Below are 71,152 nucleotides of genomic sequence, written 5' to 3'. Positions count from 1 at the left end.
GAAGAGAGGTCACTTGAAATTATTAAGTAAAAGGAGAAAAAGAAGAAAGAATGAAGAAAAGTGGACAGAGCCAGGGATTTATGGGACATCATGACGCACCAATAGATAAACTATCAATATTTGAAGAGAGCAAAGAGAAAAGGACAGAGAGTTTATTTGAAGAACTAATGTCTGAAAAATCTCCATATTTGAAGAAAGAAGGACATACAAATCCAAGAAGTTCAAAAAACTCCAAGAAGGATCAACTCAAAAGACCAACAATAAGACACATATTCAAACTGTCAAAGGTCAAAGACAAAGAGAGACTCTTGAAAACAGCAAGAGAAAACAGACTTTTTATATATAAGGGTATCTCTGTCAGATCATCAGTATTTCTCAGTAGAACCCTCGCCATAGATGCCTTGCCATCTAGAGAGCAGTAGAATGATATATTTAAAGTGCTAAAAGAAAAAGCTGTCAACTAAAGACACTATGGCCAGTGAAAGTGTCCTTCAAAAATGAAAGAGAATGTAAGACATTCCCAGATAAACAAAAGCTGAGGGAGTTTATTGCTACTAGACATGTTGTACTAGAAAGACTAAAGAGAATCCTTCAAGTTGAAATAAAAAGATACTACATAGTAACTCAAAGCCATACAAAAATACAAAGCTCTCTAGTAAAGTTAAATACATGGACAAATATAAAAACCTGCATTACTGTGAACTCCACTTTTAAATCTTTTGTAGGATTTAAAAGGCAGAGCATAACAATAATTATAGATACATGTTAATGGGTACACAATACATAAAAGTATGATCTATGACATTGACATAAAGCAGGACACCACCAAAAAAGAAAACTACAGGCCAATATCACTGATGAACATAGATGCAAAAATTCTCAAAAAAATACTAGCAAACTGAATTGAGTGACACATTAAAAAAATCATCCAGCTTGATCAAGTGAAATCATCCCAGGGATGCAAGGATGGCTCAACAGATGCCAATCAGTAAACATACTACATCACATCAACGGAATCAAGAAAAAAGCATGATCATTTCAACAGATGCTAAAAAATCGGTCAATAAAATTTAACATTCCTTCATGGCAAAAACTGTTAACAGATTGGGTATAGAAAGAACATACATCAAAACAATAAAGACCATATATGACAAACCCACAGTTAATATTATACTGAATGGAAAAAAATTGAAGCCTTTTCTCTAACATCTGGAACAAGAAAAGGATAGTCATTTTCTTCACTTCTATCCAACATAGTACTGAAAGTCCTAGCCAGAGCAATTAAGCAGGAGAAAAAATAAAGGACATCCAAAATGAAAATGAAGAAGTCAAATTATCCTTGTTCACAGATGTGGTTCCATATTTATAAAAACCTAAGGATGCCATGAAAAATCTCTTAGAACTGATAAACACTGTCAGCAGATTTGCAGAATACAAAGTCAACATAAGAAAATCAGTAGTATTCCTACACATCAATAGCAAACAATCTGAAAAAGTAATCAAGAAAACAATCCCATTTACAACAGCTACAAAAATAAATAAAATACCTACTAATAAATTTATCCAAAGAAGTGAAAAATTTCTACCATAAGAACTATAAAACAATAATGAAAGAAATTGAAGAGGACAGAAAAAAGGAAGATATTTCATCCTCATAGATTGGAAAATATAATATTGTTAAAATGTCCATACTACTTAAAGCAACCTACAGATTCAATGCAATCTTTATCAACATATCAGTGACATTCTTCACAGATATTTTTTTTAAAATCCTAAAATTCATATGGAATCATAAAAGTTTCCAAATATTTAATGCAATCCTGAGCAAAAAGGACAGAGCTGGAGGCATCACACTACCTGACTTTAGAATATTTTACAAAGCTATAGTAACCCAAACAGCATGGTACTGGCATAAAAACAGATATATAGACCAATGGAACAGAACAGAGAACCCAGAATTAAATCCACATATTTATAGTCAACTCATTTTGAACGAAGGCACCAAGAACATACAGTTGGAAAAGGACAGTCTCTTCAATAAATTGTGCTGGGAAAACTGGATATCCATATGTATAAGAATCAAATTAGACCCTGTCACCATATACAAAATCAAATAAAATGTATTAAAGAAATAAATGTAAGACATTTAAGTGCAATGTCTTCCTCATAGAAGAAAACATTGGGGAAACATTTCAGGACATTGGTCTGGGAAAAAATTTTGGGATAAGACCTCAATAGCACAGGCAACCAAAGCAAAAAATAGACAAATGAGATTACATCAAGCTAAAAACCTTCAGCACAACAAAGGAAACAATCAACAGAGTGAAGTGACAAGCCCCAGAATGGGAGAAAATATTTGCAAACTACCCACCTGACAGGGAATTTATAACCAGAATATATAAGGAGCTCAAGCAACTCAATAGCAAAAAAATAAATTATCTGGTTTAAAAATGGGTAAAATATCTGAATAGACAATTTTCAAAAGAAGATATACAAATGGTCAACAGCTGTATAAAAAATACTCCACATCACTAATCATCAGGGAAATACGAATCAAAACCACAATGAGATATCATCTCACCCCAGTTAAAATGGCTGTTATCAAAAGAAAATAATAGTTGCAGGTGAAGATGCAGAGAAAGGGAAACACAGGCACACTGTGGGTGGGAATGTAAGTTAGTACAGCCACTATGGAAAACAGTATAGATGTTCTTCAAAAACAAAATAGACCTACTATATGATCTATCAATCTCACTGCTGGATATATATCCAGAAGAAGGGAAATCTGTATATTGAAGAGATAGCTGCACTCCTATGTTTATCACAGCACTATTCACAATAGCCAAGATACGAAATCAACCTAAGTGTCCATTAACAGATAAATGGATGAAGAAAATGTGCAACATATACACCATGGAATACTATTCAGCCTTAGAATGAAATCCTGTACTTTGCAGCAATATGGAGGTCATTGTGTTAAGTGAAAAGAGCCAGGCACAGAAAGACAAATATCACATGTCCTTACTTATGTGTGGGAGCTAAAAATGTTGATCTCATGGAGACAAATGGTAGAATGATAGTTACCTGAGGCTGTGAAGGGAAGGAGAGGTGAAGAGAGGTTGATTAATGGTACTAAAATACAGTTAGATAGAAGGAATAAGTTCTAGTGTTCAATAGCGTAGTAGGGTGACTACAGTTAATTTATTGTGTATTTCAAAATAGCTAGAAGAGAAAACTTGGAATGTTTCCAACACTAAGTCATGATAAATGTTAGAAGTGATGGATATACCAATTGCCCTAATTTGATCACTACACATTGTATGGATGTATCAAAATATCACATGCAACTCATAAAATATGTACAATTATTAGGTATCAATAAAAATTTTTTAAAAAGCAAAGTAGGAAAGGGCAGGGCTGCAAGGAGTAGAGTTTTTGTATGTAATTGAAGTTAATTTGTTATAAGTTTAAAATAGGATGCTATAACTTTAGGATACTATACTCAATCCCTATGGTAACCTTCAGAAAAATCTCTAGAGTATATTCAAAAGAAAAGGAGAACGGAACCAAACTGTGTCATTGCAAAAACTTAACTAACACAAAGGAAGGCAGTAGGGCCAGAAATGAGGAACCTAAAAGCTGTAAGACATACAAGAAACAGTTCACACAATGGCAATTGTAAGTCCTATGCACCCAGCTCATTCTGTGAGGCCAGCATTACCCTGATACCATAGCCAGACAAAGCTACTATAGGAAAAACACTTCAGGCCAATATATCTGATAAATATTCTCAACAATATCCCTGATGAATACTGAAGCAAAGAGAACTGAATAGCACGCTGAAAGAACTGTACACCAGGACAAAGTGGGATTTATTTCTGGAATGCAAGGATGCTTCAACGTAGAAATCAATCAGTTCTGCAGATAGCTCTTCCACTGGATCATCGTGGGTCAAGGAGCCTGCAGAGCCACCTGCATCCCCACCTGCCTTCTGCCCCAGACTGTCCCCATCAGGAAGGTTTGCAGGGACCCTGAGTGCCCCGAGGGAGGCTGTGGCCCCGGCGAACACCAGGCTCAGCACTCACAGCCTGTGACCTGGGCCAGTGGGGGTCATCTTCTCAGGGCCTCAGTTTTCTGACCTGTGGGAAGGAGAGTCCCCAGACCGCAAGAGAAAGCAGCCGCCAAGGTCGGTGCAGAGCGGGTTCTCACGACACAGAAGGGCTCATTGCTCTGTGTCTTCTCCTCTGCAGAGGTGCCCGTGCCCATTTCTCCACCACTGCCCGGCTTCCCCAACCCACAGGGCAGACGTGACCCCATGGGATGGCCGTCCTCTGGGCCGGGTGCTCACCCTCACTGCCCACCACAGGGGCCCAGGGCAGAAGTGCTTTTGGGTCCTGCCTCTCTCGCCTCCCCCCCTACACCCAGGCTGCCCACCCTGCTCCCAGCTCTCAGCTCCCAACTTGCCGCTTACAGCAAGAACACGCCACATTTGTGCCCACGATGCTGTCTGTAGGCCACCCAGGGCTCCAGGCTCATCCGGCCTGGGTTCACGCTGTCCACCTGCTGCAGCCTCTCCTTGTTCCCGGCAGCATCACACACACCATGCCTGCTCCTCCCAAGTCATACCTGTGGGGCCAAGCATGAGGCCCTGCTGGACGGGGCCATGTACCCCCTGGCCCCACCCTGCAGTGCCGGGACCTGCTGGGAATGGCAGTGCTGAGTGCCTGGCAGGGTCCTGGGCAGCAGGGGCAGGGCTCTCGGTGTTCCCAGTGAGGGCCAGGGAGGGCTTTACCTGAAAATGGGTCCCAGTTCCTGGAAGGTCTGGTGCACCTCCAGGTGCAGGTGCTCATAACCCTGCTCCCTCCAGATCTACAGCAGCCTCAGCCACCTGTTGCCTGGACGCCGGGGCATGGCTTCAAACGGCAGCACTGTCCTGGGGACCCAGGCAGCTCTGGTACCCGGTGCCCATGTCCTTCACAGGGCCAGCCAGGGCGCTGCCACGAACACCTCTGCCTTTGCCCTGAGTGCCATTCCAACGCTCCCTCCACCCTGTTCAGCCCAAATCCTTTTAACTTGTCTGGAACCTGCCCTGGAAATGGATCATATCATGGGAGAACCGGCCCTGAACGCCTGAGAAAGTGAGGGCAGAGGTCTGGGAAGTAGGTGGGGACTGATTAGGGGTGCATGGAGAAAGAAATCAGGGGACAGAGTCCCCTCCCTCCTCCTCCAGGGCGGAGAGGTGCAAGATGAATGGGCCCTTATCTTATCCAAGAGCCTTGGGTTATTCATCTCCTTGGAGCAAGGTCCCACGCTGGAAGGCAGGGCGGAGGGCTGCACCTCCTGAATTACCCCACTGGCATTTCACCTCCTCTTCCAGGCCCTATGCTGAGTGCATGGAGCAGGAACAAGAGCCCACACAGGCCCTTCCCAGTGAGGGGTTCAGTCCTCTTGGGGCAATTCCGTGAGTCCCCGGGGGCACAAGGTGGCACAGAAGGAGATGACAACATGTCCGAGGCCAGGTCTGGGCTCACCTCACTGGTCCTGCTAAGGAGCTGGGAATACCCAGGAGACCACGAGAGGCCGGGTGCTGGGAGCCACACCCAGGCTGGAAGACGAGCAGTGCTTGCCTGAGTCTGTCCTCATCCGGGCAGGGGCTCTGTGCCAGCGGCTCATATCCCCTTTTTCTGTCCTAAAACGTGTTGTCCGTAGTTCAGATTCATAGAGCCACGAGGGGCCTGTGATGACTGAGTTGAGGACCGTTCTCAGGGTCCCCACTGTCCCATGAACTCCCTCCAGCAGCCACACGCCAGGCACAGAACCTTGCAGGGGGATCTGTGGTTTGGTGATGTGTTGTCTCACAGAAGCCTGCAGCAGTCCCAGGAGGGGAGAATTGCTGTCACTGTCCCCATTCCACAGGAAGAAGCTGAGGTCCAGGGTGTGCGGTCCCCGGCCTCACGTCCCCCGGTGGGTCGGAGGGACCGCAGAGCTCTCACTTCTCACACCCTTCAGATGTGCCCTCCAAGCCCTGAGCCCAGCGGCCCAGCCTGAGGCGGAGCAGCCCCGGCCCCAGGGAGACTACACCCCTCCTGCTGCCCCGCAGTGGCTTCTACACGCTGTGGCCTTTTCCAGTTTCAAGGACAAGGAAATCCCGAGATCTGCTCCGCTGGGCTCTGCCTCAGCTCCTCTGACTCCAACCCTCCGATGTCAGAGCCTGGAGACTCCAGGGGGACCCGCCAAAGCCCTAGGGACCCTCAGCCTAGACCCCTGGGTAGGGGAACATGCCTGGTCGCTTGCCCTGCCAGGCCTGAGCTGCCCGCCCCTCCCTGCTGATGCTGCTCGCCAGGGCCCCCACCTTCCCTTGGGAGGACAGATCAGTGGCACCTGGCACTGCCTGTCCACCCTCCCTTGGAAAGGCACTCACTCCAAGTTGAGGGGGGCGGCACCTGGCCATGGGGGAGGATGACAGGGTTCCTGATGCCCTGGGAATGGTGCCCTGGGGCACCCTGATGCAGGTCAGAGCCTGCATCGCCACACCAGCCGAGGCCACAGTGGGGCTGGACTGCCCTGCAGTAGCCGTGGCCTGGGGCCAGCCTAGAGGAAGGGGCCCTTTCATACTCCCTGCTCACACAGCTGCGCAGCCCCAGGACTCCACAGGCCCAGGGAGGGTGTGTGTCCCACCCTGCGCAGCACTGCAGTTAGGAAACCTCTCAACTTGCACCATCCCACAGGCAGAAAGGGCTGACCGCGGTGGGAGACTTCCAGCCAAGTGGGCGATGCCGCCTGGCTGCAGTCACCATGTGGCTTGGAAAGCAGAGGGAGCAAGTGTGGCTGTCTGTCCCCTCTGTCCCCTTACTGGCAGTCACCCCTCAGCATTCTCGTCAGGGCCGCAGATCTTGCAGGCTAACTTGGGGACTGCCTGTTGGCTCCTTTTCTCTGGGTCATGCTCACAGGGACATCCAGAGGCCCCCTTGTGCATTTTGCTGGTGACTGGAGCCAGGGTGTAGGGACATGAAGACGGCTTGCATTTCAGCGGGAACTTATGGGTAGTTGTGTGGGGAATGGGTAGACTGTGGCTTCTGCCTTCTGATTATATTTTTAACACCCGAGTCAAGTCCTTCCAACTGCAGAAGGGGCCGTGGCGGGCACCGCAAGGCTGAGTGGGGAATTCGCTGGGGGGCGAAGCTGAAGGGGAAGCCGAAGGCAGCCGCCAGTGCAGTCAGGGGAAGGGGCTTCCAGCCCGGGACACAGGGGGGCAGGCCTGGCCAGGAGTGGGCAGCAAGGGGGCACGAGGCCTGGGCTGGGGGCTGCAGGGAGCCAGATGAGGTGCCGGGAGGGTTTTCACAGGGGAGGGCAAAGACCCATTTGTTATTTTTCATTTTACTTTAATCAGTTCCCCACTCCCCATTCTTCCTCGGGAATCTCAAAGGCCTCGACCCCTCAGCAGCTGTGATGTGCTGTGTGTCCCCGAGTGCCTCCTGCTGTCATGTCAGAGCTGGCCTTGGGCAGGCTGATGCCATCGGACTTCCCAGCACGTCCTCGGAGTGGTGGTGCAATCTGCCCGGGCACGCTGGACAGTCCTCCTGCCCGTCCCTGCCTGTGGGCACCTTCCCCTCTCCCATCAGCTGGGTCTGTTCTCATCTGTTCTGGGGGTTTCTGAACCTGTGGCCATGAGCCAGCATTTCCCATCCCTCCTCAGCCCACCCACAAGGAGGCTGGGGCCCCAGGGGACCCCAGAAGGCCCCTCCCATGCAGAGGACACTGTGGGTGCAGCTGAGGCGTGGAGGTGCCAGAACCAGCACCCTGGACTTGCCCTAGACTCTGTGGCTTCCCTAGTGCCCTTACCTTGAAACCTGGAAGCAAATCCCGGAACTCACTTCCCGCAGAGCCTCAGTCATGTCGCCCTGCTGATGCAGTGAAGGGGTGCAGGTCCCAAGGGCCCCTCTCCACCTCACTTCCGGGCCCCTCTCCCTGCCCACAGGTCTGGCCCCACCCCTCTGGAGTCTGCCTCCTGGGGAGGAAATGGTCCGACAAGGCTGACCCGGAACACTTTCCTTTAACTCAACTGTAGAGTGAGGGCCCAGCCAAGCCCCAGAGGCAGCAGAGAGGGGCAGGCAGAGGGCACCCTGGTGGTCCAGGAGCCCCCACCCTGATGTTCTTCCCTGCTGGGAGGGTGCCAGAGCCGCCTGGAGAAGATCCTGGGGCTGCGGTCATGGGCCAAGGCCAGAGCAACTGTCTTCGAATAGGCTGGACAGCCCCAAGGTGCACTGTGGAGGAAGAGGGGCTCCCTCTCCAGGGACAGACCAGGCCCCCACTTTCAGGGACTCCTGTGAACCAGGCTGGGCCACCCCTCAGGCCTGCAGCAGAACTTTCCACCTCCCCTGGGTCTGTGGGTCCTGCTCATTCCAATCCTTTCTGGCCCCAAACCTAGTGTCCAAGTCTGCACCCCATGATATTTTGAAAAGTTCTCAGGTTCCTCTCCCAGCTCTGAGAAGCAACTCAAACCTCAGCCCTGACCCAGCACCCTCCATCCGCCTGCCCCGTGCTGAGTTCCAGTAGCCCTGGGCCAGAAGCCTGTGTGCCCAGCAGTCTCTGGAGCAGCAGGGCTGTCCACTTGCAGCTGTGTCTCCTGATCCCAGCCAAGAGGACCGTGAGTGTTAGGGCTGGTGCAGAAAGCAGCAGCCCCTCATTTCTAGCCTTGGACATAAAATCTCCTTTCCTGCAGTGGTTTTACTCCTAGGGCCATGGCATTAGTGACAGTGGTGTCACTAACACAAACAGAAAAATGCAACACACACAGAACAATGGGTGGGCGTGGTGGGTCACACCTGTAATCCCAGCAATTTGGGAGCCTGAGGCAGAAGATCACTTGAAGCAGAGAGTTCCAGACCAGTCTGGGCAACACAACAAGGCCCCATTGCTACCAAAAATTAAAAAATTAGCCAGACGCGGTGGCAGCACCTATAGTCCGAGCTACTCGGGAGGCTGAGGTGAGAGGAACGCTTGAGCCCAGGAGTTCGAGGCTGCAGTGAGCTGTGATCACCACTGCACTCCACCCTGGGTGACAGACTGAGACCCTGTCTCAAATCAAAAACCAATACAAAGAAGAAAAAGAAATTGAAAATGGAGGTAACAGCAACCAAAATGCCTGTTGACTGGAGAATGTTTGTGCCTATGTGGTCCAGGCACACGCGAGGTGAGTTTTTGCCACTGCGGAGATGAATTTTTTCGGGTTGACATGAAGATGAGGGTGATCAACAGTGCAGGGACTCACAGTGCAGCCTTGAAGGGAAAGTGGGAATGTCGGGAGATTGTGTCCCACGTGGTTCACATGCATTCAGTGAACCGCTTACAAAAGCAGCAAAGGCCAGAGAGAGAGCGAGATTGGGTGTGGGTGCCTGTGCTGGGGAGGTGGGAAGGTTGGTCTCTGTGAATGTGGGGGAGGTGGGACTTACTGCCTGTGTGGCAGGGCTTGGGTTGGGTGGAGTGTTTGTGATGTCTCAAAGATAGGGTCTAGGAAAAGGCAGCAGGATGCCAAGTCTGGAGGCCCCTGATCAGTGGTGTGGCACAGCGACGTGTGGACAACCTGGTTGGTCCAACAGACTTAGCCCCAGCAGTGCTGATCAATGGGCGTGGGCCTCCCCCATCTCCACCGTGTGGGGCAGCAGATGAGAGGGTGCTTGCCACCTTGTCAATGGCTGTGAGGACCAAGAGGGAGATACAGCAGAGCTCAGAGCAGACAAGCAAAGGAAACATCAAATGCTGAGGGGATCTGAAGACTTCCTGCTGCATCTGCAAGGAGTCAGGACTGTGGGAGCTGCCCAGAGGCAGTGGTGGAGACTGTAAGAAGGTCAAAATTCACAGAGGTGCATCTCATGGAGGCACATGAGATGGCGTGTGTCAATAGGGCTGGGAGGACACTTTGCCAGCAAACAAACCTTCCTTGAGAGAAACCATGCCAGGGCCAGCAAGGTGGAGTGGCTGCCAGGCAGGGCAGGGCAATGAGCAGGGAGACACAGATGGCGCACAGAATGTGGGGTCCTCGGAGGAGTCTCTGCAAGAATATCCCTCCTGTTTGTTCATACCTTGAGGATGGTGGAGAAAGTGGGAGTCCTCACCTGGAGCCTTGCATTGTCCCAGCCCCATCTCCTCTGCCCTGACAAATTCTCTGGGCCTACTCAGACCCCATCCCGCCATCAGCTTCCTTCAAAGGTCCTTAGTAAAATACTAGCGAACTGAATCCAGCAATATATAAACAGAAGTATACACCATGGACAAGCGGGATTTATTCCAGGAAGAAAAGGTTGGTTTAACGTCCAAAATTAATGATTGCAATAAACCATATCAGTAGAATAAAAAAACAAAAATCACATTCTCATCTCAATAGATGCAGAAAGTGCATCTGAAAAATCTACCACCAACTTCATTTTAAAATACTAAACAAACTACAAATAGAAAGGAGCTTCTTCAACCTCATAAAAGTCATTTATGAAAACCTCACAGCTAACTTCTCCCTTAATTGTAAAAGCTAGCTGCTTTCCTCCTAAGTTAGATTAGGAGCAAGGACTACTGCTCACCACTGCTATTTAACACTGTATTAGAGGTTCTAACCAGAACAAGTTGGCAATAAAAATAAAAAGAAGTCAGCCAGATGGAAAAAGAAAAAGTAAAACCATCTCTTCAAACTTCACATGATCTTTCATATAGAATATCCTAAGAAGCCCACTAAAAACAGTATTATTTCTAACAAAAGTAGTTCAGCAAGATTTCAGGGTATGAGATCAATATGCAAAAATCATTTGTATTTTATCTACTAGTAATGAAGAATCTGAAAAAGGAATTAAGAAAATAAGTCCATTTTCAATACCATCAAAAGGAATAGAATACTTAGGAATGCATTTAACAAAAGAAGTTCAACTCTTATGCTCTGAAAACTACAGAACCCTGTTGAAGAAAATTAAAGATCTAAATAACTGAAAAAGCATCCCATCCATGTTCATGGGTCAGAATACATGATGTTGCTGAGATGACAATGCTCCGCATATCGATCTACAGATCCAATGCAATCCCTATCACAGTCTCAAAGAATCCCCAAAGAATCTCTTTGTAGAAATTGGTAAGCGGATTATAAAATTCATATGGAATTGCAAGAGACCCATAAATGCCAAAATAGTCTTGAAAAAGAATAAAGTAGAAAGACTCACACTTCCCAATTTAAAAATTTACTACAAAGTAGCAATAATGAAAACAGTGAAATACTGGCACTAGGACAGACATATAGATCAATAGAACAGAATTGTGAGTCCAGAAATAAAGCCATACATCTATGGTCACCTTTTTTTAAAAATTATACTTTAAATTCTAGGGTACATGTACACAACCTGCAGGTTTGTTACATATGTATACATGTGCCCTGTTTGTTTACTGCACCCATTAACTCATCATTTACATTAGGTATTTCTCCTAATGCCATCCCTCTCCCAACCCCCCGACCCCACAACAGGCCCCAGTGTGTGATGTTCCCTGCCCTGTGTCCAAGGGTTCTCATTGTTCAATTCTCACCTATGAGTGAGAACATGCGGTGTTTGGTTTTCTGTCCTTGTGATAGTTTGCTCAGAATGATGATTTCCAGCTTCATCCATGTCGCTACAAAGGACATGAACTCATCCTTTTTTATGGCTGCATATTATTCCATGGTGTATATGTGCCACATTTTTTTGATCCAGTCTATCATTGACGGACATTTGAGTTGGTTCCAAGTCTTTGCTATTGTGAACAGTGCCGCAATAAACATACGTGTGCATGTGTCTTTATAGTAGCATGATTTATAATCCTTTGGGTATATACCCAGTAGTGGGATCGCTGGGTCAAATGGTATTTCTAGTTCTAGATCCTTGAGGAATCTCCACACTGACTTCCACAATGGTTGAACTAGTTTACAGTCCCACCAACTGTGTAAAAGTGTTCCTATTTCTCCACATCCTCTCCAGCACCTGTTGTTTCCTGATTTCTTAATGATTGCCATTCTAACTGGTGTGAGATGGTATCTCATTGTGGTTTTGATTTGCATTTCTCCAATGACCAGGGGTGATGAGCATTTTTTCAGGTGTCTGTTGGCTGCATAAATGTCTTCTTTTGAGAAGTGTCTGTTCATATCCTTTGCCCACTTTTTGATGGGGTTGTTTGATTTTTTTCTTGTAAATTCAAGTTCTTTGTAGATTCTGGTTACTAGCCCTTTGTCAGATGAGTAGATTGCAAACATTTTCTCCCATTCTGTAGGCTGCTTGTTCACTCTGATGGTAGTTTCTTTTGCTGTGCAGAAGCTCTTTAGTTTAATTAAATCCCATTTATCTATTTTGGCTTTTGTTACCATTGCTTTTGGTGTTTTAGTCATGAAGTCCTTGCCCATGCCTATGTCCTGAATGGTATTGCCTAGGTTTTCTTCCAGGGTTTTTATGGTTTTAGGTGTAACATTTAAGTCTTTAATCCATCTTGAATTAATTTTTGTATAAGGTGTAAGGAAGGGATCCAGTTTCAGCTTTCTACATATGGCTGGCCAGTTTTCCCAGCACCATTTATTAAATAGGGAATCCTTTCCCCATTTCTTATTTTTGCCAGGTTTGTCAAAGGTCAGATGGTTGTAGGTGTGTGGTGTTATTTCTGAGGCCTCTGTTCTGTTCCATTGGTTTATTTCTCTGTTTTGGTACCAGTACCATGCTGCTTTGGTTACTGTAGCCTTGTCGTATAGTTTGAAGTCAGGTAGTATGATGCCTCCACCTTTGTTCTTTTGGCTTAGGATTGTCTTGGCAATGCAGACTCTGTTTTGGTTCCATATGAACTTTAAAGTAGTTTTTTCCAATTCTGTGAAGAAAGTCATTGGTAGCTGATGGGGATGGCATTGAACCTATAAATTACCTTGGGCAGTATGGCCATTTTCACGATATTGATTCTTCCTATCCATGAGCATGGAATGTTCTTCCATTTGTTTGTGTCCTCTTTTATTTCATTGAGCAGTGGTTTGTAGTTCTCCTTGAAGAGGTCCTTCACATCCCTTGTAAGTTGGATTCCTAGGTATTTTATTCTCTTTGAAGCAATTGTGAATGCGAGTTCACTCATGATTTGGCTCTCTATTTGTCTCTTATGGGTGTATAAGAATGCTTATGATTTTCACACATTGATTTTGTATCCTGAGACTTTACTGAAGTTGCTTATCAGCTTAAGAAGATTTTGGGCTGAGACGATGGGGTTTTCTAAATATACAATCATGTCATCTGCAAACAGGGACAATTTGACTTTCTCTTTTCCCAATTGAATACCCTTTATTTCCTTCTCTTGCCTGATTGCCCTGGCCAGAACTTCCAACACTATGTTGAATAGGAGTGGTGAGAGAGGGCATCCCTGTCTTGTGCCACTTTTCAAAGGGAATGCTTCCAGTTTTTGCCCATTCAGTATGATACTGGCTGTGGGTTTGTCACAAATAGTTCTTATTATTTTGAGATACATTCCATCAATACCTAGTTTATTGAGAGTTTTTAGCAAGAAGGGCTGTTGAATTTTGTCAAAGGCCTCTTCTACATCTATTGAGATAATCATGTTGTTTTTGTCTTTGGTTCTGTTTATGTGATGTAAAATCATTTATTGATTTGCATATGTTGAACCATCCTTGCATCCCAGGGATGAAGCCAACTTGATCTTGGTGGATAAGCTTTTTGATATGCTGCTGGACTCGGTTTGCCAATATTTTATTGAGGATTTTTGCATCGATGTTCATCAGGGATATTGGTCTAAAAAATTCTCTTTTTTTTGTTGTGTCCCTATCAGGCTTTGGTATCAGGATGATGCTGGCCTCATAAAATGAGTTAGGAAGGAGTCCCTCTTTTTCTATTGATTGGAATAGTTTCAGAAGGAATGGTACCAGCTCTTCTTTGCACCTCTGGTAGAATTCGGCTGTGAATCCATCTGGTCCTGGACTCTTTTTGGTTGGTAGGCTATTAACTATTGCCTCAAATTCAGAGCCTGTTATTGGTCTATTCAGCGATTCAACTTCTTCCTGGTTTAGTCTTGTGAGGGTGTATGTGTCCAGGAATTTATTCATTTCTTCTAGATTTTCTAGTTTATTTGCATAGAGGTGTTTATAATATTCTCTGAGAGTAGTTTGTATTTCTGTGGGATCGGTGGTGATATCCCCTTTATCATTTTTGTCTATTTGATTCTTCTCTCTTTTCTTCTTTATTAGTCTTGCTAGCAGTCTATCAATTTTGTTGATCTTTTCAAAAAACCAGCTCCTGGATTCATTGATTTTCTTGAAGGTTTTTTGTGTCTCTATCTCCTTCAGTTCTGCTCTGATCTTAGTTATTTCTTGTCTTCTGCTAGCTTTTGAATGTGTTTGCTCTTGCTTCTCTAGTTCTTTTAATTGTGATGTTAGGGCGTCAATTTTAGATCTTTCCTGCTTTCTCTTGTGGGCATTTAGTGCTATAAATTTCCCTCTACATACTGCTTTAAATGTGTCCCAGAGATTCTGGTATATTGTGTCATCGTTCTCATTGGTTTCAAAGAATACCTTTATTTCTGCCTTCATTTCGTTATTTATCCAGTAGTTATTCAGGAGCAGATTGTTCAGTTTCCATGTAGTTGTGCAGTTTTGAGTGAGTTTCTTTTTTTTTTTTTTTGAGACGGAGTCTCGCTCTGTCACCCAGGCTGGAGTGCAGTGGCGTGATCTCAGCTCACTGCAAGCACCGCCTCCTGGGTTCATGCCATTCTCCTGCCTCAGCCTCTCCGAGTAGCTGGGACTACAGGAGCCCGCCACCACGCCCGGCTAATTTTTTTGTATTTTTAGTAGAGACGGGGTTTCACCGTGGCCTCAATCTCCTGACCTCGTGATCCGCCCGCCTCGGCCTCCCAAAGTGCTGGGATTACAAGCGTGAGCCACCGCGCCCGGCCTTGAGTGAGTTTCTTAATCCTGGGTTCTAATTTGATTGCAGTGTGGTCTGAGAGACAGTTTGTTGTGATTTCTGTTCTTTCACATTTGCTGAGGAGTGCTTTACTTCCAACTATGTGGTCAATTTTGGAATAAGTGTGATGTGGTTCTGAGAAGAATGTATATCTGTTGATTTGGGGTGGAGAGTTCTGTAGATGTCTATTAGGTCTGCTTGGTGCAGAGCTGAGCTCAAGTCCTGGATATCCTTGTTAACCTTCTGTCTCGTTCATCTGTCTAATATTGACAGTGGGGTGTTAAAGTCTCCCATTATTATTGTGTGGGAGTCTAAGACTCTTTTTAGGTCTCTAAGAACTTGCTTTATGAATCTGGGTGCTCCTGTACTGGGTGCATATATATTTAGGATAGTTAGCTCTTCTTGTTGAATTGATCCCTTTACCGTTATGTAATGGCCTTCTTTGTCTCTTTTGATCTTTGCTGGTTTAAAGTCTGTTTATCAGAGACTAGGATTGCAACCTCTGCTTTTTTTTGCTTTCCATTTGTTTGGTAGATCTTTCTCCATCCCTTTATTTTCAGCCTATGTGTGTCTGTGCATGTGCGATGGGTCTCCTGAATAGAGCACACTGATGGGTCTTGACTCTTTATCCAATTTGCCAGTATGTGTCTTTTAATTGGGGCATTTAGCCCATTTACATTTAAGGTTAATATTGTTATGTGTGAATTTGATTCTGTCATTATGATGTTAGCCTGTTACTTTGCCCATTAGTTCATGCAGTTTCTTCCTAGCTTCTATGGTCTTTACAATTTGGCATGTTTTTGCAGTGGCTGGTACTGGTTGTTCCTTTCCATGTTTAGCACTTCCTGCAGGAGCTCTTGTAGGGCAGGCCTGATGGTGACAAAATCTCTCAGCATTTGATTGTAAAGGATTTTTATTTCTCCTTCACTTATGAAGTTTAGTTTGGCTGGATATGAAATTCTGGGCTGAAAATTCTTTTCTTTAAGAATGTTGAATATTGGCCCCCACTCTCTTCTGGCTTATAGAGTTTCTGCCGAGAGATCCACTGTTAGTCTGATGGGCTTCCCTTTGTGGGTAATCCAACCTTTCTCTCTGGCTGCCCTTAACATTTTTTCCTTCATTTCAACCTTGGTGAATCTGTCAATTATGTGTCTTGGGGTTGCTCTTCTCAAGGAGTGTCTTCGTGGTGTTCTCTGTATTTCCTGAATTTGAATGTTGGCCTGCCTTGTTAGGTTGGGGAAGTTCTCCTGGATAATATCCTGAAGAGTGTTTTCCAGCTTGGTTCCATTCTCCCTCTCACTTTCAGCTACACCAATCAAACGTAGATTTGGTCTTTTCACATAGTCCCATATTTCTTGGAGGCTTCGTTTCTTTTTACTCTTTTTTCTCTAAACTTCTCTTCTCACTTCATTTCATTAATTTGATCTTCAATCACTGATACCCTTTCTTCCAGTTGATTGAATTGGCTACTGAAGCTTGTGCATGCATCACATAGTTCTCTTGCCATGGCTTTCAGCTCCATCAGGTCATTTAAAGTCTTTTCCACACTGTTTATTCTAGTTAGCCATTCACCTAATCTTTTTTCAAGGTTTTTAGCTTCCTTGCAATGAGTTTGAACATCCTCCTTTAGCTTGGAGAAGTTTGTTATTACCGACTTTCTGACGCCTACTTCTGCCAACTCGTCAAAGTCATTCTCCGTCCGGCTTTGTTCCATTGCTGGTGATGCGCTGTGACCCTTTGGAGGAGAAGGGGTGCTCTGGTTTTTAGAATTTTCAGCTTTTCTGCTCTGGTTTCTCCCCATCTTTGTGGTTTTATCTACCTTTGGTCTTTGATGATGGTGACCTACAGATGGGGTTTTGCTGTGGATGTTCTTTTTTGTTGATGCTAATGCTATTCCTTTCTGTTTGTTAGTTTTCCTTCTAACAGTCAGGTCCCTCAGCTGCAGGTCTGTTGGAGTTTGCTGGAAGTCCACTCCAGACCCTGTTTGCCTGGGTATCACCAGCAGAGGCTGTGGAACAGCAAATATCGCTGCCTGATACTTCCTCTGGAAGCTTCATCTCAGAGGGCCACCCAGCTCTATGAGGTGTCAGTTGGCCCCTACTGGGAGGTGTCTCTAAGTTAGGCTACACAGGGGTCAGGGACCCACTTGAGGAGGCAGTCTATCTGTTCTCAGAGCTTAAATACAGTGCTAGGAGAACCACTGCTCTCTTCAGAGCTGTCAGACAGGGACTTTTAAGTCTGCAGAAATTTCTGCTGCCTTTTGTTCAGCTACGCCCTACCCTCAGAGGTGGAGTCTACAGAGGCAGGTGGGCCTCATTGAGCTGTGGTGGGCTCCACCCACTTTGAGCTTCCCAGCTGCTTTGTTTACCTACTCAAGCCTCAGCAAGGGTGGACACCCCTCCCCCAGACAGGCTTGCTGCCTCGCAGTTCAATCTTGGACTAGCAGTGAGCAAGGCTCCATGGGCGTGGGACCCGCTGAGCCAGATGTGGGATATAATATCCTGGTGTGCCATTTGCTAAGACAGTTGGAAAAGCTCATTATTTAGGTGGCAGTGTTCCGATTTTCCAGGTACAGTTTGTCACAGCTTCCCTTGGCTAGGAAAGAAAAATCCCGTGACCCCTTGCGCTTCCCAGGTGAGGCGATGCCCCGTCCTTTGGCTCGCCCTCCGTGGGCTGCACCCACTGTCCAACCAGTCCCAATGAGATGAACCAGGTACCTCAGTTGGAAATGCAGAAATCACCATCTCCTGCATCGATCACACTGGGAGCTGCAGACTGGAGCTGTTCCTGTATGGCCATCTTGGAACAGACCAACCCTGTCACCTGACTTTTTTACAAAGGTGCCAAGACCATCCATTGGGGACAGAATAATCTTTCCAACAAATGGTATTGAAACTTGATAACTATGTGGAAAAGAATGAAGTTGGGTCCTTATCTCAGATCATATATGAAAATTAATCTGAAATTGATCAAAGATCTAATCATAAGAGCAAAAAATAACAGTCTTAGAAGGAAACATAGATGTAATCCTCACTGACCTTGGGTTTGGTGAAGGTCATGGCACCAAGAATATGAGCGAGAAAAGAAAAAATAGATAGTTTGGACTTCACCAAAATTGAAAACGTGTGCTTCAAAGGACACTCTCAAAAGTGAAAGGACAACCCAAAGAATGGGAGACAGTATTTGCTAATCATCTATGTGATCAGGGATTTGTATCATGAGTATATAAAGTACTCTTACAATCAAGGAAGATAAACAAATGGCCAAAAAACACAGGCAAAGATACTCAATGTCATTAGTCTTATGGGAAATGCAAATCAAAACCACAATGAGATGGCACTTCACATCGACTAGAAAAACTAAAATAAAAAACATCAGGTAACAACAAGTGCTAGAACCCTCATACATGGCTGGTGGGACTGTAAAATGGTGCAGCCACTCTGGAAAACAGTCTCATAGTCTCTTTAATAATTATCTAGAGAGTTACCATAGAACCCAACAATTCCACTACTAGGAATATACCTAAGAGAACACAAGTCCAAGTTTCCATGATGGCAGTGTACAAGCAAGCTGGCTTCCCTCCCATCTCAAAGAAAACCAAAACCAAATACACAGCACTGAGATTATCACCAGCAATATTCCACGACTCAAATATGAGGATGAGATAGTTCCTGGGGTCACAGACAAGTAAAAAAACTCCTAGAGCAGATGTAAGAAAACGGGATTTACATGCCCACAATGTCCCTCTCCCCAGTCTGCTCAGCACCAAATGTGCAGAACATTTCCCCCTGGCTCACAGTTTCTACACTGGACAAAGTGGCATGGAGGCAGACAACCAGCTTCCTTCCCATGTTGGGTTTCCTGGCAGGAGACATGCCCCTGCTTCAACCCAGAGGTATCATCAGGAGTGCCTGAAGGGAAAAATATTTCTGAGGAAAGTCAGAGACAGAAAGGGAAATGGGACTCCCATCCCACCCTTGAAGACTCTGCTGTGTAACTCAGCCAAAGGAGACACCAAATCAGGGTGGCTGTTCACAGTGCCATGCTATAGGAAGTAAGTCCCACAGGCCCCCAGGCATGCAGCCCTGGTCAGCCTTCCCACATGACCAGGATATCCCCTTGGGGCTTCTCTCTTTGGGACTGGCAGTACTCTACTGTTGACTAGAACCAAGGCAAAGTTGGGCTTAAGTTGCCATCTAGTGCAGAAAAGGAGGCAGCAACCTAGCGGGAAAAAAGAAAAAGGAAAGAAACAGATAAATTACAAAGATCTCTAATGAAACATATCCAGTAAAAACCAGGCTGGATGTGGTGGCTCACACCTGTAATCCCAGCACTTTGGGAGGTCGAGGTGGGAAGATTGCTTGAGCCCAGGAGTTTGAAAGCAGCTTGGGCAACACTGAAAACCTCATCTCTATAAAAAAATACAAAAATTAGCTGGTCTGAACTACTCAGGAGACTGAGATAGGAGGATCACCTGAGCCTGGAATGTGGAGTTGCAGTGAGCCACGATCACCACTACATTCCAGCCTGGGTGACAGAGTGAGACCCTGTCTTAAAACACACACACACACACACACACACACACACACACACACACACACAAAACAAAGAAACAAAAAGAAGCCAGACAGAGAAGTCTGAAATAAATACATAATTCTTCTGTGCAAGGACGTAGACATACATTCACAAGAAACAACAGCAAACAGGGAGCCATGACCTCCCCAACCGAACAAGGCAAGGAACCAACAACTGACCCTAAAGAGACAGCAATATGTGAATTCTCTGATCAAGAATTCAAAATAGTAGTTTTAAGGAAACTCAGTGATCTCCAAGATAACGAAGAAAAGCAATTCAGAAATTTATGAGAAATAATTAACGAAGACATTGAAATAATCTAAAAAGTCAAACAGAAACCTTGGAAATGAGAGATATATTTGCTGAACTGAAAAATTCATTACAGGCTCTCAACAGCAAAATAAATAAAGCAGAGGTAAGAATCAATGAACCTGAAGACAGCTATTTGAAAGTACACAAAGGAGAAAAAAGAGAGAAGAATGAAAAAGAATGAAGATAACCTATAAGATATAGAAAATTACCTCAAAAGACCAAATCTAAGAATTACTGGTGTTTAAGATGGAGTTAAGCAAGCGCCAGGCATAGAAAGCTGATCAAAAAATAATAACAGAAAAGTTTCCAAAACTTGAGGAAGAGATAAATATTCAGGTACAGGAAAGTTAGAGAACGCCAAAGAGATCTGACCCAAATAGGACTACCCTGACACATATAATAATCAAACTCTTAAAGGTCAAGGACAAAAAGAGGACCCTAAAAGTGGCAAGAGAAAATAGGCAGACATGTAAAGGAGCTCCAGTTCATCTGGCAACAGAATTCTTAAGGGAAACTCTACAGGCCAGGAGTGAGTGGTATGACATTTTGAGAGTGTTGAACAGAAAAAAAAATCCTCAACTGTCATCCAAGAATAATGTATCCAGCAAAACTGAACTCCAAATATGAAGGAGAAATGAAGTCTCTCCCAAACAAAAGCTGAGAGAATTCACCACCACATCTGTCTTACAAGAAATGCTAAAGGGAGCTCTTCAAATTGAAAGAAAAAAACACTCATGTATAAAAAGAAAACATCTGAAAGTATAAAACCCAAGGTAAAATTAAGTACACAGACAAACCAAAATATTGCAATGCAGTAACTGCAGTGTGCAACCCACTCATAACTTTAGTATGAAGCGCAAAGACAAAACTACCAAAATCAATAATAGCTACAGCAACTGATTATAATAAAACCACAAAGTAATCCCTGAATACAGAGCAAGGGAGGGAAGAACAGATATGAACAGAGACTCCACTATGAGTGCTCAAGTACATGCAGGCAAACAAATGCTCATGAACATCTCCACTAAACAATATTTTTTTTTTTATTTTTCTCTTACAACAAACCATAAATGGGCCACCTAGAGGAGCAGTGGATAAGGGTCTCTGGCTTACAAGGGAATAATGGAGAGCAACATTTCTCTGCGGAACCGGTGAAGATGGTCAGACCCTCCAAGGAGGGGTCCTCATGGCAATATATTGCTGACTATGATAGAGGCAAAGCTCAGGAACAGTTTTGACTCCCCCAGCCTCACAGTTCCTTCTGGAAGCTCCTCCTCAGTTACTTCATCGGGTGACATGTTCCTTTCAAGATTAGTAGGCCCTCCTGCATTGCAAATCATGGTATTACAACAACGAACCCAGTAGAAGCTATTAGTTTTGAAGATTTTTCTTGGGGCTTCAGGAGGCTGTTCAGCTGCATATACAAATGTGCAGTTGTTTGTACAGTTCTTATAAACAAGTAGTTCACGAGAATTTATGCCTAAAAAAAAGCAGCAGCAATGAAAATAATTGATTTCACATTTTCTGCCTGTAAATATTGAAGCACATACACCTCACATCCAACCATAATTAGCTCCATGTACACATTCTACACTCCTAGCTGTGACAACATTGTCTAGAACACTTGACTGAGAGAGAATATCCAAGTCCACTAGCGGGTCTCATCACTCCCAGAACAACTTCTTCTGGAGAGAGTTTTCTATGTAAGCTGCCATCTTTAGGCCTCTGGCCCTCCCAAAATGATATCATGGTACCTTGTCATGTAGCTACGCACAATGAAATGTCCTGTTCATTTTTTTGTGGTAAGAATTCTAGAGCCCTAGAAATTAAATGCAGACCAGAAATCATGTTTCACTTATGGTCTAGAGATCACATGGACCTTCAACAGAGGTGCCCATATTAATGCAGCCTTAACTAGATTTTCTGCAGTTGGCAAGACCCTTCTAGGGTAAACTCCTTCCTGGGACCCTCAGCCTGGTGTTTCAGTCTCCTGGACCAACATATAAATGCTCTTGAGCCCTTGGTGCCAACCTCCTCCCCAGTACAGACTTGATGCACCATTCCAACTAGGTACATGTTATCTGATGGACAAGCCCTCTGGTGAAGGTTATCGATCGCAACTAATGTGATCACGACTAATGTGATCAATAACCTTCACTAGAGGGCTTGTCCAGTGGCCTCAGCTGACCAGTGCCACCTGACCAAAGCTCCATCTAACACCTCCTTCAAGAATCCCTGGGTTAAATACCTTGGCCCTCATCACTACTTCTGTTCCCCTTGAAATCTATCCAGTGTTTACACAAATACTTTATTCTGGAACTTACCATAATTGATTTATCTATTCATGGCTCTGGGTCTTATCTCCTCTATAACACCAGAAACAACTGATGAATACGAACCAGTCACTTGTTTTCTGTTATTTTCCACTTAAAAAGTTTATTGGAGTTCAACATTCTACAGAAATGTGCCTGACCATAAGTCCACAACTCAATGGATTTTCACCAAGTGCCCACAGCCAGTACTCAGCATGCAGCATCAGAAACAGAGCTGCAAGACAGCCCCAGGACTCTTCACTCTGTTCCGCCATGCAGACACTGCTGTGAGCAGCCCAGGCCAAAGACAGGAAATGTATGGGCTTCTAAACCTATAGGTTAGTTCTGTTTGGTTTTGAACTTTATGAAATGAAATTATGCATTATATCTGCTTTTGTGGATGGCTTCTTTTGCTGTAATCTGTGTTTATGAAATGTATCCTTATTGTTGCACACTGTTGTATGTTGTTCATTCTCATAATTGCATAGCATTACATTGGTGAACATACCACAATTTATTGTTGATGGACATTAAGGTTGTTTATGGTTTTTGTCTACTCCAAATAGTGCTGCAATGAATACTCTTGCCTTGTATTTGCCTTGAGGTGAGTCTGTATAAGCTTTTTTATAATTAGCTATGCACCTTGGAGTAGAAGCGCTGAGTCTCAGTGTTTGATACGCAGCTTTAGCAGACAACGTCGAAGAGTTTTCTACACTGGGTTGAACTTATCTATAGTCTGAGGGATTGAGCACACTTCAGAACCCTGACAACACTTGGTATGATCATTTTAGGATATTGAGTCATTTCCTGTGGTGTTATTGTGTTGTGGTTTTAAGCTGCATTTCTTTCAAGAACGACAGTGAACAACTTTTCTTATGTATGTTACACATTCAGATACCATTTTCTGGCAAATTCCCTTTAAGCCTTTTGTTTAAATTTCCATTGATCAGCTTTTTATTAATTCATAGGAATAAGTTCATTATATTATGAATACAAGTACTTTAGTAAATACACGTTTTGAAATGCTTTCTCCTCATCTGTGGCTTGCGGTTTTACTATTTCACAGGTATCTTCTTAGGAACAGAAGTTTTGAAGTTAAAGGTAATTCAACCTATCAATTTCATTCTTATGTGACTAGCACTATTTTGTTCAATTTTTTAAATTCTTAGTTCCTAAAAGTCACAAATACAGCATTTTACACTTTTCTCTAAAAACTTTATTGGTTTAATATTTACATTGAGATCTACAAACCACCTGAAACTGCTTCTTTCATATGGTGCAAATATTGTGTATAAATATCTGACATATCCACCACTACTCAGCGGAGAGCAGTTTCTTTACCTACTGCACTGCAGGGTCAACTTTGTCAGAGATCAAGAAACCAGAAGTACGTTGCTTTTTCTGAATTATTTCTCTTCTAGTGTTGTATTTTTCAATCCTGACCACAGGATCCAACACCAAACCGTTTTGATTAAGGAAACTACATGAATAATTTAATAGTGCAGAGCACAAGTCCTCGAGCTTTTTACTTTTTCCCCAAGACTGCTTTGGCTATTCCTAGCCCTTCATATTTTCAAAAAGCATTCGGTACCAACTTGTCAAAACACAAACACACCCCTGCTGAGACTTTGACTGAAATTCTTTTGGATTTGTAGGTTAATTGGAGAAGAGATATCCTTACTCTTTTGACTCTCATGATCCATAAGTATAGTGTACAATTCCATGTGTTTAAGTCTTTAATGGTGTTTTAAGTCTTCAATAGTGTTTGAGTGTTGAAATCTTGCACAAATCCAGTTAGATTTGTGGTACTTGATGTTGTGATACTTTAAAGAGCACCATTCCTTGGATTTCATTTTCAATCTGTTTCTTGATGTACAAAAGGACAATTGATTTTGTAAACTGATTTTTGAATACTTATCTTGTATCCAGGATCTTTCCTAAAGATATTTGTTATTTGAAGTTTGTTGTTTCTGATGAATAGTAAGCAGTTTAAATTCTTTCTTTCTCCTCTCCATGAGACTTAATACTTCCTCTTGCCTAACTGAACTACCTAAGAACTCCAGTTCCATTGGGAATAGAAGTGGTGATGGTAGACATTTCCCTCAGGGATTTGGAAAGAGTGTTGGATTTTATCAAAACATTTCAGCATCTACAATCATCTCTGCCCTTTTCTTTGTTAACATGGTGAATTAAACTGATGGGTTTTAAATTGTACACCACATTGCAATTGTGTTATTGAATCCACAAGGTAGTGGGGTTATGATGTGTGTGTGTGTGTGTGTGTGTGAGTGTGTGTGTGTGTGTGTGAATGAACCTTTTATTTTAAAATAGTTTTAGGTTTTCAGAAAAGTTGCAGAGATAGTGCAGAGTTCCTATATGCCTCATACCCAGGCCCCTTGTCTCAGGACACTGCCTGAGTTTCTTTCCATAGAGGTCTTTTGCTTACCACCCTGCACAGCCCCAGAAATCAGCAAATCTCCTGAAAGGAAAAATGTCCCAGCATTTCAGCATTCCCAACTTCTTTGTCCTAATATCCATCAGGGTTCATTCAGGAAAATGGAATCTCTAAAACAGTCTAGGTCTAAGTTATTAAATAAAAGTGTTACAGCTGCCATGACCATGGGGGAGCCAAGAAAGGAAGTCAGTCAGGTAAGGCTGAAGATCAGAGGAACAGTCCAGAGCTAGGTCACTTACACTGGGGCAGGCTGGAACAGCCCAACTTTGCAGGGCAATATCAAAGGCCATGCACCATTATCCTCTCAAGTAAGGCTGTGCAGAGGAGTCTCTTGCAGAGGTGTTTAAACTGCTCCACTGGAGTATCCATCACCTAGGCAGGCCAGTGGCCAAATACCTGCTGGAGTCTTAGGAATTGCTTTCAGTCAAAGGCTCAAAAGTGGAGAAGATGGGGTCGACACGAAGGAGGACAGATTGGAGTCCACCAGTGTCCATCACTTCACTAAACCATCGTGACCTTCCAGAAGAGTGATCTCTGCTTCACCCACACCTTGCAAATCTCACTCAAGTTCCTCTTTTTGCCAACTATTACCCCATGAGGGAGTTATGGGAAAGATAGTTCTCAGCCTCATTTAGAGGTAGTAATCCCAACATGACAAAACCATGCCTTCAAGGTCCCCAGCAGTGGCCACTGTGGAGACAAAGCCCAGATTCTCAGCCTCCTGCCCATGTCCCAAATCAGCAGTTGGTCTGAAGAAGAGGTGTGTATGAGTCTCTTCTCACGCTGCTATAAAGAACTGCCTGAGATTGGGCAATTTATAAAGGAAAGAGGTTTAATTGACTCACAGTTCTGCATGGCTGGGGAGGCCTCAGGAAACTTACAATCATGGCAGAAGGGGTAGCAAACATATCCTTCAAATGATGGCAGGAAGGAGAAGTGCCGGGGAAAAGCTCCTTATAAAACCATCAGATCTTGTGAGAACTCACTATCACGAGAACATCATGAGGGTAACCACCCACATGATTCAACTACCTCCCACCAGGTCCCTCCCATGACACACGGGGATTATGGGAGTTACAATTCAAGATGAGATCTGGGTGGGGACATAGCCAAACCACACCGAGGTGGTAATCAGGGGATTATTTTTGCACAAAGCTTGGAACACAGAATGACATGTGAAGTTGCAAGCACAACCACAGACACCGGGGACAAAAAGGCTAGAGGAAAGGCCCTGAGCAGGGCCCCAGATAAGGCCTCCACCTGTGCACCAGGGCGTACACTGGCTGCACCCTCCCTGCTTGCTCCATTGGTCACTGGGCCTCTGACCATACATCTTCTGCAGGTTAGGGCCCTGGGGAGAGAGGGCTCTGAGGAAGCAGCAAGAGCATCCTGGAAGTGCAGGCTGTGCCCTGACCTCATGCTTGGCCTTCCCATCTATGTGTGGTAGGCTTTTCCCTGAGGGGAGTCCACGGCCCATCCACTGCTTTGACCTGCCGAGCTGGAAGCACTCTCTAGACTACCAGAAATTGAATGGCCAGTGAGGACTCGCCCAGGCAGCATCGGGCGTCTACATACACAACCAGGGACAGTGGAGGCTCTGAGGCCCAGCAATGCTCCTACCCCCTGGAGACACTGCAGATGTGTGGATAGATTGTACTACTTTGCAGAGTACCTGGCTCTACAAGATGATGCATGCTGGCCTATCATGAGGCTGAGACCAAAGCGTGCAGAAACGCACTCAGGATTCGAGGACATAAGGGAAGGGGAAACAGAGCTGGGTGCAGAGAAGAAAGCAGACTGGCCCTGGCCCCAGAAACTACCCAGGTAGGGGACTAATCTACAATGTGTCAAAATGACAAAGAGGTACTTACGAATGGAGATTGTCATACAGCGCCTAATATGATACGGACATACTCTAGTGTTGGGACAGTTGAAATCATTTATGACCGCACAGTCATGGCATCTCAAATTATAAGTCCCTGAGAGGGGAGAAAACAGGCTTCAGGCTTCTGCTCCACCACGCCTTTTCCACCCATGACCAGCTCACTCCACCCTTCTTCAATGGCCAGCCCTTCCCCTCTGCTGCCAAGGACTTCTCCTAGCCTGCACGGCTCAGCTCTCTATGCAGTCTGAGTCTGGCCCAGGCTAGCTTCTGGGAGGGAGGCCAGGCACAAGGAGAGCTTTCCCTGTTCTCCAACGCAGGCTCCAGAGAGCGCCACTGGTGGTCACATATGGGATTGCTATGCTCTGCAGACCTGGCCCACCTCGCCAAGGAAGACTGGATACTCACAGGGGTCCGGCATCCTCCTGGGTTTCCCTGGACACAGCCCCTCCTGCCTGGCGCTGACGGGAAGGGCCACATCAAGGTTCCCCCTTGGTCCCTGGTCAGCTGCTCCTCCATCCTAACCCTCTTCTTGCTCATGACTACTCCTGGACTGCCCTAGTGCCCACCCCTGATTACACAGACAATGCAGGCCCCAGCTGGCCGAGACTTTCTCCACGTTGCAGCCAATCATTCCAGTGACTCCCAGCAGCCCCAGGTGAATTCTTGTCCTCTCCAGGACAGTGAGAGGGAAGGATACTTACACTGAGAACCCACGGTGACATTGGCTGCCACCAATGGGAGCCCCATGGCTAGGAGTAAGGCAAAGAGGAGCATCACTTCACGCAGGAGCCTGGACCTGAAGGTAAGGAGACCCATACAACACGTTAGTGACCCGTGGCTCCTTGGCCAGCTCTATGCCCCTGGCCTCAACGGCCTCATGAGTCTCCCTGACTCTGCGCACCTGAATGCCTCCCCCACTGGGCCAGCAGCTCCTCGGGTAAGGCACTGGGGTCGGGTAGGTCTCACCCACACACAAGGCTTTGCCAGGCCTGTGCCCTCACCTCAGACAAACTCGCTGTCACTCCTCGAGCCAGGGAGGTCCTGGGGCTGCTTCATGTGGCAGCTCACCCAAGGGTCCCCATGCTCCAAAATATTTTTCTGTATCTACTGGTTGATTCTGAACCTCAAAAGCGACTTGTGAAATGTTCTCCAATACTGCCCATTGACGCGCTTCCCGCTCTCACACACAACTCAGCAACATGAGGGCTGAGGTGACTACAGAAGGGGCGCGAGGACAGAACATGCCGGAAGCCCAACTTGAAGGCATCCTCAGTGTCACTACGAGAGAACTCCCCTCCCAAAATCAAGTCCTCCTTCACCCTGGGCATCACTGAGCCATTAGCTAATTACTGGTAAGGGGAGGGTCTGGGGCACCTCACACCTGAGTCCTGATGCCAGCACTGTGGGCTCAGAAATGTGGGCTCAGGATCGGTGACCCCCAGGTCACCAATCAGTCGCCACCACCGAGACATTTTCTCGCAGGGACCCGACTGCACCCTTACTCCTGCAAACGCACTGTCTCCATCCCCTACCCCCTTCAGCAGCCCGACTCAAGGGGGAAGCTCCATCTCCCTGGTTGGGAGCAGGTCAGTCCTCAGTGCTCAGTGGGGCAACTCCCTGGGCACAGCTGCTGATGCCTGATGACTCCCCTCATGCTAAGGCCCCACCTGGAGGGGGTCAGAGCCTGATTTGTAGCTCCCCCCACTGCAGGAGCAGCTGGGGCTACAGAACCAGAAGCTGACTGTGTAGCAAGAAGCCACACCCCAGGGATAGGAACGATCAGGATCCAGTACCCACTTTGCCCCACCCTGTGTACCAAGTCCAGCTCCAGTGGGCAAGGCTGAGATTCAAAATGCCCCTAGCCCCAGGTCATCAAATTTGGGAAAAAAGATGGGCTGGTACCTCTGAGACGCAGGAGACCAAGACTGGGGGCCTGTCAGTGTCCACCCTTGGAAGGGGCTCCTGACTTGCCCGGCCAGTCAGCCTCCCTAGGTGGATCTCCTGCCCACTCCATGCCCATTCCCCTGAGACCCAGCAGCCCCGTCTCCACTCTGTCCTGCCTGCTTTCCCTGGATGCCTCCTTCACTCATCCAACACTTGCTCCCAAAGCTGGGCTCAAGGGCACCTGCTGACCCAGAGCATGTACATTGAGGCCCTCTTCCTCCACGAGGGCACAGCAGACATTCTGAACACCCTTCCACTGTCAATGCCCAGAGCACATGCAGGAAAACTGCCATCAAATGTGTTCACTGATTTCCAGCTGGATCGTGGGGCAGATGGGAAAATACCCAAGAGCTACAATGGAATACTAGAAGAAAGCAAACTGGAAAGTCCACAGTAACAGTATGATTTCCTGGGGCACAGGTTGACACCCAGCGCCCAGAGCTTTAGGATTCTATAGCAGAACAGGTCCTGGAGACAGAGCCAGGGCCGAGGTGAGTGGGAAATAAGAGCTTGGATCCTTCACAGAGCATGGATCCTCAAGACTAAAGGTGTCAGAGAAGCAGAGTGGGCTAGAAAATGTGGATCATCAGCATCAGCAAACAGAGACCCTGGTAACTTTGGGCCTCATCTTCCAAAGGATGCATGAAAACAGTGTGTTTCCCAGGAATTCCTTACCCAGAGGCTTTCTCAACAGTCAGTCTGGAGTTAGAACGTGTATGACTGTGTGATCATAAACTCCTGACACAAAAACCACTTGCAAGTGGTCATGAGTCATCCTCATCCTGGGAAGCCAACAGAAACCATCATTGGAGGGGGACATACCCTCCACTCAGACCCCCAGTCTCCGGTTGACTAATGACAAATACAAAAGTGCCACTGACAACCAGAGGCACAGAAGTGATTAAGCCCCCAGGAGCAAAGGCAGAAGAAACAAAATCTCCAAGTTAGACTCCCAAGGAATTCCCATATAGGAATGATTGGATGCAAATGTAAACATACAGCCTTAAAAAGTCAGGAAAAAAATCAGGTCACTTCCACTTCTACATGGGATGCAGGAGGTTATGGCTACTCAGAATGTGACAACCGGGCAAATCAATCCACAGAGTTAAAAGTCACATTTGAAAAGCCCTTGGACAGATGTGGAAGCACCAAGGCCCACGTAAACCGAAATTCCGAAGAGCGCGAGCCCTTCCCAGGGTACCCTTTGTCATTGCAGATACATTTGTCAGTTTGGACACCAGCTGAAAGCCAGGCTGGCTACAGACAGGGACTCCAGTAGGGAATGCAAAACAGAGTGCTGTCTTGGCTCACGGGGGACCAAAGTGGCCCAGAATCTCCAGGTACCCTAAAGACCAAGCCAGTTTTCCCATGGAAGAGCCTCCAAGTTCTGTGGGGGGAGGGACCCTGGGGAGTCACAGAAGGCCAAGTAGAATCCCCCCAGTGTGGCAGATCCCAGGATACAAAGTGCCCCTAGAGGGAGCCTGCCACAGTCACACCACTGGGCTCCATCATTAGCCAGTGGCCCAGATGGAACAGGTGTGTGGGATGAGGTTCAAGGGGAAAGTCAAAGCCTAGAAAGGGAAACCCGTCCGAGCTGAGGATTCGGTGTGAAAGCTGACCATACAAATTGGGTCACCCTTGTCACACCCAACTAAGGTAGAGTGCCGGGTGGGGAGACCATTCAGCACTCAGGATAGAAAACACTGCTCCAAGAATGTACTTCTCTGAGGCCTGACTGCTGAAACTGCCTGCGGTAACCTGAAACCAGTTTTATCTGATGGCTACTGAGACCACCTGCTGCAACTCTAAGCCTGGGTTCACCCACTGCTGTCACTCACTCACTCATCAACCAGAGCTTGCCAGCTCCCCAAAATCCTACTAGTGCCAATGAAACTCAGACAGCAATATGTACTATTTATCTTCTTTATAGAGAAGAGACATATTTTCTTTTTTTTTTTTTTTTGAGACAGAGTCTCGCTCTGTCCTGCAGGTTGGAGTTGGAGTGCAATGGTGTGATCTCGGATCACTACAACCTCCACCTCCCGGGTTCAAGCAATTCTCCTGCCTCAGCCTCCTGAGTAGCTGGGACTATGGGCGTGCGCCACTATGCCCAGCTAATTTTTGTATTTTTAGTAGAGATGGGGTTTCACTATGTTGGCCACGCTGGTCTTGAACTCCTGACCTCAAGTGATCTGCCTGCCTCAGCCTCCCAAAGTGCTGGGATTATAGGTGTGAGCCACTGCAAATACTAAAAATCCTTCTCTTTGTTCTTTGGACATACTGAATGCCAGCCCATCTACCCCCATGCCCCTAATTACAATTATTTCCTCCCAAAGAAAATATTTCAATTTCAGAAAGTCATCTATTTTATTTGACTTCAACAAGAGACAAGCCACACTCTGTAGGAGAAGGGGAAGGGCACCGCTCAAGATGGCTTCAGTTAGGGTTAGAGACAGGGCTGGCTCCAGAGGCAGCCAGGGTCAGGTTGAAGCTGCAAGCATCCCAACTGGCCTCCACCTTTGAGCAAGCCAGTAGTCCAGCCTTCCCACAGGCTCCTGGAGAGAGGAGAGGGCACACATCCCCAGTAGTAACATACAACCACCTCCAAGCTTTCCAGCTATTTTGTACACAACGCCAGACATTCAATAAAAACATCACAGGATATGTAAGAATTAGGAATAAATTATTGCTAATCAATAAAACAACAATAGAAATAAACCCACAGTTCACTCAAATGTTGACATTAGCATACGAGTACTTTAAAAATTCTAATGAGAGCATTAAAGAGAAAGAGAAAAAGATTACTAAATTGATTTTTTAAAGATGAAAAAATTTTAAAAATAAAAGGATGTGTAAGAGGCAGAAATAAGGGACTATAGTATGAATTATTTCTACACCACCATACTTCTGACCCTAAATATGTGAGTTTTTACACACAAACCAGTTCTCCAACTCTCTGGACACTGACTGTCCAACATTTCAATTCAATTCTGGCACTGCCTTGAGTATGGCAGACCCCACAGGTGAAGGGCTCAGTCCCACCCTAATGCCCCCACGTCAGATGCCAATCACAAGTCTGGGCCACGTGTACTTCTGACTGCCCAGTTATAAATCAAGGGTTTCCAAGACCACCTCCTCCTAGATAATTTGCTAGAACAGCTCACAGAGCACAAGAAAACAGTTTACTTACTATTACTAGTTTATCACAAAGGTGACAACTCAGGAACTGTGAAACGAAGAGATGCACGGGGCAAATACAGGGTAAGCTTAAGATGGCTTCAGACAAAAACAGTTGCAATATTTTATTATCAGCAGACCCACTACAAGAAATATTGAGTTTATAACATATATAGAAATAAATTATATGACAATATCACAAAGCAAAGGAGGCTGTAGAACTGAAAGGCAGAAACAGTTATGTCAGCATCGGCAAGTGCAGGCTTCCAGGCGAAAAACATTGCAAGAGGTGACAAGGACAGATACTTCAGAACCTAATGCAGTTTCGGACACTCAGAGTCCATTTTCTGACTATGGTGGCATTAAGCAATAAGTCACCCCTAGAAGGATTAACTGGAAAATCCTCATCTGTTTGGAAATTAAGAACACACCTCCGGATAAGAAATGGACCCCCAAATCCTTCTCAATCGAAGTCAAGAATATTTTGGGCAAAGTAATAATAAAGAATGAAAAATAGAAACCTGGCAGAAGTAGCCTGAAGGGACACGGAAGGAAAAGCAGGGCTCCATTAGAAAAGGAAAAAAGACTGGAAACGAAGGCCTCCTTCTCTCCTTCGAAAGCAAAGAGCCAGAAAAGAATGAGCAGCAGAACGCGGAAAGGGCTGCGGCCCGAGACCCCCGCCTTGGGGAATCACACACAGTGTGGGGGTGGGGCGGCCCCCGGGACACCCTGAGGGAAGGGGGCTCACGAACTGAACGGAGCCCCCACTCCCAGACTCTCGAGGGAAGTTGAGCTGTAAGGGGAGGGGGACCCTGGGACCCCTGAGGGAAGCGGAGTTGGGGTGCCGGCATCTCCCTGGGACCCCTGAGCATAGCTGAGGGGTCTCCCTGGGACCCTGCTGGGGGTGGAGTTCGAGAGGTCCCCCAGTACCCCCGAGAGGAGCTGAGTTGGGGTGTATCCCTGGGACCCTGAGGGGAACGGAGTAGGGGGCATCTCCCCGGGAACCTGAGGGGAGTGGAGTTTGAGGGGTCCCCCAGTACCCCTGAGAGGAGCTGAGTTCGGGGGGTCTCCCTGGGACTCCGAGGCGAGTGGAGTTCGCAGGGGAGTGGGGGCACCCCATCCAGGGAAGCGCGGCGCACCCCCAGGCGGCGTCCTGGCGCCCGAGCGGCTGACGAGGAGGCTCCCGGCACGGCTGCCTCAGCTGGGCCCCTGGGCAGACTCCAGTCTCACGCCTGGATCCCGACCCGCCTCAGAAAACTGACCTGTGCCCCTCGGAGCCCGCAGTGTGCGTGCCCGCCGCCTCCAGCGATCTGAGCCTCCCGCGCCGGCCGCCCCACCCACTTTCTGGAACTTTCCCGGGCCTCCGCCGGCCGCACAGCTCCGCCCTCCTGCCGGACCCTCAAAGCCCCGTCCCCAGGCTCCAGGCCTCCAGCCCATCTGCCAGTGTTCAAAGGTTGGCAGGGTCCCCCTTGGGGCTCCCAGGTGAAAATATTTCTCACAGAAATCTGCACACCCTGGCTCCATCCACGCTCCCTTCAGGAAAGCCACGGGGAATGTTCTAGAAGCCCACGGCCCTGGCTGCTGGAGAAACGGGACAGCAGCCACCCTCGGCAGCCTGTTGGCACCGCCCAGGCCCACCCTGCCCTCAAGGTCTCAGTCCACCCGCCTCGTTCCTGGACCCTCCCTCTAGGTGGTCCCGCCATCACCATAACCCCTGGGGACCCCGGGAGCCCCTCCGCTCAGGGTGTGACCCCGTCGCCTCCGGAGCCGGCCCTGTCCCCAACCCTGAGCAAAGCCAGCTTGAGCGGTGCCCTTGCCCTTCAGCCCCGCCAGCGCCCACGTGTGCAGACGTTTCAGGGGGAGACCTGCCTGGCTTTCGCTTGAGCTCCTGCCATTTTGCCTTCAAGCTGTGTGTGGCCAGGGACAGCTGGCTTCACCCGAGCATCTCCTACACAGTGTGGCTTGTCTCTTGTCGAAGTCATATAAAATAGGTGAATTTCTGAAATTGAAATGTTTTATTTGGGAGGAAATAACTGAAATTAGGGGCATGGGGGCACACTGGCTGGCCTTCAGTATGTCCAAAGAACAAAGAAAAGGCTTTTTTAAATTCGCGGTGGCTCACACCTGTAATCCCAGCATTTTGGGAGGCTGAGGCGGGGAGATCACTTGACGTCGGGAGTTCAAGACCAGAGTGATCAACATGGTGAAACCCCATCTCTACTAAAAATACAAAAATTAGCTGGGTGTGGTGGTGCGTGCCTGTAGTCCCAGCTACTCAGGAGGCTGAGGCAGGAGAATCCCTTGACCCCGGGAGGTGGAGGTTGTAGTGAGCCAAGATCACGCCATTGCACTCCAACTTGCACAACAGAGCAAGACTCTGTCAAAAAAAAAAAGAGTAACTGTCTCTTTTCTATAAAGAAGATAAATAGTGCATATTGCTGTCTGAGTTTCATTGGCACTAGTAGGATTTTGGGGAGCCGGCAAGCTCTGGTTGATGAGTGAGTGAGTGACAGCAGTGGGTGAACCGAGGCTTAGAGTTGCAGCAGGTGGTCTCAGTAGCCATCAGATAAAACTGGTTTCAAGTTACCGCAGGCAGTTTCAGCAGTCAGGCCTCAGAGAAGTACATTCTTGGAGCAATGTTTTCTATCCTGAGTGCTGAATGGTCTCCCCACCTGGCACTCTGCCTTAGTTGGGTGTGACAAGGGTGACCCAATTTGTATGGTCAGCTTTCACACCGAATCCTCAGCTCGGACAGGTTTTCCTTTCTAGGCTTTGACTTTCCCCTTGAACCTCATCCCACACACCTGTTCCATCTGGGCCACTGGCTAATGATGGAGCCCAGTGGTGTGACTGTGGCAGGCTCCTTCTAGGGGCACTTTGTATCCCGGGATCTGCCACACTGGGGGGATTCTACTTGGCCTTCTGTGACTCCCCAGGGTCCCTCCCACCACAGCACTTGGAGGCTCTTCCGTGGGAAAACCGGCTTGATCTTTAGGGCACCTGGAGATTCTGGGCCACTTTGGTCCCCTGTGAGACAAGACAGCACTCTGTTTTGCATTCCCTCCTGGAGTCCCTGTCTGTAGCCAGCCTGGCTTTCAGCTGGTGTCCAAACTGACAAATGTATCTGCAATGACAACGGCTCCCCTGGGAAGGGCTCGCCCTCTGCGGAATTTCAGGTCACGCAGGCCTTGGTGAGTCCACATCTGTCCAAGGGCCTTTCAAATGTGACTTTTAACTCTGTGGATTGATTTGCCCGGTTGTCACATTCTGAGTAGCCACAACCTACTGCATCCCATGTAGAAGTGGAAGTGACCTGATTTTTTTCCTGACCTTTTAAGGCTGTATGTTTACATTTGCATCCAATCATTCCTATATGGGAATTCCTTGGGAGTCTAACTTGGAGATTTTGTTTCTTCTGCCTTTGCTCCTGGGGGCTTAATCACTTCTGTGCCCCTGGTTATCGGTGGCACATTTGTATTTGTCATTAGTCAACCGGAGGCTGGGGGTCTGAGTGGAGGGTATGTCCCCCTCCAATGATGGTTTCTGTTGGCTTCCCAGGATGAGGATGACTCATGACCACTTGCAAGTGGTTTTTCTGTCTGGGGTTTACCATCAGATAGTCATATATGTTCTAACTCCAGCCTGACTGATGATTCTATGGGCTTATGCTTTGCCTAGTATTGGAGGTGTAAAAATCTCTGGATGCCTGATCTAAGGGGCCTGAGGCAGGATGTCTTTATTTCCAAGGTCAGAAGACAGGATGGGTTGCCAGAATAATCTTTACGTGGAATTGTTGTAATCTAGAAGACACAAACTTTACCATTAAGTTAAACAAGCAAAGGCCAAAGATTACTAACAATGTGATAAATATCAAAGGTCTAGGAAGGGCAAAGACCAAGTGAGACTCAGGAGGGCGCTTCTAATGGTTGACCAGCTATAGTTAGGATCACAGCCTTGGTTATATTTATGCAACCTGGCAACTCGCTCATATATTTTACGTTCGTCTTCTATTTGACCTGAGGTGTTTACGTAAGTGCAGCAGGTTTTATTGCTTATAGTGCATACTCCTTGTTCAACCAGTAAGTATAATACTCTCATGCTAATCTATCATCCATTATTATATCTGCAAAGGAATCAAGGGAGAGTTTTAATGTATCTAAAGTGTCTATCGTTTTATGAGACAGTGCGTAGAATGAAGAAGTAAAGTTTTGAAGTTGCCTCATGATAGGCAAATTTTCCCCATGAGGTCGGTAAGCCAATGGCAGCCTCAACCCCAGCCAATATAAGGCGAATTGCCCGCTTAGCTCTCAGGTAAGTGATGTTATATAATTGTACATTACAGGGCTTTGCCTGTCTTATTGTACACTGACCCCTGAACCAAATGTTATCAATACGGTGGTAACCATTGGGTTCATGATCCCAAATGAGAGATAAGTTATTTATACCTGATTGAATAGGTGACCACATGGCCATAGGTATCCACTGGGGGTGCAAATCTGTATGGGATGAGAGTTGTTAAAGAGGCTGAGTAGGAGGGACTAAGGATGCTAGTCATCTGTTTATTTCCAAAACAACAGCTTTAGATATTCTAAGAGTTCACAATTGTTGACCATGGTGTCTTTCTCAGGTGCCTGTGGGGACTCATAAGAAACAGGCTTAATCTTGGACAGGTGCACCCAGCTAGTGAGTCTTTGAAGTTTAACGGCAGTGGGGGTGCTTAACAATACCTGATGAGCCCCTCCATCTTGGCTGTAATTGATTCTCAGAGGATACTTCTTTCCAGGTTTTTAATAAGCTGAAGTCTTCTGGTTGAACACAGGAGCTATGAATATTCATGGAGGTGGTCCTGACGCAAACATATTTAAAAACATTCCTGTAAATTACACCTCTGTCTACCCTGGGGTGCAGACTTCATCCCTGCCTGGCAGAGTCTTCGATCCAGTCTGTTTTGTCAGTCTTATGACTTCTATTTTAATTTTAGTGCTGGTCGGTTGTGCCTGAATTCCAAGGTGGGGGAAAGGTATAGTGAGGCTTGTCTATGCCCTCCCCACCCCCCACTACCAGCTCCACTTCCCCTCCTGGCCTAAACTAGTTTTTCAGGCTTTTGGCCTAAGGGGGCCCCATTCTGCTGGGGATGGGGGTGCTTAGGATTTTATTTATTTATTTATGTTTATTTTCCTCCTTTTTTGTCAAGGTATGCCAGAGGCAGTGTCATCGGCCACGCTTCTGTTTTGTCCCATGTCGACACTGGAGTGGGAGTGGTGGGCAACCTGCCCTGGGTCCATCATGCCCCTTGGCGGAATTTCTGTGGCCAAGGGACTTCCAGTCAAAAGACTTAGAGCCAATGAAGCACTCTAGGCAAGATGGGAATGTAGGTGGGCAGGCACTCATTAATCTTAAAACGCCTTTAAGCAACATAAGAACCAAAAATCAAAAGCCAAAAGGTGAGGTTACAAAATTGGCTTCTTTATGCATTCTATGGATGAGCTACTGTCATCATGGCTTGTGGCAATTAGCTACACAAAACGCAAGCATTTCGTTCAGCCAGTTAGGCATTCGTGTGCCTATCCTTTATTTGGAGGGTTTGAACTTGTTTTATTCCTCGAAACTGGCCCTGAAAACACTTATGACATTCCCTGGGCCTGTTGGGAGTACATTTTGGAGGTAAAAGAAAACAAAGAATTAACAACATTTTAAAGAAAAGGTCGTAAGCCCTATCTAATTTTGAGAATGCCAGGAAATAAGTTAAACATTTAAATTATTTAGTATAAAGGCATAGAACAAATTATCTTATTTCAGACAAAGGCAAAATTATGAAATGAATCATAATGTTTTGGAATACAGGCCTGTCCCTGTGTCTCATGAAAGCAGTTTACTTTGTCCCCTTTGCCCAGGTCTAAAGGCAAGGCTTTGATTAACTTGAGTTTTTGTCAGCTACTGGTGGAAGTCAGTGCCTTCTTTAGATATGTGTGCCCAGGAGTCAAGGGCCTGCAACAGGTTATTAACTGAGCACAAGGATTAGTTAATAACTCCTGATAAGGGCAGTTTCAAGGGGGCTGAAGGGAATCCTTTAACAAATTTTCTTCCAATATATAATTACCAGGCTGGAGGTGGCGATACTGGAGTTCATGGTCTACCTGGAAGCTATAAAAAGATTTTATAACCTCACAGAGACTAATTTTTATAGGTTTAATAAGCCCCAGCAAAAACACTAAATCGGAGACTTAATTTAGGATTTTGATTTTGAGAATATTTGTTAAAGATGTTAAAAGGCTCAAAACATTTGATCAAAACAGAATCACAGGTCATTGTAACAGTTATTCATTTTGAAGGGGTGGCCTGCCCTTCCACACCTGTGGGTGTTTCTCATCGGGTGGGACAAGAGACTGAGAAAAGAAAGAGACACAGAGACAAAGTATAGAGAAAGAATAGTGGGCCCAGGGGACCGGCGCTCAGCATATGGAGGACCCGCGCAGGCACCAGTCTCTGAGTTCCCTCAGTATTTATTGACCATTATCTCTACCATCTCAGAGAGGGGCATGTGGCAGGACAGTAGGGTGATAGTGGGGAGAGGGTCAGCAGGAAAACATGTGAACAAATGTCTCTGTGTCATAAACAAGTTTAAGAATAGGTGCTGTGCTTTGAGGTGCACATACACAAACATCTCATTGTATTAAAGAGCAGTATTGCCGCCAGCATGTCTCACCTCCCGCCTTAAGGCGGTTTTCTCCTATTGCAGTAGATGGAACATACAATCAGGTTTTACACCCAGACATTCCATTGCCCAGGGAGGAGCAGGAGACAGATGCCTTCCTCTTGTCTCAGCTGCAAAGAGGCCTTCCTCTTTTACTAATCCTCCTCAGCACAGACCCTTTATGGGTGTCGGGCTGGGGGATGGTCAGTTCTTTCCCTTCCTATGAGGCAATATCTCAGATTATCACATGGGGAGAAACCTTGGACAATACCTGGCTTTCCTAGGCAGAGGTCCCTGCGGCCTTCTGCAGTGTATTGTGTCCCTGGGTACTTGAGATTAGAGAGTGGTGATGACTTTTAACAAGCATACTGCCTTCAAGCACTTGTTTAACAAAGCACATCCTGCATAGCCCTAAATCCATTAAACCTTGAGTCAACACAGCACATGTCTCTGTGAGCACAGGGTTGGGGGTAGGGTTACAGATTAACAGCATCTCAAGGCAGAAGAATTTTTCTTAGTACAGAACAAAATGGAGCCTCTTATGTCTACTTTCTGCATAGACACAGTAACAGTCTGATCTCTCTTTCTTTTCCCCACACATTTAACCAAGAGTAATAATAAAAAAGATATTACAAGCAATACAGAAAGTCATATGGATGTAAAAACCTTAAGCCTTTTAAATTTCAGGTGGTTTTTTTTTTTTTTTTTTTTTTGCATTAGAAAACCTAATAAAGACGGCATAGAATTATCTTGATAAAATTTTGCATTTTAAAAAAGCCAGCTGATAGGCTGGGTGTGGTGGCTTACACCTGTAATCCCAGAAATTTGGGAGGCCGAGGTGGGCAGATCACTTGAGGTCAGGAGTTCAAGACCAGCCTGGCCAACATGGTGAAACCCCATTTCTACCAAAAAATACAAAAATTAGCTGAACATGGTGGTAGGTGCCTGTAGTCCCAGCTATTGGGGAGGCTGAGACAAGAGAATGGCTTGAACCTGGGAGGCAGAGGTTGCAGTGAGCTGAGATTGTGTCACTGCACTCCAGCCTGGGCAACAAAGTGAGACCCAGTCTCAAAAAAAAAAAAAAAAAAAGTAAAGCCAGCTGATAAAAAGGCAGAGAAAACCTTCTGCAGTGAGACTGCTTCTCCTTATGGGAAGCCCATTTAGATAACCTGGAAGACAAACTTGAGGAAAGAAGTGCTTGAATGCAATCAGACACAGGAACAGTGTGTTTAAGGTTATGAGCATATGTGACTCTTAAGGACAGCATGAGAAGTTTTCTGATTACACTGAAAATTTAGACACAGCAAGAAAAGCCAAGAAGATAAAATCAAGTTATGTTAGAAGAAAACATTGCTTTTCTAGACCTTCAAGATAAAACATTTTAGCATCAGGCCATTGCAACAGTTAAAACTGGAGGAAAAAAGGGGTGCAGGAGCTGACAAAAAAAGCTGAAGGAGAAGGTCATCATCTCAGGCCTGCTTAAGGGGAAAAAGCTGAATGAGAAGGTCATGATCTCAGACCTTTTCAAGGAGGAAAAAGCTGGAAGCAGTGAGACAGAAAAAATGGAATGTCTGAAATATGAAATATGGATCTGAGAAGTTTTTGAGAGAAAGAGTTTATAAAAGTGAAAGTTGGCCAGATGCGGTGGCTCACGCCTGTAATCCCAGCACTTTGGGAGGCCGAGGCAGGCAGATCACAAAGTCAGGAGATGGAGATCATCCTGGCTAACACGGTGAAACCCCATCTCTACTAAAAATACAAAAAATTAGCCAGGAGTGGTGGCGGGTTCCTGTAGTCCCAGCTACTCGTGAGGCTGAGGCAGGAGAATGGCGTGAACCCGGGAGGTGGAGCTTGCAGTGAGCCGAGATCGTGCCACTACACTCCAGCCTGGGCGACAGAGCAGGACTGCCTCAAAACAAAACAAAACAAACAAAAAAAAAGTGAAAGTAAAATTTCTTGTAATGTCATTAAGAGCAAATCAGTGCCTTAAGAACATTTTGTTTTAACATAGGAGACCAATTTTTAGAAAGACTATTATAAGTGGCTTCCTTTTAATAATAACCAACTTAATTACATACGAGATTTCTTTCATAAATTCCCCTTCATGAACTTGATCCTGACATACACAGACCATCGAAGACACGCTTGGACCTTCTGCCTTGCCTAAACTTTCCCTCTTTCCTAAATAATCAGCCATTTTATTTTAGGACAAAAATTTACCATACAAGATCCTTTTTCATACAACGTTACTCTCTTTTCTTGATAACCTTCTTTACCAAAAACACATCTTCATATCCATAACTTTTATTCACATCTCTCGCTCCCCTACTTACTGGCTGTTTTCTAACTTGTTTTGTAAGTAACTATTTTCAAGTTCATCATTTGAATTGACCTTTAGATAACTTCTGAATTAGACAAAATTATTTTTATTCTCAATAAGACTAGTTCCTGGGAGGCTTTTGGCCTCCAACATTGCCCAGAGAGATGCCGAATTAAATAACCCAAAGAATGAAAATCACCAGGATCAGAAGGAAAATGGCAGGTGTAAACTTCAGAGCACGCAAGCTCAGGATGACAGATGTCACTAATGTGGCACAGAGAGCAAATACGCAGCTGACAAAGGGCACAAAAGGGACCTAGCGGTATGTGCTGGCAAATATCCCTCTGAGACTCAAACGGGCTCTCCATTGGGGTGGCACCGCAACCCTGGGCCCCTAAAGGCCGAAAAGCCCCCATGCAACCAGGTAGTGGCTGACCTGGAGGATCCATGGCTCCAGGCTCCCCAGCAGACAGAACCCAAAGGACCTCACACGTTGGGGTGAGGTCTGCTAACCCCTAGTCCCTGGGGGAACATAAAGAAGCATGAGCATCCCTGCTTCTCCTGGGGCTCGGAAGGCTGAGCACATTGCATACAGGAAACCGGAGTGGGAAGGGAAGGGAAGGGAAGGGACAGCTAAGGGCACTCATTCATCTGTGAGTGGGAAAACTGAGGAAGCAAGAGATCCTGCACTGTTTGCCAGATGTTAGCACTTTATAGATAAGACCCTTCCACAATTCTAGAAACATGTTTCCCATAGCATAAACTTTTCTTAATTGGAAATGACCAAGACATCCAACAAGCAATCCAGGAAAGCTGTGGACCAAAGTTTTGGTAAAGTAGTCTTTAAGGAAGTTTGGTTTTTAAAAAAAACCTTTTCATCATTTTTTTCTTCAGTTTTAAATGAGTTTTTAATGTATACATTTTAGCCAGAACTGGCTGAACTGTACAAGAAAAGACAATCTCCAAGTAGCCTTGCATTAGTAATACCAAAAACAGTGAGTCTCACCTCACACCATGAGATAAGCAGAGTCGCCGCTCGGCAGCAGATTAGTAACAGCCGATCCAAAGCAGGCAGAAAAGAACAGAGAGAAACACATAAAGAGCATTAGAATCTGCCACTGGAAGGTGGAAACCTCTGGACCAGCCATTCGGGGCTGCCCCAAGGCTGCAGTACAGCAAAGCAATGAGCTGGGAAATGATGAGAAGTAGAGCTTTCCCATCCCCAGCAGAGGGCACAAGGTGGATTAGTTCAGATCACACACTGACAAACATCTTGCAAAGAGACTTCCATTGTTCCAGATATACCCCAGGGCATGTAACCTTGTGGGCCGAGCCTCTAACCTGAGTTTCTAGGCGGGCATCCTTGCCTAAGCGTGACATAGGATGCCAAGAGGATCCATACCCACTTCTCTTATTGCTAGCCTCTTCCTAGCCACTTTCTTCTAGACGAAGATTTAAATCAGGCTGTAAAATACATCATTAACTTGGGACAAGTTCAGCAGGCCATCTTCCAATATGATAATAAGATGTGACCTCAGCCGGGTCATGGAGTTTCAGATCATTTCCCTGCTAGCCCAGGTGCACAGGTCCTACTCAAGACATGGCGAAAAGGAAGCCCAGAGGCTCAGTTCACTCAGAAATGAAAGGGTCCGTACCAGGTTTCCTTGGCCACTCCATCGGCTGTACAGTTGGAAGGACTTGTCTCTAGCATAAAACCTTTTGCTTCTCCTGATGGACAACAGGCCAGCTTGGAGAAAACAGTCTACTCCCGTAAACCTATAGAGGACCTCAAGTATTTGTTCAAGAAGCTGCCTCTGGAAGACAGCTATCGGCAGCCTCCCCATCAGTACAACTGCCCCTTGGCACCCGGCCCCTCTCTGTTCTCCCACCCCCTCTCGCTCCCAAACTGCACAGCTCTTGGCACCCCCTTGTCACCACTCCCAGCACTTGGCAAACACATCTAGAGGAGGCCTTTGCTAAAAGGAGTCTGGGCCATGGGTCTGCATGGCCCTGTGGCAGCCACCAGAGGAGCCCTGGCTGCAGGCTCCTCTCCCCCTTGCTGCAGGGTCACTGACTTCTAGGCATCTGGAGTGAGGGTCTCCAGGGAGGTCATGCCCTGGCAGGCCAGAAATTGGGAGCCTCATGAGGGCCTCTGAGAGGGTTAAGTGGTTCGCTCAGGCCCTACATCCGCAGGGGCGGACTTAGACTTGAATCCACTGCCCTGGGTTTCACCAGGCGGGTGCCCTTCTGGGAGGGACAGCCCCACCCGAAGGCTGAGCCAATGAACCCAGGAGCTGAGTGGACCTTGGGACCTGCCCTCCAGACTTGCGCCTTCAAATGTTTCCAACACTTTCCAACCTATGGGCTCTCATTTCACCAACAGAGCCTCCCCGGCTGGCGGGTAGAGCAGGCAGCATTAGCCTGTTTTTCAGGCAAAGTGAGCCGTGGAGAAGAGTGGAAGATGGGAGACCGGCCAGATCTGAAGCCCGTGGGCCCCAGAACCACCGAGACCTCAGGGGTGCCTCCTGCCAGTCAGGTCCCCAGGAGGACCCAGCAGGGCCAGCTTGCAGGTTACTCTCTGGTGATGCTCATGGTCTCCACGGTCTGCCGGACCCCGTCGCAGCCCCCACAGCGTGCCAGGGCCCGTGAGCTGTGCTACGCTCTTCTAGATGTGTTTGCTGGGTGCTGGGAGTGGTACGAAGAGGGTGCCGAGAGCCACGCAGTTTGGGAAGGAGAGGGAGAGGGGAGCGGAGGCAGGTGGGATGGTCCCATCCTGCAGGTGAGGAAACTCGAGGTCCTGCCCAGCATTGGGGAGCAGCGGGCGGGCGGCAGAGGAGCCCCTGCCCAGCATCGGGGAGCAGCGGGCGGGCGGCAGAGAAGGCCCAGTGCAAGCCGGCCAGCCACAGACCTCCTCCTCCCCATCGTCCCCGGCACCGCGGCTCCCTGGGCCCAGGTCCCTCTTGCCCCGTCTTCCTAGGTGACTTGGATCAGGCCCCCACAGCCAACACTTCCTCTTCACAAGACCGTCCCCCTGTTTCTCTGGGGTTTTCGTTGGTCCCAGGACTCTGCCAGACACACACATGCCCCTTTAATTCTGGGGACAACTTGGGGCTGGAGGGATCATGATTCCCACTTCATGGATAAAGAATGTTAAGGAGAGGAAGGAGACGGCCATGCAGCCCACACTGCAAAACCTGCTCTGCCGGAGCCCAGAGCCAGGCACCTCAGCACACAGTGTGGTTGTGGCAAGGGAGCCACAGGCCCTACCCTCCTCCTGCCTGGTCCATGGAATCTGACTCCCCGAAGCCGCTGGGCCTCCCTGGCCCTGCTCTTGATGAGACGCAGCGGAGTGGCTAAACTCTGGAATGGCCCTCATCTCGCCTCCGGAGGCAGGACAGCTTCCTCCCTCCCTCCCACACCAGCCTCGGTCAGTTGTAGGGGAAGCACCGGGGGGCTGGACCAAGCCTGGTGCACTCTGGGGTTGGTGTGTGAGTGCAGTCCGAACAGTGTGCAGGTGCGTGCACAAGTGTATGTGTGCTTACAGGTGTATTCACACGCAAATGTGAGTGTGAATGTGACTGTGAGTAAATGTAAATATGTGTGTGCAAATGTTTGAGAGTGAATGTCAGTGTATGTGTGAAAGAGGATGTTATGTGTGAGTGCACATGTGAGCCAGTGTGTGTCACTGTGATGTGTGAGTGTGCTTGTGTACGTGTGTGAGTAGATGTACATGTGAATATGCTTGTGTAAGTGCTTGTCTGAGTGTGAGTGTACTGTATGAATGCATTGTGTGTGTGAGTGTGCGTGTGCAGGAATGTACCTGTGTGCATGTGTATGTCTGTATTGTGAATGTGTGTGTGAGTGTGCACGTGAGTGCAGTCTGCGTGTGTGTTGTGTGTGAGTGCGTGCTTGTGTGTCTGTGTGTGTATTGTGTGTGAGTGCACATCAGTAAGTGTGCATATGTGTGCACATGTATGCATATGCTTGTGAGTACGTCTGTGTGTGAGTGTGCATGTCTGGGAGTGTGTGTACATGTGTGCATGGGCTTGTGTAAGTAACGTCTATGTGTGTGAATGTGTGTATATGTGTGTATTTTGTGTGAATGTGTGCGTGTGTGCATGTGTGGGTATGTGTGTACATGTGTCCCTGTGCTTGTGTGTGAGTACACGTCTGTGTCTTGACTGTGTGAGTGTATTTTGTGTGTGTGAGCGTATTGTGTGTGTGTGAGTGTGTGTGTATCGTGTATGTGTGTGAGACAGGAAGAGGAGGAAGAGGTGCAGGGCTGAAGCCGGGGGCGTCTGCAGAGCAGATGGGGGCTGTCGTGTAGAGGGGCTTTGGGTGTACTGAATGCTGTGGTTCACACCGGATGCCAAAGCAGGATTCCATGTGCAAGAACATTTTGCCAGAAAAGCCTGTGAAGGAGGAGAGGGAACAGGAGTGGGAGGCGAGAGCTGTGGGACTCCGCATAGCTCTGACAGTTGCGGAAGGAGGGGGCCTCCTGGATGGCGGGGCCATTTTGAGATGTCAGCTGGCCTCAGAGACATGCCAGCCAAAGCTGCCCTAAGAGGAGGCCACAGAGGAGCAGTCCCCGCCAAGCCCCGTCAACGGCTTAGAGCACCATAGGGCTGGCAGGTGGGGCCAGCTCCTCCTCTCTGCTGAAGGACCCCGAGGGTGCACTGCCAAGGCTGCCCAGCAGGGGTGCTGGTGGTTCAGTTATGAGTTTGGCTCCATTCCCACCCTCTGTGCTTGGCTTCAGAAGCAACTCTGCAAGCCACATTTCCACTTTGCCAGCAGGGGCTGCAAGAGGGAGCCTGAGTGATGGTGACGTGGAGGCTGTCCCTGGGCACCGCCTTAAACAGGGCAACTCATCTATCTCACGGCCAGGCTCTGCTCAGGGGGGTGCTGAATTTCCACCCCACGTCGTGGGCAGAGAACTTCAAGGCAGTGTGCTCGGAGACGGAAGCCCTTGCGGATGTTCCCCGCCTGGCTGGTGAGCTCCTATGACCCTTCCCGGGCCACCTCCAGCGCCCCGAGCTGTAGGCCCTGCAGAAGCAAGCCATGGCCCAGCCCCAGTCTGCAGGGAAGGCAAACTGAGCTGTCCCGGGTGAGCCCTGAAGCCTGCTGGGAGCTGAGAGAGAAGCCTAGACCCCCTTGTTTATCCAGTTTGCTACCTGCTTGCTCCTGGAAAATACCAGCCACACCCCAAGCTCAGGAACACAGGCATCCCTGCATCCTGGCTCCTGGCTGACAAGATCAGCTGGAAACGTGCACCCAGCCTGCCTGGGAACCCAGAGTGAATCATCTGTGTCCTCCACCTCCCAGCCCCAGTCTCTGCTCCCAGTGGAGCCAGCACAGCTCAGGGAGGGGCCAGCCTGGACATGCCTGGGCAAGCGTTCATGGTGCAGCTGTGTGCCACACTCAGTGAGCCTGGAGCCCAGAGGCTGGGATCCTTCAAAATGGGTTTCCAAAGGCTGGTGTACTCCCTGCTCCAGCAGGCCGGAGGCAGCAGGGAGAAAGGGGTTGCAGGGACAAGGTTCTGGGTGGGAAGGAAAGAGGGGAAGAAGCAGGGTGGCCAAGAGCAGGTGCTGGGACACCTTGCAATGCCCAACTTTTTCCTGGTGCCTCCCGGCTCATGCTCCTTTAAGAGCCCCATCAGCCTGAGCCCCCAGCTGCTCTCTGATCCCTTTGTGAAGTGCTCCGTGTCTCTGAGCAAACTGGCATTCCTTTGCTTCCCCCAAACTCTGTTCCTAGATCCTAATACATCTTCCAATCACTATGACCAGGCCCAGGGCTGAGAATGTGAACTGTGGCAACCCGAGATAATGGAAAGGATCAGAATCCAGTCTAAATTTATTCAAGTGCAAAGCTGAGAATGACCATCCAGGTAACACAGACCCCAGAAGAATGAAGTCCGTGCTCCGAAGCCGGAAAGTTAAGGTCTTGCTTTTCTATACAGGTAAAACAAAGACATTTAACAGGCTTACCATTTTTTTTCGTACAAGGCCAGTTTATGAGATACAGCAATTTGATTACAACTTGTTTTCGTTTGCCAGTTTAAAAGTATATTTAACATTCCATCTTGGACAATGTGATAGTCGTGAAGTCTTTGTGTAGGAGAAGTAAAAGGGAAGTCAGTCTCTAATGAGATCAACAGTGAAGAGGGAAGTGGTCTGCTTTGGCACCCTGTTGTCTTTTACAACATACTGCAAAATGATGTAGGTAAAGAAGAGGCTCATCTATAATGAGAAGAACAAAGGTTACAGCTGCCTTTTTACATGATTCAGGTCCTACAGTCACACTCCTTTAAGTCTCAAAATAATTTAAAGTTCCAACAGCTTTGATTTTGAATTACTTAATTTTTACAGACGGATCAGCATTAATGTATGTCCAGAGTCAGGTCACAGTGTGGGGTCACACTCAGGACTCAGCCTGTGACCACAGTCAGAGATCAATGTGTGTCCAGAGTCATACATAGTGTGACAGCATGACCCAAGGTGTGGGAATGGGTCTCAGTAAGTGATCAGTATCCGGGCTCAGTGTCGGATCAGGGCTTAGTGTGTGACCAGGATCGGGGCTCAATATGTATCCAGGATCAGGGCTCAATGTGTGTCCAGAGTCAAAGCAGAATGGAAGCATGATGAGGGCTCAGTGGGTAGCCAGGGTCAGAGCTAAGTGTGTGTCCAGGGTCAGGGCTCAGGGTGTGACCAGGGTCTAGGTTCAAGCCATGCCTGTGAGAACATCTGCTGTGGAATGATGATTGAAGGGCATGAACTGTGGCCTTAGCTTCATTATCTTGGCATTTTACTTCCTGAAACAAGCCATTCCCAGGTCTTCTGCAAGCTACCAAAGACAGGATGTTACTGCCTGCATGGCAAAACAAGACCCAAGATATGGTCTTCTGGGACCAGGACAACAGCTGCTCTAAGCAAGACCAGCCCATGTGGCCTAGGAAGTGTGGCGATTGCCCTGAAGAGCTCTGCCAGCCACACAAACCCCACCATCGAGCCCCTCACTTCTATAGGCATTGCCACATTTTTTATGGAAACTTATTACTTTTATAATTGTTTTAGATTTACAGAAAAGTTGCCAAAGATAGTACAGACAGTTCCTATATTCCCCACACCCAGATATCCCTATTTCTTTCTTCTCCTTCTCCTTCTCCTTCTCCTTCTTCTTCTTCTTCGACAAGGTCTCACTCTGTTGCCCAGGCTGGAGTGCAGTGGCGCAATCACAGCTCACTGCAGCCTCAACCTCCTGGGCTCAAGTGATCCTCCCGCCTCAGCTTGCCAAGCAGTTGGGACTACAGGCATGCACCCCATGCCTGGCTAATTTGTTATTCTTTTGTAGAGATGGATCTCACTATGTTGCCCAGGCTTGTCTCAAACTCCTGAGCTCAAGTAATCTTCCCACCTCAGCCACCCAAAGTGCTGGGATAATGGGCGTGAGCCACCTCACCCAGCCGAAATCCCGATTTCAACATCTTACATTCCTGTGGTCCATTTGTTACACTTAATGAACCAATATTGACCCATTATTATGAGCTGAATCCACACTTGATTCAGATTGGCTTCATTCTCCCCTAATGTCTTTTTCTCATCCGTTACCCTCCAAGATCCTGTGTGCTACATACTCATCATGTTTACAGAGGCTCCTCTGGGCTGTGACAGTTTCTCAGACTTGCCTTGTTTTTCGTGACCTCGACAGTTTTCAGAGGTACTGGTTGAATATTTTGTGGAGTGTCTCTCAATTTGCCTGGTGTTTTCCTCGTGGTTAGACTGGGATGGTTGTTTTGAGAAGACTGAAGCAGAAATGAATCACTGTTTCTGTCACCACATCAAGGGTAGGCACTGACATTGGGATTCACCACTGTTGATGCTGACCTTGACCACTTCCATGGTGTTGTATCTGCAGGTTTCTCTCCTGCTAATGTTTCTTCCCTGATACGGTTTCACTGTGTCCCCATCCAAATCACATCTTGAATTCCCACATGTTGTGGGAGGTGCCTGGAGGGAGGTGATTGAATCATGGGGGCAGGTCTTTCTCATGCTGCTCTCATGATAGTGAATAAGTCTCATGAAATCTGGTGGTTTTAAAAATGGGAGTTTCCCTGCACAAGGTCTCTCTCTTTGCCTGCTGCCATCCATGTAAGACCTGACTTGCTCCTCCTTGCCTGCTGCCGTGATTGTGAGCCCTTCCCAACCACGTGGAACTGTAAGTCCATTAAACTTCTTTCTTTTGTAAATTGCCCAGGCTCTGGTATGTCTTTTAAGCAGCGTGAAAACACACTCATACATTCCCCCACCCCATTTCCATGCTGTCATGGTTGGAAGGAAGTCACTAAGTGCAGCCACATCTGAGGAGTGGCAATTTAAGCTCCACCTTTTCAAGCAAAGTATCTATGTAAATTATTTGGAATTCTTATGCAGAAGATTGGTCTTTTCCCTCCAATATCTTTCTTTCTTCAGTCATCTCTTGATATCATTATGGGCTTGTAAACATTTATTTTATGCACAGGATTATAATCCAATACTGTTATTTATTTTGCTGCTCAAATTGTTCAAGCTCTGGCCATTGGAAGGGTTTTCAGCTGCCTGATCTATTCCTTTCACAATCCGCACCATTTTGGGTCTTATTTTGTTAGGATTTTCTTCTTTTCTGGCCCCACATGGTCTTCCACAACCCAAATGTCCTTCAACTGATGAACCGATAGACAAATGTGCTCTATCCACATGAAGTATGTTCCGTGGAATCAAGCACTGACATAGGCGACAATGCATATGTCTCACTGACATGTGTCACAACGCAGTGAGCCTTGAGAACTTGGTGCTCAGGGACAGAAGCCAGACACAGAGGCCACATAGTGTATGATCTGCTTTGCACGAAAAGTGCAGAACAGACAAATTCACACAGAGACAAAGTGGAGCAGGGGTTGTCAGGGGCTGGGAGCAGGGAAGCTGGCACTGACTGCTGATGGGCACAGGTTTCTTTTCGGAGTAAAAACATCCCAAAATTAGATCGTGGTGATGGTTGCACAACCCTGCCACTAAAACCACTGAACTGTTCACTTTAAATGGGTGAATTTCATGACATGAATTATAACTCAATAAAGAATTTTGGTTTTGGTTTTGTTTTGTTTTTAAAGGTACTTTGGCTGGGCCCAGTGGCTCATGCCTGTAATCCCAGCACTTTGGGAGGTTGAGGTGGATCACGAGGTTCAGGAGATCAAGACCATCCTGGCTAACATGGTGAAACCCCGTCTCTACTAAAAATACAAAAAATTAGCCAGCCATGGTGGTGGGCACCTGTAGTCCCAGCTACTCAGGAGGCTGAGGCAGGAGAATGGCATGAACCTGGGAGGCGGAGCTTATAGTGAGCTGAGATTGCGCCACTGCACTCCAGCCTGGGTGACAGAGCGAGACTCAGTCTCAAAAAAAAAAACAAAAGGACTTCAGGCTCATCTTGTGTTCCCCCATCCCACCCCTAGAATCAGCCCTTCCTCCAGGTAGTGCTCATTCCTGTGAGTGGAGAAGGATGTCAGGAGTCAAGATACGGGTGCTGGGTGGGCACTGCTGGTTGCTGGCTGGGTTTTGGGCCTCCCTCTCCACTGCTAAGCCCACCCCAGAGCAGCCTTCTGTGCTGGTCAGCATTGCTGTCACTCTTTTTCTTCAGACAACTAATTGCAGGCTTGGAGAGATTGAGGGGCTGGCCCAACACCCCACAGCATGGGCATGAGTGGGGTTGAGACCTGAGCCGGGGCTGGTGGCTGTAGATACCTTTCAAGATGCCCCCGTCTCTCCCTGCAGAAGGAACTGGGATTCCTTGTGTCCTCTCTCTGGTTCGAGCCCAGGCCATGAACTCCCGAGTGACCCTGAATTCCCCTGGCACAGGGGCCCTCATGGGGCGCACGCACATGGGAGCCCCATGTCAGCATCCGAGTCCCCAGCACGGCTCCTTTCCTGCGGCTGGCCGCCGGCTGAGGGGCCTTAGTTGAAATCCTGACTCCTCCACCCGTACCCGGACTCAGTTTTCCCTGTGTGAATCGGGCAAGGAGGTGGCACTGGCTACACTCCCAGGATCCTCCTCTACTCGGACAAGCTCACGCCGCTAGGGCACCACTTGGGCCTCACCCACTCTGGGCCAGTGACTGGGGGGCCCCAGATGGTGTAAGGGGCCCTGGGCAGTCTCAAGGGGGTGTTGTGGGGCTCTGCAGGCATCAGGTGGAGGAGGAGTGGCCCGAGTGGGCCTTGAGCTGTGATCTATGAAGTGCTTCCTCACTGTGAGGGCAGGACAGGGATGCCCTCCACCCATCGGTTAGAGGGCAGGACAGGGATGCCCTCCTCCCATTGGCTAGAGGGCAGGACAGGGATGCCCTCCACCCATTGGCTACAGGCTGCCGTGAGGTGAATGTAGGTTTCCAGCTACCGAACTGGGCATGAAGAGAACAAGGTCCTGAGAATCTCTAGAGACTCAGTGTGGCTGGCATGTGCCCATTGCAATTCTGGGGCCTGGGTCTAATGCCCCTCCAGCCCCTGCCCCCAGCACTGGCTAGAGAGAGGCAAGGTTGAGAGAAAGGGAAGGATGGAAGGAGGGAAAAAGGGAGGCGTGGAGGGAAAGAAAGAGTGAGGAAAAGAGGGAAAGGTGGAGAAAGGGAAAGAGAAAGAGAAAGAGGGAGGGGTGGAGGGAGGGGTGAAGGGAAGGAAAGAAAAATGAGTGGTTGGAGGGGTGAAGGGAGGGAAATAGGGAGGGGGTGGAGGAAGGGAAGGAGGAAGGAGGGCAGAGAAAACTGGAGGGTGGGAAAGAGGGAGGGTGAGGGAGGGAAGGAAGGAGGGGTGGAGAGAAAACTGGAGGGTGGGAAAGAGGGAGGGGTGGAGGGAGGGAAGGGCTTTCAGAGGGAGGGAGCGGGAGCAGGACTCATCCACTGGTTCACTCAGAGGTCTAGGGCTCCTAACCGCGGTCCCAGGTCCCTTCCTGGAGGCGGGATCCATCTCCTCCGGGCTGGCAGGTTCCTTGCCGGGATGTCACTCCCGCAGGACCTCACCCGTGCGCCTGTTCCTTCACCTGCCCTGCTCATCCCTGAGTCCCCTCTCAGCCACCCTAGGGAGTTGAGTCTAATGCCAGGCTGGGGAGGCCCCGTTAATTATGGCCCTGAGAGAAAGCCTGGGCTGTATTTGGAGAACACCCAGCTTATAAAAGACTCGGACTCGGCTTGTAAAATGCCTGATCAGCTTAAAGAGGAATGGCCCAAGCCTTCCCCCAGGCAGAGGAAGCCAGGGCAGCAGGCAGTGGGCGGCAAGGCTTCATTCCAACGCCAATCCCCAGGCCGGCCCAGGGCAGCCCCTGCCTTCAGCTCTTCCCTGAGAGCCCAGAAGGATGGCCCCTCTCCCACACGCCCACCCTGTGGGGGCTGCAGAATCTTGGCTCCTAAAAGGCCTTTTGAGAAATCATTGAGTTGAGCATTTCTCAGAGCCTTCTGCTGAAGGAAAAACAGCTTTCACAGACTCCCAAGAATATAGACGACAGTTTGAGAACTGTGGCGTGCACAGGGTAAAATCCAGCTGATGCCCATACTGAGTTTCTGGGATTCACTACGCCCTCGTGTGCCGTCTACACAAGCTAGTCCTCTACTCTCAAGATCCCGCCTCTCTGCGCTTGTACTTCAAAATGCAGCCCAGCCCACCTGGCCTTCTCCAGGAAGGGGCGGCTGGCCCTGCACAGCCAGACTGCAAACTGCCACCCCACTGGTGTCATCTGGCTGTGACGATTTATGCTAATATGGGTCCCACCGCATGCACACTCAGACTCATACACTCGCACACACTCACTCACACACTCATACACTCTCTCACACTCACACTGTTTCTCACACACACACTTATACACACACTCTCACACTTAGTCACACACTGTCACACACACATTCAGTCTCACTCTCACATTCTCACACTAACACACTCATACACTCACTGACACACTTTCACACTCATTCAATCTCACATACACACTCATACACATGAACTCAACTCACGCTATACTAACAGACTTACACACATTCTCACACACATTCACTCACATACACACTCATACACATGCGCTCACACTTGCATCCTCACACACACTTGCACACACACTCATACACTGCTAACACTCACACACTCACACTTACACACTCACACTCACACTCTGCTAACACTCACACACTCACACTCATACACACACTCACACTCATACACTCATTCACACACTCATTCACATTCTCACATGCATACATTCTGACACACTTTCACTCATACACTCACTGGCACACACACATTCACACATTCACTCTCATACTCATACACATGCACTCACACTTGCACACTCACACTCATGCACGCACACTAACACTCATACACATGCATTCATAGTCATTCACACATATTCGCATAAACATACACACACAGCGTCACACAGTCTCACACACTCACATACACATACACATGCACTCACACACATACGTTCACACTATACTAACACACACCTTCTTACACTCACACACCTTCTTACACTCACACACACTCATACACTCATTGTCATTCACACACTCATACACTCACACACCCCCATACACTCACCCTCAAGCTCATACACTAACACACTCTCACATACACATTCACTCACATACACTTATACACATGCACTCACACTATACTAACACACACTCACACTTACATTCACGCACACATTCTCACACACTCACACTCATACACTCACATACACACACATGCTCATACACTAACTCACACAGTCTCACACTCTCATACACTCACATTCTCACAGTCTTACACTCACACACAGCCTCACACACAGTCACACTCACACTCACACATGCACCCATCCGCCCCAGCCCGTCCTGCCCCTGCAGCGGAAGGGGCCAAGCCTTGTGCGGATTGGTTACTACTCAGGGCAAGGGGAGCCCAGCGCTGGGGCTCTCTCCCCAGCCCACTGCTGCTGCTGCGACCCTGCCCCTTCTTCGCTTTCACAGACTCAGAGCCCTGTGGCACTGGGATGGGTGGAGGAAGGGCATGTCACAGTCTGCGCCATCCACAGTGGCACTGGCAGCTCACCATGCCTTTCTTCCTGGGGCAGGGCCCTGCAGGGAAGCTGGAGAAATGTTCCCTGCCTCAAAGTACCCATAAAGGGCCTCCTGGCAGGTGTGCATGGAGCCCCTCTCCCCTCCCTCAGAGGCTGTGTCAGGGCCTGCAACGCCCAGCCATCCTGTTACACCATGGGTCTCGGTTCCTCCCACTGGCCTCGACTCTCAACCCCACCAAGGGGTGGGTGAGGAAACCTTCCCAGGCCTGGGCTGAGGACTGAGGTTGTGTCTGCAAAGGTGCCTGTCCCAGAATCCAGTCCCTGTCCCATGGAAGCTTTGCAGCTCACACGCTGCCATGACCCATGGCCAGGAAGCTGCTAAGCCCAGAGGTGACCTGGAGTGAGCGGAGCAAGAGGAGCTGAAAGGAACGAATCCTTCCTTTTCACTGGGGGCCAAGGCAATGGGAACCCATATGCCATGCATCCCCAAATATGTAAGTTTTCAAAGGAGCTAAAAAACAGTTAAAATAAAATATTGTTGACAAGTATACCATCAACACCACAGGGAAAGCCTGATATTCATTCAAATTCCAGACTCCTTGGCCTCATGCTGGGAGATGGCTGCAGAGACAGCCAGTCCCAGCCCTGGAGCTTGCCTGCCCCGCCCCGCATCCTGCATGGCCCCCACCTGGGCATCCAGCCTCACCTTCCAGCCTTGGGGTGGGTGCCCAGCAGCTTGGCCTAGCTTCCGAGGGTGGATGGAGAAGAGGGCCCTTGGGCTCTTGGGTCTGCGGAGAGGCCGGGAACGGGATTCAGGCCCTCAGGGGCACCTCTAGGGCACAGGTCCAGACAGACAGAGGGGATCCAGAGTGCTCCAGACAAGGTGATCTTGCTGAGGGGGCAGCAGGGGAGAAGCGTGTTCAGAGTGCAAAGGAAGGCCTGGGAAAGGCTGAAGGTGAGTGTAAGTGTTTCATGCAAGGGGTGGAGAGATTGGAGCCATTCCCAGTGGGGAGGGCAGACAGGGTGAGGGGGGAAGGTAGAAGGAGACCAGAAGGGGAGCCATCCTGAGGCAGGGAGACATTGGGGGTTGGAGGAGAGACTCCCAGGGGATGTGAGCTTGTGAGCTGCTGCCCCTCAGCCTCCAGAACCCCAGAGAGACCCTGAGGATAGAAATGGGGCCAGCCCCACTGTAAACAGGCCATATCCCGTGCCCCTAGAATATCCCTGTCACCCCACAGTCCCCCAGGCCTGGCCTGGGGTTGGATGGGTAGTGATTCAGACATGGCCGGGCTGCCCTGTGCACCCTGGCTCTGCCACTGGCCCAAGCTAAGCCTACCGTAGACAGGCAACACCACCCCCAGGAGCCTGCCAGGAATGCACCATTCCAGGCCCCGCCCAGGCCTCCACAGCCAGCATTTCGACCGGATCCTAGTTGATTTGTGTGCACACTAAAGATTAAGAAGCACTGGCTCAAAGCTTCCAGCCTCCAGTGCCTCAGTTTCCCCATTAGAATGGGTTTGGTGACCCCTGCCTGCCCTGGTGCAAGGGAGAGTGCAGAAGGGAGGGGGCCGTACATACTCAGAAGCAGCAGGGATGGGGCTGTACATACTCAGAAGCAGCAGGGATGGGGCTGTACATACTCAGAAGCAGCGGGGAGGGGGTTGTACATACTCAGAGGCGCCCTGGGCAGTCCCCCCAGGTGGAGAGGTAGAGCCATGGTCCTCTGAGAACTCCCAGGACAGGGCCCAAGCTGCAGGGAGTAGGGGCCCAGAGGCTCAGGACCAAGGGACAGCAAAGAGGGGGGCACAGGTGCCTTCTGAGAGTCCTGGAGGTGGGGCAGAGTGAGGCCTAGGGGCATGAGTCAGGCCGGCCTTGCTCTCCCCAGCGCACTTTCCGGCTAAATTACCAGGGCTGGCTCAGTCGCCGGCCACCATATAAAGGCGCCTTTGCACTGTGGCTCCCAGTCCCTGGCGGAAAACCCCGCAATGAGGCTTCTCCTGGTGCTGCTGCTTCTGGCTGCTCTGTGTGCTGCCCTGGGTAAGACACTGGCCACACCAGGGGAGGGATGGGGACAGGCGGCTCCTGGGCTGGGCACCCTGGGGGCCAAGGATCACTAGCCTGGACTGGGGGCTGCAGGGAGTTGGGGGAGGCCTCTTCCTATGGGCACAGCTTCTGGTGTCTTTGTGGCTTGTGTGGGGAAAGCCCTGATGCTGGTCCTGGGTTCCAGCCCGGGTTCCGTCCCCCTTTTCCCAAGACAGAGGGGAATTCTTGGGATGTTGGACTCTCAGTGCTAAAAAAAGAAAGTCCTAAGAAACCAGGGCTAGTTGGTCACCGCCCTTCTAGCCCCACTCTACCCTGACCTTGATGACCTGGCTTTGGGGCCTGAAATGGGGCCAGGAGGCAGGGCTGTGGGTGGGAGGGACAGAGCATGTGATTATCAGCTGAATAATTATCATCTAGCGATAATTAGCCCCATCAGCTTCTCCTGAGCGTGGGGTGAGGGTAGTGGGGAAGCGGGGAGGGCTGGGGACTTTGGAGAGCAGCCCCAGCTTGAGGAGGGGCCTGCAGTGGGAAGGCTGGAAAGACGGGTGGAGGGGGCATCAGGAAAGGGCAGGAGTCAAGGTCGGGCTGCCCAAGCTGATCAGATCCCTCCAGCCCCTATATGGAAGGGCACAACCCTTCCATATATCAGGGCACAACCATAGGAGATAAGGGGCCAAGGGTGCTGAGTCAGAACATGGGGACACCGGCCTAGGACACCTGTGCTCTCTGGGGCTTACTTCGCTTTTCTGGGAGGTTGGCCCATATGATGCTGATGGTCAGACAGCACCTGCTGGGAGCTGGTCGCTACTCCCAGGATTTAACGAGGGTGACTCCTTCATTCCCATCACAGCCCGAGGGCATAGGGTCTACCAGGATCCCTACGGAGAAGTGACGGTAATGTAAGGTCCTTGTTCAGAGGAACCCAGGAGTGTTTCCCGGCCCCACCAGCACCAGAAACCCAGCTGTAGGCAGGGAGAGCAAAAATGGTCAGGGTCAGACCCCAAGAACATGGATATCAGCACAGGTGCGGGAGATGCCATCACCCCACGCAGCAGGCAACCCCTCTCAAGTCAGAGCAGGTGTGCTTTGCCCAGGGAACTGCTACAGGACACCCCATCGAGACCACACTACAGGAAGCCTACAGGGCACCCCTTACAGAACACCCCTACAGAACACCCCCTAAACAACATCCCCTACAGAATACCCCATAAAGGACACACATACAGGACATTCCCTACAGAGCACCCCCTACAGGACACCCCTACAGGACCTCTGTACAGGGCACTGCTATGGGACACTCCCTACAGGACACCCTTTACAGGATACCCCTACAGGACAACCCCTATAGGACACCTGTACAGGACATCCCCTACAGGACACTCCCTACAGGACACTCTGTACAGGACACCCCTACAAAACACTCCCCACAAGACACCCTCTACAAGACACCCCCTACAGGACACTCCCTACAAGACACCCCCCACCGGACACTCGTACAGGACACCACCTACAGGACACTCCTACAGGACACCACTTACAGGACACCCCCTATAGGGCACCTTTCTCGCTACCTCCACCCCTAAGTCCTGGTACAAAAGGCTCAAAGGTGCCTTTCCGGGCAGCACAGCCTCCACACCAGGATGTGGTGTTTCTGGCTTCTCTACCCACTGTCACGCCCTGTCACAACTCCTGGGGCCTCACACCCTGAACAATCTGGCCTTCCCTCTTCCCTGCTGCACCTTCTGTCCCAATGTCTCTCCTCCAACTACAAATAGAAATCCATCCACCCATGTCCCTACAGGGCCACCCACTCCAGGAAGCCTTCCCAGATCTCCCTGCCCTCTATCAAAACTGTGTCCCCTCTTGGCCAAGTGTCTCCGGAGGGCATCCATTGTACCTTGCCCTTCTTCCATAGGGCCCCGTGACTGTACATCTCAGCCTTGTCCATAGAGCCCATAGACCCAGTCCTCAATGTCGTTGGAAGCTGGGGGCAACCACACAGCACACAGGTGCCAGCCAGGAACACAGCCCACCCATGTTCCTACCACTTGCAGCCTGGACCAGGGCCTGGCTGCAGACCCCTACATAGCTGGGGTATGGGCATCACCAACAGGCTTCAGGCAGATAGCCCTCTCAACGGCCCTTAAGCACCTTCTGTATGTGAAGTCCCCAGAGCCACACCTGCCCTAGGTAAGGCAACCCAGCTGCCTCTGGTTTCCCTGCCTAGAGCTTCTGCAATCCTTTTCCAGTAAAGAAGGGTGGGGCAGGGGCCAATGTTTTGTGCATTTCATCATTTCATCCTCCAAAAAGGCCATAGCATGGGCTGTTATTACTCCCATTTGGTAGGTGAGGACACTTTGATTCAGACAGAAGATGGGGACAGTAAGAAGTATAACACAGGTCACCTCTGAAGTCATCCATCCTTGTATGCATCATGCTGCCCCATCCCTTCTGTCCATTTGCCACTCTACCCATGCATCCTTCCATCCACCCACTCGCCCATCTACCCACCTACCTAACCACCCTTCCATCCATCCATCCAATCTTCCATCCTTCCACCGACCCATCCATCCACCCACCCATTCACCCTTCCATCCATCCACCCACCCACCCATCCACCCTTCCACTCATCCACCTGCCCATCCACCCACTCACCCATCCACCCACTCACCCATCCTCCCTTCCATCCATCCAGCCTTCCATCCATCCACCCATAGATCCACCCAACCATTCATCCACCCACCCAACCATTTATCCACCTCCATCCATCGAGTCATCCATCAATCAATCTACCATTTGTCCACCCATCCATCCATCCACTCATCTATCCATCCATCCTTCATCCATCCACCTTCCATCCATCCATCAACACTCCTTCCATCCATCCTTCATCCATCCCCCCACTCATCCATCCACCCACCCACCAATCCACCCTTCCATCCACTCATCCACCCACTTCCAGCCATCCAACCTTCCATCCACTCACCCATCCAGCCTTCCATCCATCCATCCATCCACCCATCCACCCTTCCATCCATCCACCCATCCACCCTTCTTCCATCCCTCCACCCACCCACCCATCCACCCACCTAACCACCCACCCCTTCATCCACCCATCTTTCTCCTGATTTTGCTGATGTGGCTCCACTACATTCTGTGGCATCCCCAGTCCTCTTCCCAGTGGCAGCTTCAGAGGGCAGGGAGGCAGACGTGTGCATGAGTTTACAGGTGCTAGGGAAGCCGTGGGAAGAAAAGGGGTTGAGAAGACCCTTCGTGAGACCTGGGGCAGCCTACACCTGCCCCACACATATCCCTTTCTCATGCTGACAGCCTGACATTCACACAAGAAGGGACAGAGGGAGTGGTCACCTTCACGAAGTCCCTAGCCCTTTGGCCCATCCCAGGGGACCAGAGGCTCCCCTGGAGGGAGGGCGGAGGAGGCAGCTCAGAGGGGCAAAACTGGGTGGGCTGGGAGCCTGGTGCTCGGCCCCAGCCCCAGGCTCAGACTGACGGGCCTGTGCTTCCTCCCCCAGCTCAGGCCCTGCACTGCTGTGTGCTGCGGCCATGAGCACTGTGAGTCCCTGGTGGAGTGTGCCCCGACCAAAAAGTACTGTGTGATCACACGGGCCAGTGAGTACCCGGGCCAGGCCTGCCCACCCAGCCCTGCCCCACTGGGCACCTCCCCACCGGGCACCTCCCCACCTGGGTGCCCCTGCCCTGCCCTGGTCCAGACCCTGGAACACCACTGCCCTCCCAAAAGGATTCCGCAGCATCCACAGCCTGCAGGCTGTCAGTGGCAGCGGCTAATGCACCTACATTCATCATCGCATCTTTCTGCGAGTGTTAGAGGAAGTCCCGCAGCTCCCCAGCAGTATTGTCAGAATAGGGCCAAGAAGGGGCTTTACAGTTTAAACCAGAGGGTGCCCGTTTAAAATACTAGGGCAGGAGAGAGCAGGTGGTGTGTATGCGGAAGCCTGGAAAACGCACCCCTCCATGTCCCTCTCCGCCAGCCTCTGCCCTGGGTGCCTCTAGCTGAGCCTGGAGCTCTGCCCTCCTGATGACACACCCTTTCTTTCCTCTGGCCTCCTGTGGACGCTTCTTCATTTAGGTCTGGTTCTTCTGAGCTGCAGGCTGAGCGGGATCCCAGAGCTCACGTGTAGGGCAGTGGCAGTGACAGGCAGGGTCGGCATTCAAAGGCAGGAGGAGCCTGGGGAGGGCGGGAAGGAGGAGGCTCTCTGCAGAGGCAGTGGAGACCCTGAGAGGGTCAAGCCTGGGAAAGGGCAGTGGGGCCGGAGACAGGGGGGACCCTGAACTAAGGAAGGTCCTGCCCCTGAGAAGGAAAGAGGCCTGGGATATGGTTGGAGGGGGCAGACTGATGGGCTCACACCCAGGACGGCCACATATGACCTGTGAGACCCTGGAGGTAGAGTCACCCCTGAGCCTCAGTGTCCATGTCTGGGGAGGGGATGAGGGATCTCTCTCCTGGTGGGTCTGTGTCACCATTGGGATCACGTCTGTGGGGGCCTCTAGCCCCCGTAAATCACAGCTGTTGTGGTTCTTGGGCAGCTCTCCTGGACTCCCCGTTCTGTGCAGGGGCAGGGGTGTTAGGCAGCCTCCCTGTGTGGTCCTGGGGACCCATCCTCTGAGCCAGTTTCCTACAAATCCCAATGACCACAAAGTCCCCTCCAGCCTGGACTCAGAGCCACCCCATTTTACGGGGAGACACAGCGTCCCTCCCAGGGTGCCAAGGTGCCTGGCCCTGCCCAGAGACACCAGCTGTTGCTCTCAAGGGCTAGGGGACACTCCCTCCCCACTCTGGCCACATCTGAGGCAGGGGACGGCGTGGCGAGAAGCCACTCTTGCCTCCATCCCCCAACAGCTGCCTGTCGAGCGCCTAATGTGGGCTCCACACTGCAGTGGGCACTAGGTAGGAACAGGGGAGCCCGAAGCCCTGCCCTGTGGAGGGCCTGCTGCGGGTGGTGTTCAGAAAACAACCCCCAAGCCACAGGCAAAGCCAGCTAGAGAGGAGCCGGGGCACTCTCCTCCCTGGGCGCTCCTCCCATACCCCCCAGGGCTGCTGTCCCCACCCTGCCCCTCCTCCAGCTGTTCCCTCACTGTGCCTGCTTCTGTCTGTCCATCTGTCTGGCCAGGCAGCGTTTCCTGACAGAGATCCCCAGGGTCCATCCTCCAGGGGCCTTAGAGGTTACAGCCAAGCCTGACATGGGGTAATGAATGGGGTGGCAGAACTGACACACGGGGTGGGTAGCCAGGAGGACAGCGTGGACAGAAGGCATCCTGAGCATGCACCAGGGTCCGAAAGCCTCTGGCAGGCGCGCATCCAGGCATGGGTGGGCAGAGGAAATCTACCAGGTGTCCTTGTACCCACCAGCAGTGACCAGCCGGTGACTCTGGGCCCTCGATCTGTTGGAGTCACTCCATGTGGGTGGAGGAGCAGGGGCTGCCTGGCCCTCTGAGGGTTCGGGGGCAAAGGGGGAAGGGCCCCTGGGTTCAACACCAACGGGTGCCACTACCGACCCCGCAGAGTGCCAGGCCCTGAGTGGTTCTGTCTGACTTCTATTTGCTCCCTAGCAGGCCAGCTGAATGTCCCCATTTCACAAGCGAGGAGACAAGAGCCTATGGCCCACGCTCTGACGTGGGCTCACCCTCCCTGGAGCCCGGGGCCTTCTCTCTCCAAACCATCTGGCCAGTGACTGGTGGCTGGGCCCACCCCAGGTCTCCCCAGGGATTACTCAGAGATGGGGCCAGCTAACGCTGCCTCTACTCCATTTTACCCATAAAAACGAAGCTCCTTACTTAAGAATGGAGTGTAGGTTCACTAATCATGGGACTTATGCAAAGAACTGCATGCTGGGCAAGAGGTAAGGGGTCCCTCCGTGGAACCCCTGCCGGCTCTAATGCTGTCTTCCATCCAGGAGCAGCTTCCTTTCATCCAGACCTGGCAGCAGCTCTGTCTCTCTGCTTTGCCAGGGCCGGGAAAGGGCTGGACAGAACGTGGCTCTAAACCCTGCTACTAACTACACGCAGCTATGACTTCTGTGCATTCGGCATTGGCCGTGCAGCCCCACCGCTCTGAACACTCGTCAGGAATTCATTCCTTTAACCGGAAACAGTGGCGATGAGGAGACAGAGGCATAGCCCTAGCGAGTGTCTTGAGATAGAAGCCCCCATCCCCACACCCAGCTTTCAACAAGAGGACCCCTGGGTCAGAGCCACAGCTTCCAGAGTGTTCTGAGCAGTGCAGGCTCAGGGAAGCAGCTCCCCTTTACCCAAGGCTGCTGGGCTCTGAGTGGCCCCCACAGCGCGGGTGCAGAGGCTGGGGGAGTCTCACACAGACAGCAGTGCTGCCTCAGGCCGCAAGCCTGCTCCTTCTCACCTGCTCCCCGGGGCCCTGGCCGACCCTGCCTCCCTTTCCGTATGGGACATGAGCTTCCGCAGCTCAGCAGCCTGCCCCGTCCTCATCCCCCGCCGTTTCCCGACCTGGCCGAGCATGGGACCTGGGCTTTTCCTCCACTCCCTGAAACTCTGCAATGAGACTGGGGAGGGAGGAACCACTCAGCTGCTCCTGGCCCCAGATGTCATGGAGGAGCCTGGTCTGAGGGGAGACAGGTCCCCTTAGGCCAGAGGAAGGACCTCGCCCACAGCAGAAGGTCTCTCTGAAACCCGCTCCTCCCAGCCGCCACCCCAAGCCCCGCAGGCAGGGTTCTCCCCAGGGTCTCCCAGCACGTACAGGCCGTGCCTGTGGTGCCGATGGATGAGTCCCAGGCTTCGGGCCTTCCCGGGGCTGGGTAGCTGGCACACAACACAGGGTACCCAAAGAGGCTCCTCCTCTCTCCACAGCCAGCCCCGGCGGCATCCTGGTCATGAAGTCCTGCTCCCCGACATGCGCCAACGGCACTGTGTCCTCCGACAGCTGCGCCCTCCCTGTGTCCTGCTGCCAGGGTAGCCAGTGCAACCACAGTGCAGCCGCAGGCCTGGTGGGCAGCCCCGGGACCCTGTGGGCCAGCATCGCAGCCAGCCAGCTGTGGGCCCTGCTCTGGGCAGCCCGATGAGGCCCTGCGCCTGGAGCTCTCAGCGTGGGTCCCCTCAGCCTGACCAGCTCCCACACACCCCACCCGGGGCAGCAGGGTCCTAGTCTCAGCTGCCACGCCCCCTCCCTCCTTTGCCCAGGCCACACCCAGCACCCCCCTCCCGCCACCGGCCCTGGAGACAGAGGAAGGACCCCACCCCCTTGGGCTCCTGCCCTGGTGAGGGGCCCTACCGCCGCCCCAGGGAATTGCTGATGGGATGCCTCAGAGGGGACGCCCGCTTCAAGATCAACACCTGCAGGACACTTTCCTGGGGTCCTGGGACCCCTGGCCAGCTGCGAGTGGGAAGAGCCCTCCAGTTCTCTCCAGCACCCTCTATCACTATTTCAGAGGCGAGCGGTTGAGGGACTCGAGCCGGGGAATTCTCCCCCTCTCCCATGCCCAGCCTGACAGAACTCCCCTGCATGTGGCCGTCAGACCCTTTGGGCCCCCTCTTCTGCCTGCAGCATCCCTGAAAGAAAGGACATGGCTCAGGGGTTCAGGCATTGCATCCCTTTGACTCTATCCTCTCCGCCGGCCACCCAGTTCTCACCCCATCCCTCCTTCCCTCCCTCCCTCCATCCATCACAAACCTGCCCAGGGTATCCTTGCAGCAGAAAGCCTAAGGAGGGGCCTGTCCCCAGGGCTCTCACTGGGGGCTCAGTCTGCTGGTCAGTGTCCCCAGCCCAGGGACCCTTGCTAGCCCCATTCAGGTGAACACCGGCCTTTTAAATGGTCCCCTGGCTGCCCACTGTCGGGGTGGGGCAAGTCACCTTGGGGCTCAGTGTCAGGCACTGGAATTGGGGGGTCTCCATTCTCACTGGGTGTGGGGGGATCGTCCTGGCCCTCCAGGCAGTGACACCTGCCAGCCCACCCCAGAATAAAGCTGTGAGCTCTGCGTGTCCTCATTCTCAGAGATGCCGGGTCCAGGGGGTATTTCTTGTCGCTCGTCAACTGCGCCCTGGGAAAAGGGAAGGGCCCCTGCAGTTAGAGGTGGGAGGGGGCGCTTTACAGAGGGGAGCGTGGAATTCTTGGTGTCGAGGTTCAGGTGTGGGAGAAATGCTCGTGCCTTATTCCCTGGGAATCCTGAGTCCACACTGAGCCCTGCTTGACCTTCAAGGCAGAAACATACATGCAGTCAGTCCTAGGTGGATGGGTTACCTGGGGTCCTCTGGGAAGCCCTTCTGAGTCTGGGTGTCCCTTGTCTATGCAGCCCCAACACAGGCCCGCATCCTGTGTGCTTGGTCCTCAGCCCTGCAGGGTGCCCCCACACCCCCGCAGCCCTACGTCTCCGGTGGGGGCACGGGACTCCTTCGACCACCCTGGACAGGCCTCTGAAGGCCACGTCTCCTCCCGGGGCTATTCCAGGGTGGCAAGGCCAGAGCCACCCCCTGCCCAGGGCTTGGCTATGGGGACAGACACAGGGCCCTTCCTCAGGAAGCCACCTGGGTCCTGGCGCCCACAGTGCTCTCAGGGTTTCTCTGCTCCTGTAGCCTGGGGCGGCCCTTCCCTGGCCCAGAGGCCGCCTCCGTCCAGGTCTTGAGTCCTCGCCCTGCTGTTCTGCCCTTTCAAGCTTGGAAGCCAGGAAGAGATGTCCTTTCCCTTCCCCGACTCCTTTATCCCTTGCCTCCCTTCCCCAGGTGATGGGCACAAACTTCCAGGCCAGATGAGTGACGGTGGGCCTCAGAGCTCGTTCCCACGGCCCAGGTGCCTGAGCCAGGAGCCATCGTGCTGGCTGGGAGCCTCCCTAGGCAGGCATTTGCCCCCTCTCTGGGAATCTGAGCGGGCAGGTGTGCAGGCCAGATGCCCAGCCTCCCCTGCGGCTCTCTTCCTCAACCTTCCGCACCTGCCAGGCCTCCAGGCAGGGAGCCAGGCAGGATGTTCCCACAGCCACTCTGGCCCGGGGCTGCTGCCTGCCGCTGGACTCCTGCTCCAGAAGGAAGAAGGCCTCCCAGCAGCACCCTCGGTCTGCCCAGTGCTTCCTCTCAGCCTCCCGGGGCCGCTGCCCCCACCCAGCCTGCCACTGGTCTCCCGAGCCCGTGCCCGTGCTGAAGAAGCCCTCTGCAGGGAGCGCTGTGCTCCCAAGCACCCAGGAGCGAGGAGCTCGGGTCAGCAGGAAAAGCTCCAGAAGCTCCTGCTGCCTCAGCTGGCTTCTCCCCCGTTATCGCACCTTGAGCTGTCTGGAGGCCAGTAGAGGGCCGAGCAGGTTGAAGGGACCTGAGCGAACCCCCTGGGAGTCAGGCTGTCAGGACTCCCGCGGGCTCCCCAGCGCAGCTTCCCGCAGGTCCCGGCCTGCTGGGCTTAGGGATCCACGCAGAGCTTGGTGTGGGGTCAGGTGCTCTCAGCCATCCTGAGGTAAAGCTGGAGTTTTCTTTTCTCAAGGAAGGTGGGAATCCTGACTCCGGCCTGAGGAGCTTTCCCAGGCTGGCTGACTCAGGAGGGGCTCACCCTTCAGGGCAGGCCCCACCCTCGCAAGGCCCAACAGAAACCGCATCTGATGCCACCCAGCAGCCCACGGCCTCTGCCCGCAGGAGCCTCTGTGTCCAGAAGCCAGGCACGGCAAGGAGGCTGTTTCCACACGAAGCTGACCACAGCCCCTCGCCACAGGGGAAGAGCTGGGGCAGGCGGAGCCCCACTCCTGGGTTGGTGAGCGCTCAGCAGGACCCCTGGGCCCTCCGGCTTCCACATCACTAAGTCAGCAGCTCTGGAGGGCACCTCCTGCACACCAGGCATCATGGCTCTCAGATGCCATGGTGACAGACTGTCCCTGCCCTCGAGTGGGCAGGTGAGAGTGGGCACAGCAGGCAAAGTGACAAGCTCATGTGGGCTGCAGCGCCTGGCCAAGGTGTGTGGGAGGCAGGAGGGTAGGAGGGCCAGGCCTCCGGGGCCGTGGCTGGGGCCCTCTGGAAGGCGTCAGTGTCTCTGACAATGGGGTCAATGTGCAAAGGTCCGGAGGTAGGAAAGGGCTTGATGGCCTGAGAGGAGACCCGGGCATCGAGAGAGAAGGGGGTACCCGGCCCCCCCGAGATGGACAGAGCACACAGACAGCCCAGTCAGGGCCCAGAGGCAGGACAGGGAGGCTGAGAGTGTGGGGGAGCACTGAGGGGGTCCAGGGTAGGGACTACATCCAACCCAAGTGCAGGGTAAGGAGTGGGGACTGCAGGGCGGGGCGGGGCAGGCAGAGGCAGGCACAGCCCCCAGCCAGGAGGAGGCAGGGCCAGATTGGGGCCAAGGGAGGGGCAGAGGGAAGATGAGATGTAGACCTCTGGGGGCCCTTGCATGGCCGCTGCGGGTTTGAGGAGGAGCAGTCTGGGGGAGAGGTGGGGCTGAATGGGTTGGAATGAGTTACCCCGGAAATGCCTGAGGGAGGTCTGGGTCCAGGGAGGAGAGGCCACCAAGCTCAGCAGGGCTCAGGCTGAGATGTGCAGGGCAGTGGAACCCAGAGCCGACATTGTGGTTAGACCCTGTGTCAGCAGGGCCAGCTCTGAAATGAAAGTGGGTGGGGCTTTCTCAGGTCCCTTCAGTGCCGACCTGGCTCCTTGTGACCTGGGCTGCCAGTCAGAGCTGCTCCTCTTCCCGGGCACAGCTGCATGGGCTCAGGGGCTCCTGGGCCTCCATGCTCCTTCTACTTGGCATCTCCTACTCCCCAAGGACCCACCCTCTTCCCTTCTTACGTAACACCCTCTTGATCTCTTAAGCCCCTGGGGTCTTGGTGAGTTCCCTGGCAGAGCCCAGCATGGGCCTCTCTTCCCTCCCCTGGAGGCCTGGCCCGGTACCCAGTGAGGACTGCAGCAACACGCACACCTCCTGCAGGGACAGCCCACCCCAGGCCCTGCCCAGGACCCAGCATCCAAGTGGGGTCCTTGGGGCCACCAGGCTGAGCAGCGAGCAGCCATGCTGGGCCGCTCCAGCCTCAAAGCTCAGCAGTCACCTGATCCCAGGAGGAGCAAAGACAAGCCTCCTCCACCCAGGTCATGTGGTGACAGCTCACACAGCCCTGTGGAGGTGCTGGTGCCAGCAACAGACTGAAGACAGGGCATGTAGTGCATGGAAGATAGTTCTTTCATTCCGAAGGGCTAGCATCCATGATGTCACCCCAAGTTATCCTGTAACCTTTAAAAAGCATGTGTCTATAGTCTGGGTGTTGCCAGCCCCGAAGCTGCTACGACCTACTGCAGACCCAAGGGTCTCAGAACCCTTGCCACGGTGGACTCCTTGGCCTTTGAGAATTACCGTTTTGTCAGGGGCAGGTGTGGGTGAATAGAAAAGGAAGAGCGGGGAGAGAGACAGAGAGACATCATTGTAACTAACTCCTAGAGGACACATAAGTGGCATAAAGGCAGTGCCCACTGGTGGGAACACTGAGTTGGGGACAGGCCCTGGAGGGACAAAGCCACTGCAGACCACCAAGTAACCCTTGCCTGAGAAGCGCGGAAGGCTGGTCCGGGGTCTTGCTAGACTTCCTGTGAGGGAGCTGGTCTGCACTGGCTCGTGGTGGGGAGTCCTTTGGTGGGATAGGAACCCCCACAGGGCAAGGGAGGACCACAGGCAGAGTAAGAAGAAGAATGCCTGTCCTGAGGACAGGAGAGCAGGAGTGAAACAGCCCACCTACCAGGAGACCCTCTGGAAGGATGCACTCAATATCTTGGGGATTTTCCTTACGACTAAGAGAAGGGTCACACTGCGCCATCAGCACTAAATTCATCCCATGTCTCTGGAGGTGGTCAAAATGTCTGACCCAGTTGCCCAGAGGGGGCAGGGTGCATGGAGGATGAATGAATGGATGGCTGAATGGAGGATGGATGGATCGAGCATGGATGGATGAGTGGATGAATGGATGAATGGAGGATGGATACAGGATGGATGGATGGAGAATGAATGGATGAGTGAAGGGATCAATGGAGGATGAATGATGGTTGGATGGATGATGGATGGATGAGTAGATGGATGGATGAATGATGAATGGATGGAGGACATGGATGGATGGATGGATGGATGGAGGATAGAGGATGGATGAGCAGGTAGGTATTGGGAGCAAATGAAGGCAGGGGAGTGAGGGAGGAAAGTGAGGTGGGCCCTGTGTTCACCAGCCTTGAACCTACCTCATGGAGGTAAGGGTTGGCAGCCACAAGTTCCAGGCCACAACAGGAAGTAGACTGAGCTGTGGCCTAGCAGAGGGGAGAACCCAGGAGTTCGGCATTAACACAAACCCTCTGACCTTCCCTAGAACGCTGGTGGGAGCATGTCCTAATGTGTGAAAATAACCCCCGTCCAGGGCACCTGATTCTCATCCAGGTTCCTTGGCTCTTGCAATTCTAGGGTTCTGTGTTCTGCAAGCCCATGCTAAGAGCCTGCAGCCTTGGGACTCTGAGGTCCCCACATTTGTTTGCGCTATGGTTCCGTGGCTCCAGGGCTGCACTCCTCTGCAAGCTCTCTCCCCCTACTGCAGGATGGACACAGTTCACACCCTGAGGGATTCTCCCTCATCAGCCAGACTTCGGCACTGGGCACCCTTGACTAGCCCCCTGAATGCCAGTGCCTCGCAGGGACCATGCCGGTCCTGGGTGCTGAAATGGTGCCTCTCCCAGGGAAGGTGCCAGCCCTGCCTGTGGGCACCACCAGCCAGGTCTGGGAACAAGTTTGTTTCTCTTGGGCCTTAGAAACCTAGGGCCCCAGAGCAGCCCTTGCTGGGAACAAGCTGTGCCCCAAGGTGGAATGGTTTCTCTATCCACGAAACTGCTCCCTAGATTGTCCCCCTGGCAGTGCAGGAAAGAGAGACCTGGCAAGGATGAGGGGCCTGTGTGGAGGGGCAGAGCTGGCCTCCAGCCCTGGCCCCTGGCCCGGCCCATGGACAGTAGGTGTATCCTGGGAGGGGTGGCTGGTAGCCAGGGTTCCAGGGGGTGACCTAAGACTGGGGCAGGGCCAGGCGCAGCCCTGGGAAGCAGGTGAAAGAGACTTTGCCTGGGATTGTGGCGCCATGTGTAAAGGTGACTCCGGCACTAGAAGGAGGAGTGGGGAGGCCTGGGTGTGAGGGAAGGGCCCAGGCCCAGAGGCCCGGCCCAGCTGTGGCTCCCGCTTGCTGGGCGATGCCGGGCAAGGCCGGGCCCTTGCTGTCCATCTGAGGCCCCATCTGTGCAGGTGAGGGGCTGAGAGGAGCAGGGCAGCCTCTAGAAAGACACCACACACTCAGCTGCTCAGCTTGGGGCAGCCACCTGCCCCTGTGGGGGAAAGAGACAGAAAAGGGGCCTGGCACCTGGGCCCCAATGCCCTTGCCTGACACCCACCTGCTCACCAGGTGATGGCCACACACCCTTCGCTGCTTAGACAGCTCCACCCAGGTTGGTCCTCCCTCGGCCTCTCAGCCCCAGACCCTCAGCCTCTGCATCGTCCCACCCCTGCTGTGGGTCCCACAGAGCCAGCAATTGTCTGTTCCTGCTCCCCACTTGTCTGCAAGCCCTGGGACCTGGGCCCTGTCTCTCTCCTCTCTTGGTCTCCGTTATACCCAAAGTGCCTTGCATATGGCTGGTCCTTATAAAATATTGTTGAATGAATGAATGAATGAATGAATGGAGTGCCTTAAGGCAGAGGGATGCATTTTGGAAACCCTGGGGTGTGGCTGGGATTCTGGCTTGCCCAGGTGACAGCCTGAGGGTGAAGAAGCCCCTCCCTGTGCCCTGGGGCTTCCCAGCTCCTCCAGCCCAGGCAGCTCCTCCAACCCAGACAGCTCCTCCAGCCCAGACAGCTCCTCCAGCCCAGACAGCTCCTCCAGCGCAGGGCCCCACCTTGTCCACCAGGCACCCACTCAGCCAGCTCCTACAGCCCAGGGCCCTGCCTTGTCCACCGGACACCTACTCAGCCAGCCCCTCCAGCCTGCAGCCCCACCTTGTCCACCAGGCACCCACTCAGCCAGGACAGGGCCCAGGGCTGGGCTGGTGGAAGCCTCGAGTACCGTGCTGTGCTGCCCTAAGCCAGGCGCTTCCCTCTCTGAGCCACCACACCCTTGCGTGATCCTAGGGGCCCAGCACAAGGTAGAGGGGGCAGAAGGTGGGGGAAGGGGCATGAGCAAGCAACTTCTGCTCCAGACAGAAGCCTGGGCTTGTCCCCGTGCCGGGCTTGTCCCCGTGCCGGGTTTCCTGGTTCAGGGAGCAGCGGGCAAGGCTAAGGGGGTGGGACGGTGGTTTTCCCTGCCCCAGGCCCCTTCATCGCCTCTCCCAGGTGCCATTTCTGCTGCCAATACCCTGATGGTACCAACGAGGCCCAGGGCCCCAGCTCCAGGGACTGAGTAGGAGGGGTGGAGTGGGGGGGCCCAGGCTCTAGAGAACAGAGGAGGGAGGAGGGGGGAAAGGCTGGCGGTGATAGTGAGACGTGCTTGAGACCCCACCAGGTTCTGCCCCATTCAGGGGGCATCCCGGCACCTGCCTGGAGCTCTCTGACCCTCACTTCCTCACCAGTGAACAAGCACTGGGCAGGGACTGACATGAGGGTTCACGGTGGCTCCTCTCCGCGTTCCAACCCCTGGCTCTGAGGCTCTAGTCAGGTCACTGCCTACAAGAAACCCTCCCTGACTGCACTGTCCCCATAAGCTCAGCTGTCCGAGGGCTCCTGGCATCAGAAGCACCCACTTTCTCCTGAAAGTGAACTGTGTGGGGCTGCTGTTCATGCTTTTGCTAGGACCACCGGGATGGGCAGCTCATTCTCATGGGTAGCCCTGCCAGGTCAGGGGCCCTCCTCCCACAGAACTGGAACCCTGCTCCGGCTCCCATGCCTGGCAGGGACGCAGCCACAGTGACTCCTGAGGTGTCCCACGTGGGTGAGCCGGGCGTGCAGAGCCCTCCTCCAGCCCCAGGTGTGGGGAGCCCACTCCCCCGTGGCCCCACACTCAGACCCCACTCTCAGGCCACCTGACATCCTGGACCCTCCAGCTCCACCAGGCCCAGCAGGAATTCCAAACCTGTTCTTCCAGCAGCTCTCATGCCCCTGGCCACAGTGAGTCACCCCTCCCCACCTGCCACTCCCACCAAGTCACCACCCTGTCACCAAGCCCTGAGCTCTGCTTCCCAAGGCCCCTGGAAGCACCTTCCCCCAAGCTGCCCCTGCCTCTCACTGTGCCCCATGGACACAGGGCCTTGGAGCTGGAGGAAACCTCCTCTCTCTGGGTGGGGGCCTGGACCTTTGGGTCACCTGCCTTGGCAAGTGAGACTCCACACGTCCCCATCAAGCGCCAGCCAGGGCCAGGCACCAGATGCAAATGTGGGGCTGCCCCAGGGGCTCCTGCCTGCACCCCTCCTGGTTTCCAAAGGCACCACCAGACAACCCCTCCTGTAGGTGGAT

At 50.6% G+C, this 71,152-nt stretch overlaps 1 protein-coding gene across 2 annotated transcripts; it reads right to left on the bottom strand.

Moving 5' to 3' along the window:
* Positions 1-20,855: 20,855 nt before the first annotated feature.
* GML (glycosylphosphatidylinositol anchored molecule like) lies at positions 20,856-32,940 on the bottom strand. Of its 2 annotated transcripts, none has more exons than XM_032758512.2 (4): positions 32,871-32,940; positions 27,189-27,283; positions 26,474-26,581; positions 20,856-21,315 (listed from the first exon to the last, which is right to left on the bottom strand). In XM_032758512.2, exons 2-4 carry the CDS (start codon positions 27,259-27,261, stop codon positions 21,020-21,022), a joined length of 477 nt encoding a protein of 158 aa, XP_032614403.1. In that variant the 5' UTR covers positions 27,262-27,283; positions 32,871-32,940; the 3' UTR covers positions 20,856-21,019. The 2 variants fall into 2 exon arrangements, with proteins under 2 accessions (XP_032614403.1, XP_058300572.1); XM_058444589.1 differs by lacking the exon at positions 32,871-32,940 and adding an exon at positions 32,748-32,811 and having other exon boundaries at positions 20,866-21,315.
* Positions 32,941-71,152: the final 38,212 nt, after the last annotated feature.

Source organism: Hylobates moloch, unplaced genomic scaffold (assembly GCF_009828535.3).
Source record: "Hylobates moloch isolate HMO894 unplaced genomic scaffold, HMol_V3 SCAFFOLD_9, whole genome shotgun sequence".
In the NCBI taxonomy this organism is placed as follows: Eukaryota; Metazoa; Chordata; class Mammalia; order Primates; family Hylobatidae; genus Hylobates; species Hylobates moloch.
This window is presented reverse-complemented; position numbering and strand designations above follow the sequence as displayed.

Excerpts from the sequence above, each read along its gene's own strand:
- GML (XM_032758512.2), bottom strand. The coding sequence starts at position 27,261 with ATGCTCCTCTTTGCCTTACTCCTAGCCATGGGGCTCCCATTGGTGGCA. Across the intron at positions 26,582-27,188 it reads TGTCACCGTGGGTTCTCAGT|GGACTTATAATTTGAGATGC; the intron begins GTAAGTATCCTT and ends CTCCCCTCTCAG. Across the intron at positions 21,316-26,473 it reads CTGTATGACAATCTCCATTC|GCATAAATTCTCGTGAACTA; the intron begins GTAAGTACCTCT and ends GCTTTTTTTTAG.